At 38.1% G+C, this 71631-nt stretch overlaps 5 protein-coding genes across 6 annotated transcripts in view; 4 read left to right on the forward strand and 1 right to left on the reverse strand.

Moving 5' to 3' along the window:
- Positions 1-5044: 5044 nt before the first annotated feature.
- On the forward strand, positions 5045-22287 carry polr2a (RNA polymerase II subunit A). Its single transcript, XM_034309273.2, has 28 exons — positions 5045-5378; positions 6461-6593; positions 7110-7246; positions 7399-7572; positions 7673-7954; positions 8572-8733; positions 8930-9150; positions 9949-10081; positions 10215-10339; positions 10749-10959; positions 11070-11279; positions 11966-12134; positions 12288-12382; positions 12589-12792; positions 12935-13157; positions 13820-14003; positions 14133-14304; positions 14614-14719; positions 14958-15163; positions 15245-15716; positions 16642-16742; positions 16885-16989; positions 17107-17289; positions 17434-17637; positions 18197-18383; positions 18502-18615; positions 18711-18860; positions 19070-22287. Exons 1-28 carry the CDS (start codon positions 5292-5294, stop codon positions 20218-20220), a joined length of 5901 nt encoding a protein of 1966 aa, XP_034165164.1. The 5' UTR covers positions 5045-5291; the 3' UTR covers positions 20221-22287.
- A 3498-nt stretch (positions 22288-25785) lies between these two features.
- Positions 25786-44068, forward strand: capgb (capping protein (actin filament), gelsolin-like b). The gene is made up of 9 exons (XM_026914512.3): positions 25786-25937; positions 30918-31111; positions 35308-35462; positions 37440-37601; positions 37736-37885; positions 40266-40352; positions 40444-40576; positions 42270-42361; positions 43549-44068. The coding sequence occupies exons 2-9, from the start codon at positions 30919-30921 to the stop codon at positions 43612-43614; spliced, it is 1038 nt and encodes a 345-aa protein (XP_026770313.1). The 5' UTR covers positions 25786-25937; position 30918; the 3' UTR covers positions 43615-44068.
- A 7321-nt stretch (positions 44069-51389) lies between these two features.
- si:dkey-219e21.2 (E3 ubiquitin-protein ligase TRIM39) lies at positions 51390-61679 on the forward strand. Of its 2 annotated transcripts, none has more exons than XM_026914799.3 (11): positions 51390-51492; positions 51727-51780; positions 52244-52386; positions 53642-53740; positions 55656-55790; positions 56519-56650; positions 56831-56959; positions 58651-58702; positions 59895-59921; positions 60090-60116; positions 60224-61679. In XM_026914799.3, the coding sequence occupies exons 2-11, from the start codon at positions 51750-51752 to the stop codon at positions 60754-60756; spliced, it is 1308 nt and encodes a 435-aa protein (XP_026770600.1). In that variant the 5' UTR covers positions 51390-51492; positions 51727-51749; the 3' UTR covers positions 60757-61679. The 2 variants fall into 2 exon arrangements, with proteins under 2 accessions (XP_026770600.1, XP_026770599.1); XM_026914798.3 differs by having other exon boundaries at positions 52241-52386; positions 60224-61674.
- Positions 61680-63199: 1520 nt separating this feature from the next.
- LOC113527775 (CD209 antigen-like protein E) lies at positions 63200-66620 on the reverse strand. The gene is made up of 6 exons (XM_026915907.3): positions 66491-66620; positions 66276-66386; positions 65400-65540; positions 64672-64832; positions 63976-64100; positions 63200-63391 (listed from the first exon to the last, which is right to left on the reverse strand). The coding sequence occupies exons 1-6, from the start codon at positions 66522-66524 to the stop codon at positions 63259-63261; spliced, it is 705 nt and encodes a 234-aa protein (XP_026771708.1). The 5' UTR covers positions 66525-66620; the 3' UTR covers positions 63200-63258.
- Positions 66621-71231: 4611 nt separating this feature from the next.
- Positions 71232-71631, forward strand: part of mfsd8 (major facilitator superfamily domain containing 8) — a 12393-nt gene continuing 11993 nt past the window's right edge. Inside the window, exon 1 of the mRNA XM_026915767.3 lies at positions 71232-71538. Coding sequence (XP_026771568.2) covers positions 71483-71538 — 56 coding nt within the window. The 5' untranslated portion in view covers positions 71232-71482. The remainder of the gene's footprint in view (positions 71539-71631) is intronic.

The following is a 71631-nucleotide window of genomic DNA, read 5'->3' on the forward strand; positions in this document are numbered from 1 at the left end:
ATCAGCGCTGAATATTAGCCTTCTACAGAATAATCAAGCACGCGTTCCCAATCTTACTCATGGAGAATCGTCAATCCTGGACATTTTTGTGTTTTCTGTTCTCCAACACGCCCAATTCAACTGAGAACGGGCTTGTAATTAGGCGATCACCTGGCTCAGGTGTGTTAGAGTATAGGAATCACTAAAACTAGCAGGACGCTGGGTTCTCCAGGACCAAATGTGTCGTGACAGGACAGCATAGAGACATGGCCTTCTCTCTGGCATGTCAGACTTGAGCAAATTTATTTTGAAGTGTCCTGCTTTTCATAATAAAGAGAACTCATCTGTCTGGAAACCAGAAAAGAAAACAAAAGAAAGCAAAAAAACAGGAAGCAGAAACGTGCCGAGTGGTGGGAGAATCTAATAGTGAAATAAATAAATAAATAAATAAAAAAAGACGACTGTAAGCTAAGCCGTGAAGTGACGTAACGCAACATCGCTTTGCCACGGACGCAGCTAGCTAAGATTTAGAGCATGTTAATTATATTGCTATATTATGAAAAGATCCTGTGTCATAAGTCTGTAGACCTGAAGATCCTAACCCTGGTCCTGAAGAATCTGCTGTGCTGCATATTGTAGAGTTTTCCCTCCTCCATCACACCTGATTCAACTAATCAGCTAATTAAAAACTTTTCTTCAGGGGAATCAGGTGTGTTAGACGCAGGAAAGACACTAAAACGTGCAGGACAGCAGGTTCTCCAGGACCAGGGTCAGGAACCTGTGCTGTAGATGACTGACATTCAGAGCGCTGACCTTTTCATGAGTATAAAGTTTGGGTGTGTGGTGTGTAGGACTGTTACGGTTTGAAATTTCCAGAACCAAAGATATTAGGACCTGCAATATAACAAGTCTGTACTGTTAAAAGTCCATTTCAGAGATCTTCCTGCTCTGAGAAACCTGATGAACCCACGAAGTTGGGTTGGTGTGCGAGCAGGAGAAACCTGGCAGACTTTAAGGAGCGCTGCGCCAAGAGGGAGAAGAAAAGGAGACGACTCATTGCTGCCAAATTAGAGACTTTGGTGACTTAAGACCCCTTTCGTGACAAATCTAGCGACTTTCAGAGCAGATGTTAGTGACTGAACTCCATACGGTTCTCCAGCTCACATCACAGCTGCTGATATACGAGTTGAAGGAGCAGGTTCGCTCGACTCACCGTCAGTGTGTGAAGCCTGACTGTTGCGCTTGTGACCAATCACTGATCACCATTTTTCCCAACAACCAATCACTAATAACCACAGTTTCCTGACGACCAATCACTGATCACCACAGTTTCCCGACAACCAATCACTGATCACCACAGTTTCCTGACGACCAATCACTGATCACCACAGTTTCCCGACGACCAATCACTGATCACCACAGTTTCCCGACGACCAATCACTAATAACCACAGTTTCCCGACGACCAATCACCGATCACCACAGCTTCCCGACGACCAATCACCGATCACCACAGTTTCCCGACGACCAATCACCGATCACCACAGTTTCCCGACGACCAATCACTAATCACCACAGTTTCCCGACGACCAATCACTGATCACCACAGTTTCCCGACGACCAATCACCGATCACCACAGTTTCCCGACGACCAATCACTAATAACCACAGTTTCCCGACGACCAATCACCGATCACCACAGTTTCCCGACGACCAATCACTAATCACCACAGTTTCCCGACGACCAATCACCGATCACCACAGTTTCCCGACGACCAATCACCGATCACCACAGTTTCCCGACGACCAATCACCGATCACCACAGTTTCCCGACGACCAATCACTAATCACCACAGTTTCCCGACGACCAATCACTGATCACCACAGTTTCCCGACGACCAATCACTGATCACCACAGTTTCCCGACGACCAATCACTAATAACCACAGTTTCCCGACGACCAATCACTGATCACCACAGTTTCCCGACGACCAATCACTAATCACCACAGTTTCCCGACGACCAATCACTGATAACCACAGTTTCCCGACGACCAATCACTGATAACCACAGTTTCCCGACGACCAATCACTGATAACCACAGTTTCCCGACGACCAATCACTGGTCACCGCTATTTGTTTGTCCCACTCTCACACTTCTAAGCTCTCTTCTTGGAGATATTTACAAAAAATAAAATTAATTAACCGTTTCCTTCACAACTACTCGCCTTTCATGATCATTTCTTTGTGTCTGCGTTCCTGAGACAAAGTATATTAAACACGTAAAAGTTTATAGAGCGAACAGATGATCAAATTCTCATCTATTATTTCCTTCGAGTCTGATAAAAGTATTGCATTTTGAAAAATCTTCCTTCAGCTACCAATGATCACAAAGAATAAATTTAACATGCAAATGAACGTGTCCGTGACGTCACCCGGCGACTTCTAGCCCCCTTTCTGAGCCTGCTTTAGCTACTTTCCCCTGAAAAGAGCTGCTGGCAACACTGAGGAGACTTCTGTAACCTGACTTACTCCTAAAGCAGATAATCTGATCCTGCCTCCGTGGCACCACACGAATTCCTTCTCTTTTTTCCCCCTACTATTCAATCTGGATCATTTAACTAGCGGTCTGAAATGACTTCTTAGACGCTGTGAAAAGAAAAAAAATAATAACAATAAGGAAGAAGACATGTTTAGCTGTGGCAAATGACTCAGCCTGACTTCTCTCTCTCTCTCTTCCTTACAAAACAACAACCCTGTAACAGAACAGACTCCATTTTTATTACACAGACGCCTCCGCCATACTGACACACCAACACCAGCCCTGACCAAGCACTAGAGCGGTTTGATTTAAAAAAATAATATAGCTAAGAACATAATTTCCACCAAATATACAGCTACATTTGTGTATATGTAAAAAAATATCACTCAGCGACGGAAAACACACCCAAGTTACATATAACAAAGCTTTTACTGTTAGCTGGCTAAGATGGCTGGCTAGCTAGCTAAATAAACCAACCTGCTGTCTAATATTTAATAATTATCCATTATTTAAAACTAAAGCGACATACTAGCTCAGAATAGCTTCAAAATCGTAAAGAAAATCGTTTTAATGTCGTGTACAGCGACAAAAAGACAAATGCTAGACCAAGAACATTATGCTAGCTAGCTTAGCATCGCGCGCGTGCAAGACCAACTTGTCGACGATTCCCCTTTCCTTTTTAACAAATAAATAAATATATAAATAATATTATATATATAAATATAACTAATAATCTATATTATACACCCTTTTCTATAGGAATAAGATAGCATTGATGTATATTTCGGTGGTATTTCCTCAAAAACAAATCACCATGGCAACTAATCTTAGCTAAATATCCAACGTACAACTTAGCCAGCACTTATTATTTTCTTTATTTTGTTAAATACTTAAGTATCGACAATAAGTGTTAAGACGGCTGGCTAATCTAATGTAATATTAATGTTATTTTTTAAAAGACAAAAGAAAAAAACAACAACAAACAAAAAAATAAAATTCCACCTCACCACCTAAAAGGCGATTTATAAAATAAATCGTCTGCTCTACATTTGGGAAATCTAATTAAATTTATAATCTAGATTTTTAAAAAATTTATCGTCGACCTAAAGACTCAGAAATTAATTTTTATTTTCTCACTTTGTTGTTGTGGAGGAGACAGAACTATGCTAAGCTAAGAAGCTAATAACCGCGGCGGCCATATTGTGCTTTAACGTTCTCCTTCGAACGAAACCGAACAAATATAACATATTATACATTTTATTTTATTTTTTAAAAAAGGAGCTAAATCAACATGGTTGCTCACTTTAGCTTTAATAACATACTGTAATTTAAATAACACGGAGGTAAATACTAACCTTCACACTTTATAACGTTAATAATAGTTACCTAACATACATTTTTTTTTGTTTCAGACGACAAAAATTGAACCGTTCTCCATTACAGTAAACTGAAACTCATTATTGTCTAAACAGCTCATTATTAAATATTTCAGAAATAATATTTTTAAAAATCCATCTCTCTCTTTATACTGTTATCTAACCTTATCCGCTGGAGCCTTCCGACTAAAACGCGGCCTACAGCTTAAAATCTCAAAAAAATACGGATCAAAACTCAAAATACGTACCACCCTTTTAAGCAATCGTCTCACAAAGACTAAACGATAAATTCTGATCTTTTGTGTATAAAAAAAGATTAAAAAATATAGTTGGTACAAAGCTCCAGGCTTTCCGGGGGCTTTCCAACTCCGCATACCGAAATTCAGTGTCAGTTGTCCGGCCATTGCTTTAACTCGAGTCCGAGGCTTCTTGCAATTTCCCATAAAATAGTAGCAAATGTTAAAAATTGCTACGAAAAATAACGGTTATATTTAAAGGCGTGCTAAAGAACATTGTTAAAATAATTTTGGACCATTTATCATAAAAGCTAAGTAAAATATATATGTTTGAATCTTCGGTGGTTGAGGTAGGCCTTTCGCGCGAGCTTCTTTTCCAACACTCGTAGCTGGTCCAGGGCGAGACGAACGGAACAGTACCGTTTTTTTACTTTTGCTTAGACGGGGAAAACAGCATTCGGCAAACATCGGCAATGTTCGTAAAAGAGGCGGGACGATACGAACGTCGTTATAGTTTGTTCCGATTGGTCAGTTCTTACTTGCTCATACATATTCATAAGCGTGCCCACAAATCACGTTTCATATTGTTGAATATTAAAATTGAATTACACCCAGACGGCTTGTGGTCACGCCTTTTCTAACGATAGACCAATAGGAAGACTTGTTTTATGACTTCCCGCCTTATTCTGGTTAGGATTCGTTGAGTAGAAAAACGTGCATTCTGATTGGCTGTGCGTCGTCCTTTATGAATTATTCATATCCACCATTCGTGTAGCCAATGAACGTTCAGGAGTGTAGCGCTACAACCCGCCTTCGGACTCGTTTGCCCCTGTGAAAGAGAGTGGGTTAACCCGTAGCTGTCGTTCAGTCTATATAAAGACGTGTGCGAGGCGCTTTCTTTCAGATGCGCTTAGAGCGCACCAGAGGTTAGATCAAGGGGAGGAAGGGGGCTAGAGGAGTAGTTTAAGCAGTTAGATTATATACATAAATAAATAGGCACATTGAGTGGTAAGAAACGTGGTTCGTTTGGAAACCGCCATCGGACACGTTCCGGTCACCTCTCGGTGCCAGGAAGAGGGTCTTGGTGGCGTTTCAGAGCCGTTCCCTCTTTGAAAAGCGGCGTGCCGAAGGGAGGACGAGTCTCTTTGAATAGACAGGATGCACGGACCGCCTTCCAGCGACAGCGCATGCCCACTGCGCCTCATCAAGAGAGTTCAGTTCGGCATCATCAGCCCTGATGAGCTTGTAGGTCTTTTCCTTTGCGCTAGGTTTTTCTCTTCATTCTTTGGACACCAGCTTTGTTGCTCTGATTAACCTCATAGATCACCACTTTAGCTCCATGTTTTACTTTTTAGCTTTAGGCTCAGTGTGTTTTGTCCTCGTTTTAGCGCTAGCTTAGCATTGCTAGCCGGCTCACGCGCCACTCAGTCTAACAGTTAAGCGCACGTGCAGGGAAAAAAAAAGAGAAAAAAAGAAAAAAAAAAGTTGGACAGGAATTTACTGGATTAATAATAAAAGTAGAATTTTAAATATAGACTTTTATAAAGAATGAAATCACCTTATTTAATAGCAGTTTGCCTTTTTCTTCTTCTCGTTAAACTCCCAAAGCTCGACATAATGTGGTTTTTTTTTTACTTTTTCTTTTTCATGACAATAAAAACTTTTTTACAAATGAATTCAAAAGCATGCTTTTTTTAATCTTTTAATGCAAAATGTCTTTTTTTATTTTTTAATGCACCTGATGTTGACATGGATGGTGCAGGAGGATGCACTGAACACAACAAATCTGTTGCATTAGTGAAATTTGCAAAGAGAAAAAAAAAAAACAGCCTGCTGTAGATCTAATTTATTTAATAATGCACTCAGATGTTGCAAGTTTTGTCTGAACATGAATTAGCATCATGATGAGCTTAGTGAACTGCTAGACTTGGGTGTTTTGGTTATAAAGAAAATAAAAAGTACAGCACATTTCATACCTGCAGACTTTGAGGTGACAAGTCACGTGATCACAGATGCAGTATGTGACTATTTCATGAGTGGGATTATTTGTGCAAACATGGTCCTGGAAACTGGTCTGTGATGTTTGCATTATGCTTAATCAGTGGTCAGAAGCACTCTTTACTTGCTTAGCTAAAGAAGTGGCATATTTTGAAATGTGTGCTTTTACCTGAGTGTTATAAACTTGTACATTTGCATATTGCACCTACATTCTCACTGTATAGAAAGGCATATAAGTATATAAAGGTCTGAAATCCAGATATTGGACATTTGGGTTTTTGATGTATTAATTAAGCACAGGTTAATATTTTTGCCTGGTGTCTTTGCAGAAACGGATGTCCGTCACAGATGGGGGCATCAAGTACCCCGAGACCACCGAGGGAGGACGCCCCAAACTGGGCGGCCTCATGGACCCTCGGCAGGGGGTCATCGAGAGGTCGGGGAGATGCCAGACGTGTGCAGGTGCGTCGGGATCCGGTTTACGGCTGCACCTGAAACCATCGTATTTTAATCACACATAATTTCAGGAACTGCATGTTGCCTTTTAGATACTGTGGTGGTGTTTTGATTTAAAAAAAAAAAAAATCTCACTAATAAATTCAAGATTTTTATTTGTCACATAAATGCACAATTATATACAGTGTATAACTTGCAGTGAAATGGACACCTGGCCTCCTCCTCTTTAGACTGTGTATGAAATACGTCATTAAAGCTAAAATTAAAAAATTAGAATGAGTATGAAATATATGTAAAGTGCAAAAGGGATGTACAAAATGTTACGTGAACAATAGTGAGTAAAAATAAATATTTCCCTGAATAATTATTAGGTTCAGGATTGAAATTTTGAGATGTTGAGATAAATGACAGTAGAAGTGTTGCGTGTGTGTGGGTTTTTTTTTATTTTTATTTATTTATTTTTTTGGGGGGGGGCTAACATGGATCGTAAACTCATTCACTCATCTGCTGTTCATGATGTAGGTAACATGACAGAATGTCCGGGTCACTTCGGTCACATCGAGCTGGCCAAGCCCGTCTTTCACGTCGGCTTCATCGCGAAGATCATGAAAGTCCTCCGCTGTGTGTGTTTCTTCTGCTCCAAGCTGCTGGTTGATGCGGTGTGTGTTTTATTCGTTTGTTTATATAGCATTATATTTCTTCCGACTTTGCATTTTGCACTATTTGGAGTTATAACACTAATCTGGTGAATGCAAGCTTGTGAGCGTTTATTACCCTTAAAAATAATCCTGTTTGTACGTCTACGTTACAGAACAACCCAAAAATCAAAGACATCCTGGCCAAGTCGAAAGGTCAGCCGCGAAAGCGCCTGATGCACGTCTACGACCTGTGTAAGGGTAAAAACATCTGCGAGGGCGGCGAGGAGATGGACAACAAGTTCGGAGTGGAGCAGCAGGAGAACGACGAGGACCTCACTAAAGAAAAGGTGAGCTGTAACACACCTGGCTGGTCCAGGAACGCCATTTCTGTTCACTCTAACAATCGACTTCATCTATTGATTTTTACGGTTCTTTGGTTATGGTCAGGGTCACGGCGGATGTGGGCGGTACCAGCCTCGTATCCGGCGCTCGGGCCTGGAGCTGTACGCCGAGTGGAAGCACGTAAACGAGGACTCTCAGGAGAAGAAGATTCTCCTCAGCCCCGAGCGCGTGCACGAGATCTTCAAACGCATCTCAGACGAGGAGGATCTCATCCTGGGGATGGATCCCAAGTACGCGCGGCCGGAGTGGATGATCGTCACCGTGCTGCCGGTTCCGCCCCTCGCCGTCAGACCGGCTGTGGTCATGCAGGGCTCGGCCAGGAACCAGGTGAGAGTCAAACGTTAGTCAGATATTCAGACTTGTCAGGTGTGTGTTCAGGATTTATTACACCACAGTGGTGCTCAGCTTTATACTACAGAACACTTCTCAATCAATCGTTCAGTTACTAGCTAGAATTTATTTACTTTTATTCGTTCCAGTGAGCAAGAAACAATATAATTTCTTAAACTGAACAAAATAAAATTATTAGGGTTGAATTTTAAATTTGGCTTTTTTTTCCCTCATTTAGTTATTTTTGCAAAAACCAAAAGAATATAAAAGTCAAATTTAACTCAGAATTATGCTTCATTCATTATTAGAGTGAATAATTTTAAAGCCAAGTTTTGGTTTTGGAGAGAAACTTTAGTTATTTTTATGAATAATCTGACTAGTGAGATTAATAATTAAAATAGCGTGCAATTTTAATATGCAGATGTTTGGGCCACTTTTCTTTAATTTAAAGTTAAACTGTAGCTCAAAGAATGTGTTAAGCCATTTCCGATCAAAATCAAGGCTTTTTAATCTTCATGTTTTTTTGGTGCAGCGTGTGAATCATCATTTTCATCAGAAAACACTTGTGTGCATTTAAAATGTACCATTAAATTGCTCCTGCGGTTCCCCTTCAGGATGATTTGACGCACAAGTTAGCCGACATCGTGAAAATCAATAACCAGCTGCGACGGAACGAGCAGAGCGGAGCTGCAGCGCACGTTATAGCAGAAGACGTCAAGCTCCTGCAGTTCCACGTGGCCACCATGGTGGACAACGAGCTGCCCGGTCTGCCTCGAGTAAGTTTTAATAAAACGTGTACGTTAAATATGCCGTGAATCTGTGTGCAATAGAAGAAATGTAATGCAGAAATAACTTGGAGTAGACACAAGATAATTCATCACCCTAAATTTATTTCGTGATGAATCAGCTTGGAGAGTTGGCGTGACTGTAAAATGCTGAAGATCTGCTGAAAATCCAAAACGTTCATTTCAGGCGATGCAGAAATCCGGCCGTCCGCTCAAATCCATCAAACAGAGGCTGAAGGGGAAAGAAGGCCGTGTGCGAGGAAACCTGATGGGGAAGCGTGTGGACTTCTCTGCCCGAACCGTCATCACGCCCGACCCCAACTTACAGATCGACCAGGTGGGCGTGCCTCGCTCCATCGCCGCTAACATGACCTTCCCCGAGATCGTCACGCCGTTCAACATCGACAGGTAACAATCTCGTCAACCTTACGCGTCCTGTTTTTAAAAACGCCACATGAGCTCGCTTTCTGTCGCAGTAAACAGAGTGTGTTTTGAGTTGAAATATAATCCATCAATAAAGGTTTGACTTAAAACATTACCTATGTATATCGTTAACATCAGGGAATTAAACATGTCAGCCAAGAATAACTTAAATAAATAAATAAATAAATAAGCGTATTAGGCCCACAATGGAGTTTTTAATCTAACACTTTACAAATAATTTTACTGATAGTGATGATCAGAATGTGATTAAAAGAGCAGACGAGTTCAGACGGCGTATATATGGCGTTTTACGGTAACTTACACGCATGGAAACGTTTCTAGTGTCTACTGCTGCGTTCGAATTAACTCAGAAATAAAGTCTGAAATTGGAATTACATGATTTTTGGGCTTAAGCTACTAAGTGAGTTTTAGTTTTAGTTACTGTTCATGATGTAAGCGGCCATCTTGCTTTCATGTCATGATAAATTCGAGGTTAAGGAGACTCCCTGATATTCTGAGTAGAAATTCCAAGATTTTTTTTTTGTTCGTTTTTCTTAGTCAGAGGTTGGAAATTCAGAGTTTTTTTTTTTTTAATTTTTAAAACACAGTAAATGTCGTAACTAAAACAGACCTAAAGCACCTGGTGTTTAATTTAAAAATCTGCGTATACGCACACTTCAGGTTCTGTTTAAGGCAAGTGATTTGGGAAAGAAGTGCTGGCAGCTCTGTGATGGTATTGAATTGTCAGTTTATTGAGATGATTGACTTTGATTCCCTTCTCAGACTCCAGGAGCTCGTGAGGAGAGGAAACAGTCAGTATCCCGGAGCCAAATACATCATCCGGGATAACGGAGACCGAATTGACCTTCGGTTCCACCCGAAACCGAGTGACCTTCACCTTCAGATCGGCTATAAGGTAAAGTAACGCATTTCCCTAGCTGTGTCTTTTTTTTTTTTTTTCTTTGTTTTTTTTAATATTATTATTATTATTTTAAAACTGACGTATTTTTTTAATACTTAAACTCTTGTTGTGCTGGATGTCTTATCAGGTGGAGCGACACATGTGCGACGGTGACATCGTCATCTTTAACAGACAGCCCACCTTGCACAAAATGTCTATGATGGGTCACAGGGTTCGAATCCTGCCGTGGTCGACGTTTCGACTCAACCTCAGGTGTGTACGTGTGACTTTAACAAGAGCAGCTGGTCATTTCTAGAGCCCTCTGCTGCCTGGAGAGGTGAATTACAACCTTAACAGGACATAGTGAGTTGCCTTTTGAGGAAAAAAAAAATAGGGACGCTGAGCAGCTGTCCTGGAAGGAGGCGGGGCTTATTTCCAGGCCAGAAAAATGTAAACAAGACTTAAACTAGAAATAAGCCAAATCCTTTGTGTGTAGTTTTTTTTTTTTTAATATATATCATGCGTATTTGTGGCACTCGTTGTACTGATTTATATAGTTATTAAAGGTCTAGAAACACCATTTTAAAAACTACAAACTGCCCCTTTAATATTTAATGTCAACATTTTTGATTGTTGAAAATGATAGATGAGCAGAATACACTCCGATCTTCTTCCTCTACAGTGTAACGACTCCTTACAATGCCGACTTCGACGGAGACGAGATGAACCTGCACCTGCCCCAGTCACTCGAGACGCGCGCCGAGATTCAGGAGCTGGCCATGGTGCCGCGTATGATCGTCACGCCGCAGTCCAACAGACCCGTCATGGGTATCGTGCAGGACACGCTCACCGCCGTGCGCAAGTTCACCAAGCGAGACGTCTTCTTAGAGAGGGTGTGTATCACTCAGACTCAGACTTAAAACTGATTCTTGGTGATGAATAATATGAAAGACCAGTTTTCTCACTTGATGATTTTTCCCTGGGGGTTCTCTTCTTCCATCAGGGTGAAGTGATGAATCTGCTGATGTTCCTGTCCTCCTGGGACGGCAAAGTGCCGCAGCCTGCTATTTTAAAGCCACGCCCACTGTGGACCGGCAAACAGATCTTCAGCTTGATCATTCCAGGTCACATCAACGTGATCCGTACACACAGCACGCATCCGGACGACGAGGACAGCGGCCCGTATAAGCACATCTCTCCTGGAGACACAAAGGTGGGCCTGATTAATTAGGCTACACTCTTAAATTTAGAACTTACAAGGGTTCCTCAGGTTCTTTTAAACTTTCTGTGTAGAACATTTATAGTGTTCTTCCATCAGAAAGGGATGCAAGTAGAGGCCCCTTTTTGTTTTTTAAAGCTACACTGACACACTGAGTCACCTCTGGACCTGATTAATGAGTCTACGCAGTTAAATTTAGAGCATTCAAAGGCTCTTTGGTTGTCCCACAGCGGGAACCGTTAAAGGTTCTATATAATACACTACTTCAAAATGTTTTCCTATCATAAAGAACACTGTTACAGAAGCTAAAAGCCATTAAGTGTCCAATGAACTCTTGAAGAACCTTCTAAAGAACCTTCTTTTCTTCTAAAAGTGTGTATTAAGTGGATAAGTATGTGGTACAAACTTCATTACTTCAAAATTTTTTTATTCCAAAGCACTTGTCAGGCGTCTAAAATCTTAAATCGTAGTAATTAGACCACAGGTTCTTCAAGGGTTCTTTAAGGATTCATTGGATAATTTAAGGATCATCACTAAAATGAGTCTACTAGGTGCCGTTTCTGAAAGGCCAGAGTTCTATATAAAACCTTGAAGGCTCCTCAAAAGGGACAATCACAGAACCCGTGAAGGTTCTACACTGTACAGCTGTTTATTGACTGGGACGTTCCTTCCTGCTGCAGGTGATCGTGGAGAACGGAGAGCTGATCATGGGGATCCTGTGTAAGAAGTCTCTCGGTACGTCCGCCGGTTCTCTCGTCCACATCTCCTACCTGGAGATGGGTCATGACATCACCCGCCTCTTCTACTCCAACATTCAGACTGTCGTCAACAACTGGCTGCTCATCGAAGGTAAGGTTTTATTTGTGAGACTGCATGTATAGTCATAATTGTTTGATCTTGGTGAGCTAGCTCTCGTAACCAATTGATTTCAATAATGTTTATCACTCAGCCTGTGTTTTCCTTTCTTCTGAGCACGTGGTCATGGTTTTTTCACTCTTGTAGGTCACTCTATTGGTATTGGTGACTCTATCGCTGATGCGAAGACGTATCTTGACATTCAGAACACCATCAAGAAGGCCAAACAAGATGTGATAGAGGTGAGTGGTTTCTCATTTATCAGAGTCATAAGCTAGACATGTGTTTTTGTGGTGGAGTTGGTAGTTTTAGTGCCCCCTGCTGCCTGTGAGCTGAACTACAACTGCAAGGGGGTGGAGCTTATTTAGAGATTTACTTCCATGGTGGTATTAGTGAGTCAGTTTTAGAGTTTTAGCCACACTTAATCATTAGATACGACACTTTCCAGGTCATCGAGAAAGCTCACAACAACGAACTGGAGCCCACTCCAGGTAACACTCTGAGGCAGACCTTTGAAAATCAGGTCAACCGTATCCTGAACGACGCTCGAGACAAGACGGGATCTTCTGCTCAGAAGTCGCTGTCCGAGTACAATAACTTCAAATCCATGGTGGTGGCCGGATCCAAGGGCTCCAAAATTAACATCTCGCAGGTGAGACTTTAAGTTAGATGTCCTTAATGAGCATAAAGTGATTTCACTTGGAGTTCAAATGAGATTTCTCCCGCTGTGCACGTTCTAAATTAATTATAAAGTTATGTTTCTGTGATTTCACCTGTTCATGCTCCTGCTGTAGGTTATTGCTGTGGTGGGTCAGCAGAACGTTGAGGGTAAACGAATCCCTTTCGGCTTCAAGCACCGCACTCTTCCTCACTTCATCAAGGACGACTACGGTCCCGAGAGTAGGGGGTTCGTGGAGAACTCGTACCTCGCCGGTCTGACACCCACGGAGTTCTTCTTCCACGCCATGGGAGGCAGAGAGGGTCTGATCGATACGGCTGTGAAAACGGCCGAGACGGGTAAAGAACAAGAACGTTCAAAGCAACATATACAGTAGTGTGCAAAAGTCTCAGGCACATGTAATGAAATGCTGTAGAGTAAAGTAGCCTTCAAAAATGATGAAATTAAATGTTTCTACATTACAAAAATCCTATAAAGAGCAGTAAACAGTAATAAATGAAACAGTCGATATTTGGTGTGACGATCCTTCGCTTTAAATAAATAAATTAGTATTCTCAGGTGCAGTGTGTGCAGTTTTATAAGGAAATGAGCTGGAAGTGTTACTGAGCATCTTGCAGAAGCAGCCACAGTTCTTCTGGAGACTTTGACTGTCGACTCGCTTCTTATTTCTGCAGCGAAACCCAGCAGCCTTCATTATGTTTTTATCTGAAACGTGTCTCTTATGGAATCTGCTGCTTTCTTTACTGACATACAAACATTTTTCTGTAACATTTCACTTTGTGCTGGAAAACTAATGTTTGGAATCTAAAATGTTCAGCACTGACTCGATAAAGTAGAAATCAGAAAATAAAAATCTATAACAAAGTTTTTACAAAAAAAAAAAATAATAGGGTGCCTAAGACTTTTGTACAATACTGTATATAACCAAAACGACTGTGTTTACTAGAAACATGTTGGCGGTAGCGTTCCTCATGTTTTTTCTTTGTTTTGCTCTCCTCAGGTTATATCCAGCGTCGTCTGATCAAGTCTATGGAGTCGGTTATGGTGAAATACGACGCCACTGTGAGGAACTCCATTAACCAGGTGGTGCAGCTGAGATACGGAGAGGATGGTCTGGCTGGAGAGGCTGTCGAGTTCCAAAACATGGCCACGCTTAAACCATCCCACAAAGCTTTTGAGAAGAAGTGAGTCACTGCAGTAATCTCATGCTAGTAAATCTTTCTAGCAGTTGTAGTCTTTCCAAACCTCGTTGATTATCGCCTATCTGACATTCTGTCCTTGACCTTCGACCTCCATCCTGTTTAATCCACCAGGTTCAAGTTTGACTACACTAACGAGCGAGCTCTCCGGCGCACGCTGCAGGAGGACGTGCTGAAGGAAGTGATGACCAACGCACACGTGCAGAGCGCCCTGGAGAGGGAGTTTGAGAAAATGAAGGAGGACCGAGAGATCTTGAGAGCCATTTTCCCCACCGGAGACAGCAAGGTGTGTAATTTTTAAAAAGATTAACGCTTATACGATGTATACCGTTTAACATACAAGTGCTTATTAACTTAATAGAATGAGACAATTTGCCAAAAAATCTTGTTGCACATATGGTAGATCTGTTATCTAGCATTTATTAGGGAAAGTTAAAAATTAATCCCAGCACCTTTGACTGAAGAAAATTACAAACACGTTCAGCAAAATCCTTGTTTTCTCATGTTTATAATCATCACGCGTGCACTACAGATGCTGTAAAAGGTGATTACGCTGTATAATGCAGGTGTTGTAACTTGCTCTCCGTTCCTGCAGGTGGTGCTGCCGTGCAATCTGGCCCGAATGATCTGGAATGCGCAAAAGATTTTCCGCATCAACCCGCGAACTCCAACAGATCTCAACCCTTTAAGAGTGGTGGAGGGTGTGTAAACTTATTACAGATGGCACGCGTGTGTGCTTTTATGCATCGGTGCTCCAACAAACAGATTTGGAATCAATACTTACTTCCATAATCTAACTTCTAACTTCTAGTATATTTTTTTTTTTTTTTTTCCCGAAATCAAAGCATAAATGTAGCTTGAACGAAACCCAGTTCAGCTGCTTGTGTTTGAATTACTGGATTAATTAAGTGGAGTTTTTTTTTTCCTTCTCTCATGTAGGTGTGCAAGAGCTGAGTAAGAAGCTGGTGATCGTGAACGGTGACGATCCGTTAAGCAAGCAGGCCCAGCAGAACGCGACGCTGCTTCTTAACATCCATCTGCGCTCCACCCTCTGCTCCAGACGCATGACCGAAGAGTTTCGTCTCAGCTCCGAGGCCTTCGAGTGGCTCCTGGGAGAGATTGAGACCAAGTTCAACCAGTCAATTGTGAGTAAAACAACAATCCCGTGATGCGAGTGAGTCGCTGTCTGGATTGGATGGTTATATTTCAGTTCTGAAATGTTTTAGGTTCACCCGGGTGAGATGGTGGGTGCTCTGGCCGCTCAGTCTCTGGGTGAGCCTGCCACTCAGATGACCCTGAACACCTTCCACTACGCCGGCGTGTCGGCTAAGAACGTCACCCTGGGTGTGCCTCGACTCAAAGAGCTGATCAACATCTCCAAGCGTCCCAAGACTCCGTCCCTGACCGTGTTCCTGCTGGGCCAGGCGGCCCGCGACGCAGAGCGCGCCAAAGACATCCTGTGTCGCCTGGAGCACACGACGCTGCGTAAGGTCACGGCCAACACGGCCATCTACTACGACCCCAACCCCCAGAGCACGGTGGTGGCCGAGGATCAGGAGTGGGTGAACGTTTACTACGAGATGCCCGACTTTGACGTGACCCGCATCTCTCCCTGGCTGCTGCGCATCGAGCTGGACCGCAAACACATGACTGACCGAAAGCTCTCCATGGAGCAGATCGCTGAGAAGATTAACGCAGGTGAGACCAGAAGACACTCAGTGATCTTCGTAATTCACTTTACTAAAGTCTGCGTTTTGTAATCTTGCATCAAGCAGAGTGTTTTCTTTAAACCGAAGAAAATGGCTGAGGATTAGAAAGAGGGTGGCGTATTAAAGCGACAAAAACAAATAACAGCAAAAAAAAAAAATCAATAGCAATAACTCATAGTAGAAAGATAAATTATTGCAATAAAAATAATCGTAATTAAATAATTAATAAAAAATACTATTAAGTAATCTTTTATTTTCAAGGTAGTATGCGCTGGCAGTTTCGTCCATCAGGGATGAAATTATTTTTAAAGGCTTCCAGTAATTTATTAACTGCCTTTATTTTGGGAGACTCGTACCAGAGCTGTGAACATACTGACACCTCAGACCTGCAATATTTTATAATAAACCTTCCAATACCCGTAAATATTAGTAATATAAACTCAAAAGATTGCGTTTTTAATATATACAAAAAACAGATCTGTTTCCAACATTTAGGAGAAGCACATGAATAAAATGAGTAAAAATAATTGAGCCATGAGAAAGCAAGATGTAGGCTGAAGTGTCTTCTTAAAAAGTTTAATAAAGAGTAAGTAGTCATCAGTTATGCTTTTTCATTTTATTTATTTTTTGTATCCTGTGGAATCCCAGTTCAGATACAACTCATGCCTTTTATTTACATTTACGTGTATTGAATTTATCCAGAACGAGTGTGAACAGAAGTGTGTAGTGGGGAAAAATTTACTCTAATGCTAGAATAAAACAGGATGTGATCTTTAGAATAGCACTAAAAGCTCTGTTAGACAGGAGCTAGGATTTAATAATAATAATAATAATAATAGTAAGCTGGATAGATTTAGGTTTTCTCTGTGCTCAGTATTTAACTTCCCCCTTTTTTCCCCGTTTGCGTCTCCCAGGTTTTGGTGACGATCTAAACTGCATCTTCAATGACGATAACGCTGAGAAGCTGGTGCTGCGTATCCGAATCATGAACAGCGATGAGAACAAGTTCCAGGAGGTGAGATTATGAATATAATTTTTTTTAAAATAATATTTGAAACTCGCGCCTCACCATCACGGTGTCTCCTAATCGTGTTCCTTTCACATTATACACACGTTTCATTGAGCTGGTTGAATCCTGTGTGTCGTTCCTCTGGCAGGATGAAGAGGTGGTGGATAAGATGGACGACGACGTGTTCCTGCGGTGCATCGAGTCCAACATGCTGACGGACATGACCCTACAGGGCATCGAACAGATCAGCAAGGTGCCTCGAGTCACATGATTTAAAATGGGCTGCTTGTATTGTTTTAAATATGGAACAAACCCTCTATCACAAGCTCCTGTTTATTTATACCGAACTCATCGTCTTCCTCTCCTTTAGGTGTACATGCATCTTCCTCAAACCGAGAACAAGAAAAGGACCATAATCACGGAGGAGGGAGAGTTTAAAGCGCTACAGGAATGGATTCTCGAGACGGACGGCGTCAGTCTAATGCGAGTCCTCAGCGAGAAGGACGTCGACCCCGTCAGGACCACCTCCAACGACATCGTGGAGATCTTCACTGTAAGATTTTCTCAGCTCGCCGTCCGAGTTTAGGAAAAACCGCCAGATCTGTAGTTAAAAGATATTAATTATAATATAAAGCACTAATTATAAGGTAGCTGCAGCCATTTTTCCATTTTTAATCAGCTTATCTTTCTCTCGTAGGTGCTCGGTATCGAGGCAGTGCGTAAGGCTCTGGAGAGAGAGTTGTACCACGTCATCTCCTTCGACGGTTCCTACGTGAACTACCGCCATCTCGCCCTCCTGTGCGACACCATGACCTGCAGAGGTCACCTGATGGCCATCACCCGTCACGGCATCAACAGACAGGACACCGGCCCGCTCATGAAGTGCTCTTTTGAAGAGACGGTGAGAACAAGGAGCACAGAAATAAATACTTTTCAATGCATTTTGAATTTTTTTTAGTATTGTGTGCGTACTGTGTATTTATACACCTGCGTAGGCATGTTTGGATTTTTCTGTTCGGTTATAAATTACAAAAATTAAATAAATAATAAAAATCTATTGTTGATTATAGCTTAATTCGTTTGTGGGTAAAAGTTTGGTCTGCACAGATCCTGGTTGATCCTGAGGAGTATTGAATCTAATAGTTTATATATATATTTTTTAATACCGAATTTTATTTTCCATGAGATTCTTACTGATAAACAAAGCAGCAGTAATTATAATGGTGATTTTGTTCCACCTTGTTTCTACCTTTTCACATTATTACAGCTATAAACGTATTGCATGTAGCTTTAACTATGTAATGTTTAATGTACTAAATTACCGAAGTGTAGAGTTTTTTTATCTGTGATTTCTGAATAAAGGCAAAAACAATTGTACAGGAAGAATCCTAATGTCGAGTGTAACAGCGTGATATTCATTCACGTTACCTTTTTTGCTGGTTTCTCTTTGACCTGTGTAGGTGGACGTCTTGATGGAAGCGTCGTCCCATGGAGAATGCGATCCCATGAAGGGCGTGTCTGAAAACATCATGCTCGGACAGCTGGCTCCTGCAGGCACCGGCTGCTTCGACCTGCTGCTGGATGCTGAGAAATGCAAATACGGCATGGAGATTCCCACCAACATCCCCGGCATCAGTGTAGCTGGACGTAAGTAACGTTTTTATTTTTGTTAATTAGCAAAAATGATTTTCATCTTAAAAGTAAGTCTCTTCATGCATTTTCTTTTTTTTTTTTTTTTTTTTTTTTCTTTCTCCTCCTTTTGCAGCAACGGGAATGTTCTTTGGCTCCGCCCCCAGCCCTATGAGCAGCATGTCTCCAGCCATGACACCCTGGAACACGGGGGCCACCCCGGCTTACGGTGCATGGTCTCCCAGTGTGGGTGAGTGCGGACAGTCACTTTTATCTGATGCTCTCAGATCCAGCATTTATATTTTCTCTGCCTCATCCTTGCGCTCTCTCTCTCTCTCCAAGCAGGAAGTGGAATGACTCCAGGAGCTGCAGGATTTTCACCCAGTGCTGCCTCCGATGCCAGCGGCTTCTCTCCGGGTTACTCGCCCGCATGGTCTCCTACACCCGGCTCTCCTGGATCTCCTGGTCCAGCCAGTCCTTACATTCCCTCTCCAGGTTAGCTTAGGAGCCATTTTATCATTTTTAAGATTAAAGTCAGGGTTTACATGCATCCTCAGGGGGGAAGGAACTTGTAGTGATGTTTGGTAAAAGAGAAAATTGTCAGTGTACTATTTTTTTACAGATGTTCTAGACATGAAAAATGATTGGAAAATAGCTTGCAGAATACGTTATCTTGTCCTTGTACTTTCTCTCCTCTCCTCCAGGTGGAGCCATGTCTCCAAACTATTCCCCCACATCTCCGGCGTACGAGCCGCGATCCCCTGGAGGCTACACCCCGCAGAGCCCCGGCTACTCCCCCACATCCCCGTCGTACTCTCCCACCTCTCCTTCCTACTCTCCCACCAGCCCCAACTACAGCCCAACATCTCCATCTTATTCCCCAACCTCTCCATCCTACTCTCCAACATCTCCATCTTATTCCCCAACCTCCCCGAGCTATTCGCCCACATCGCCCTCTTACTCTCCAACATCTCCATCTTATTCGCCCACCTCTCCATCTTACTCTCCGACATCTCCGTCGTATTCTCCGACTTCGCCCTCTTATTCACCGACGTCTCCCAGCTACAGCCCGACGTCCCCGTCGTATTCGCCCACCTCTCCATCGTACTCGCCAACTTCCCCCTCGTACTCTCCGACCTCTCCTTCGTATTCCCCGACTTCGCCTTCATATTCCCCAACGTCTCCCAGTTACAGCCCGACCTCGCCCAATTACACGCCCACTTCGCCCAGCTACTCGCCCACCTCTCCGTCTTACAGCCCAACCTCGCCTTCGTACTCGCCTACGTCTCCGAATTACACGCCCACCAGCCCGAACTATTCTCCCACATCCCCGTCTTACTCCCCCACCTCTCCGTCTTACTCCCCTTCCAGCCCTCGGTACACGCCTCAATCTCCTACGTACACCCCGAGCTCGCCCTCTTACAGCCCGAGCTCGCCGTCTTACTCCCCCACGTCTCCGAAATACACCCCCACCTCTCCATCGTACAGCCCCAGCTCTCCGGAATACACCCCGACTTCACCCAAATACTCTCCCACTTCGCCCAAGTACTCGCCCACTTCTCCCAAATACAGCCCGACGTCTCCGACTTACTCGCCCACTACGCCCAAATACAGCCCTACGTCTCCGACGTACTCTCCAACATCTCCTACCTACACCCCGACCAGCCCCAAGTACTCGCCCACTTCGCCTACATACTCCCCGACGTCTCCAAAATACTCCCCAACTTCGCCGACGTACTCGCCTACTAGTCCCAAAGGCTCGACTTACAGCCCGACTTCGCCCGGGTACAGTCCAACGTCTCCGACCTACAGTCCAGCCATCAGCCCCGACGACAGCGACGAGGAAAACAACTGAAGCGGACGACGACTGGATTAGACTCGCCATCACGATGCCGACTTGTCCTTCAAGTTCCTCCTTGAAAACACAGCATCAGCATGGCACAATATCGTGGATGGACGTCGCCATCTTTGATTCGGACGACAGAAAACTACGGAACCTTGGGTCCTACGTGTGAAAAGTTCTGAAATCTTTCGGACCCGTCGGACATTTCTCACATCATTTCTGCAAACAGGCTCTATTTACTATGATATTGTCATAGATGTGAACTGTAGAACCGACTGCCTTTCAGCTTTTTCAGTTTGGTTGGATTGAGAAAGGGGTTTTGGGGTCTTATATATAAATATAAATATGAAAACCCACCCCTCTTAAATTAGGCATCTCTAATTCAGTGTTGAACATAATGGAAATCTGAGAGCTTAATTTGCCAAAAGCCTTTTGGAAAGCGAATCGTGGATCATATCTACTGCAGTTGGAACTTGGGAGAAAAAAAAAAAAGTCAACTAAAGTGAGGTGCACAGAAAATTTTACTGAAACGTATCTAACATTGACGTTTTGTTTTTTTTCTTGCTTTGTATATATGCTGTGCTCAGTTTGTTTATCCATGCAAATGGAAAGAACTGAAACTCTAATTAATGAATGTTAGGAGCCGGATTTGAGTTTGTTTATCAGCTAAAATTAATCAGACACGTCTAATCTGACCAGATGGTCATATGCTGGTCATTAGCATAGAAGAAAGGGTCGTAGTAGTGGCCATGTTGAGGGCTTATCTACCATCTTTCCTCTATTATTATTATTATTATTATTATTATTATTATTATTTCGGTAGTTAAACTTTCACCAGCATCCTGTTCAATTTTCAAATAACCACAAAAAAAATAAGTTATAGCCAGCAATAGCTTCTCTCTAACTGTAGAGGAATGTGAATTTTTCTGAAAAGATGATTGATTTTTCTTTTATTGGTTTTAGAGTGTTATAGAAGGAGGAGGAAGGCGAGGGAGTTAGTCGTATATACGCTGGTTTGCTTGTCTCGTCAAGCTGAACCTTGTTTCTTTGCGTCTTACTTTTATCTCAAAATCTTCCCAAAAACCTCATCCGTCCCTGTCAGCATCTGTATAAATATTTCCCCTTGACTTCCTTTTTAGTTAATGTTATTTAAAAAAACAAAAAAGAAAAGTCCCAGTAAGTTAGAGTGGAAATTTAATCGTTTCTCTGATTTTTTTTTTTTTTTTTTTTTTTTTTTTTTTGTCTGCTTCATAGAGATGTTTAGATTTGTGTTTGGGTTTACTTTTGGATCAAGCGTTTTTTTTTATTTTAATGCTCTCGCCTAGTCTATGCAGTTTGTTTGCGTAAACAGCAGGGGGCGGCAAAGTTGGTTTTGACAGCGTGCTGAGTGCTGAAAAACATTTTAAAACGACTTGACTAGCAAGCAGTCAAGCTTGTCATTTCTGTTCATGTTCAACACCATCCTTCTCTTAATTCAAACGTAACCTGAGTTTTCTTACATCAGTAATCAGTGTTTGTCTTTTTCTTTTTTTTTTTCTTTTTTTTCTTCTCCCCACCATCATCTGTTCCTGAGGGTTTGGGATGAAGGGAGGGTCAAAAATACATACTGTACAATACTGGAAACCTATATGCAGAACATTTTGTGTATAAACAGGTGGAACCAGGGTTCATTCCTGACATAAGAGGCCTTTGTCTTGCTCTTTAGATGTCAGTCATGGTGGCTTTGTGCGAGCGTTTGCTTTTTAAAGCCTTAGAGCAGGTTCGTCAGCTCGTCAGAGTCTCTGCCCTAGATTGCCTTCAACGATGTTTTCTTAAAGTTCCAGTCACTTATGTGCCCAGGCTCCTAGTAGAAGTGTGTGTGTATGTATGGATGTTTGAGTGTGTGTGTGTGTGTGTGTGTGTGTGAGAGAGAGTGTAAATTGAGACAGGGTTTCCTTCAGTTGGGCCGGGTTTGAAAAGGGTTAATAAAGGAAGATTTAAACTTAAATTGCCACTGTATAGAAGAGGACTTCTCTAATTCTCTGTATCTATTTGTTTGTTTTTGACTTGATGATAAAACAATAAAATGTTTGCCTATAATCCATTGCTGTGTTTTATTGCTTAAATGTTAAAAGCTTTAATTTGCTAACTGCTCATCTGGAAAAAAGATCGGCTAATTAATCATCTGAATATATTGAATATTGTAGTAACGCCAGCTGTTGCGCTAGTGGAACTGAAATCAAGGTAAAGTGAGAAGTTGGCAATCGACCGTCTCAGTTTCAGGATCCTCTTTTCTCATCGTCGTGTCAATGTACCGGGAGCAGAGACAGGAAGTATCGCACGTTATCTTGCGTTTCCTTTTCCTCATTGTACATGTGCTACTGGCTGGTGATTCCATGTTGAATGAACACAGCAAAAAATAGTTAATTTAGGTGCAAGTTCCACCACTGTACTCCATTCTGAACAAAAAAATAGCAAAGTTGAACCTAAAATTTAAAAAATAAAGATACATTTGATCTCAGTGAGGTACTAATCACCTGGTCATAGATCTGAAATATCTGTCTTGAACCATTTAAACCATGTTAATCATTCTGAAACCTTTGGGAATGATTTGGAAGGACCCGATTAAAGATTTCTGAAGATCCAGATTTATCTGTTTGCTGATACAAGGATATGATAAAATCCAAATCAGCTCCTCTGACAATTTTAATACATATTTGCTCACCATCCAATATATTAGGAACACCTGTACTCCTGCTCGTTCATGCGTTTATCCAGACCGCCAATGCAAAAATTACGTCAAGAGTTTCAGCTGATTTTCATATCAAACATCAGAAAGGGGGAAAAATGTGATCTCGGTGACTCTGACTGTGGCAGATCTCCTGGGAGTTTTAGGCACAACTGTAGATTTGTAGAGTTTACAAAGAATGGTGCGAAAAAGACAAAAACATCCAGCGAATGTTCGTTCTGCAGACGGACAGGACTTCTTAATAATAATAATAACCTTTATTTAACCAGGTAAGTCAATTGAGAACCAGTTCTCATTTACAATGATGAGAGAGGTCAGAGGAGAATGGCCAGACCAGTTCACACTGACAGGAAGGCTACAGTAATGTTTAGATAACCACTCTTTACAACCGTGGTGAGCAGAAAAGCATCTCAGAACATCACACAACACGTCAAACTCTGAGGCAGAAGACCACATCAGGTTCCACCGCTGTCAGCCAAGTACAGGCTTCGGAGGCTACAGTGGGTTATCGGATTCATTTTATCTGGAATTAATCTGTTTCTTTGTTTTCTTTTTTAAAAAAAACAAACTACAAATCTGTGAAATTTGGAGTTTAGTGTAGAATTTGGTTTAGTTGTTTGTTTCAGGTGCATGAGGTTTAAGAGTTTTTTCATGCCATTTTTTGCGACCCCTGATGTTGACTTCCTGAAGGAGAAATACAGCTTACCGGCTTTAAAAAAGCTGCTGAAACTAGAGAAGCTGAAAGAATCACTTTCATGAATTTCATAATTCATGTGAAACCACGGCAGATTTGCATTTGCTGAAAAAAATAGTGCTTTCAAGGATTTTCAGCAAGATTATAGTCATTCAATTCAATTCATTTTTATTTGTATAGCGCTTTTTTACAAAGGTCATTGTCTCAAAGCAGCTTTACACAAACAAAAGTAAAGTGAAGTGTGTGTGTGTGACGTCTCTGATGAGCAAGCAGGGCGACGGTGGCAAGGAAAAACTCCCTGAGATGGTGATAGGAAGAAACCTTGAGAGGAACCAGGCTCAACAGAGAACCCATCCTCATATGGGTTTACACTGTATATGATCTATTTGTCTTGTGTTCAGTTTTTAAAAATAATAATAAACAAATAAATCGGATCTTCAGATAAGCGAGTCGGCTCCCAGTGTTCACTGAAAGATCCAGCTGAAAGAGTCGACTCGTTCACAGACGAGTCATTCACAAAGACACAGTGATGACACACACACGACTCACTACTCTGCAGTATGTGTCTGTTTAGCTGGATGTCTTTAATATCATGCAGAATTTAGTTTCACACCTGATCCAGATAATCAGGTCAATATTATAGTGTTATATCTGAGTTGGAACTGAAGCATGATTAAGCTCCAAAAGCAGGTTTCTGAAGCTTTAACTCCTGTAAGAAAAATCCCACATCTCACATTAACATTTAAACTCTTAAGGGTCATGATTCACATGTGAAATTCACAATTCATGTTTTAGACACGTCACAGGTTACGCTTCACGTAGTTTAGATGTGATTTTTGCACGTGGTTAATTTGTTTTCACGTGTAATTTTTTTCCCTGCATGATTCATTAATGAAAACTTTTTTCCCCCCACATGATACTTTTATTTTCACATGTGATGTTTGTCATTGATTCATTTATACTCACACAACTTGTTTATTTTCACACATGATTTTTTACACGATTCATTCATTTTAATAATTGATTTTTTTCTTCACGTGATTCATCAATTTTCAAATTTTTTTTTTTCACAATTAATTTACACAACTGTTGCTCTCTCTTGTTTTGCACTAAATGTAAATATCTACACACTCACATGTGCCGTGAATGTCTATAGTGTACATATTGTATTTTATTTTATTGTATTTTATTATACTTTTTTTAATTACTTGTCTTGTTATGTTGGTTTCTCACACCATGGGTCTGAGGGAAACAAAATTTCAATCCTCTGTGTGTCCTGTACATATAGCAGAATTGACAATAAAGTTGACTTTGACTTTGATAATCACGTTTCAATAATTTTAACAACTGATATTTTTCTTCACATGATTAATTTTTTTGCACAAGATTCATTAATTATCACATGTGATTTTTTTTCCATATGATTCATTTATTGTTAAATGTGATTCTTTCAAATGATTCATTCTCATGTGATTTTTCATAAGATTCATCTATTTTCACGTGATTCTTTCACCTGATTAATTTATTTCCACGGGGTTCATTTATGTTCAGATGTGATTCTCTTTCACACAATTCAATCGTTTTAAAACTGAATTTTTCCCACATGGTTCATTTATATTCACATGTGATTTTTTCCCCCCCACATGATTCCTTTACACAGCATTCACATGGTGAACTTGAACATATAGGACTCATGGGTTTATTTACCACATTCATGTGATGGCACATTTTTACATGTGGAAATGCACCTGCACACGTTTTTTTCACATGAAATCACACTTCCACTTGTCATTATGTAAACGAAACGTGAGCTGTATGTGATTTTTCTGACAGGGAAGTAAACTTCAGATTTGATGGTGATATCTGTGAACATGTCCTGACATGAGGCAGAGGATTCATAGCAGACTGGGTGTTTTCTGTTGGAACATTTATGCAACTTTTTGCATTTCTTTTTAATCATTTTTACAAAAAAAGTTTAGTCTTCTTTCCTGCAGCAGACATAGCTAATGTATGAAATCCTGTAATTTATTCAATCAGACATGAGGAGCACCAAAGCAAGCAAGCGTATCAAACGGAAGTGGTACAGATTTGTGTACAATCCGTCCTTCTCCTTCACTCCTTCATTTTTTTCTCTTTTTTTTTTTAACCCTCCCTGCTCTTGGTTTTGGGTGGGTGTGCTATGAGCCGTGACTCAGAGGAGAAACAGGAAGTGTTTAGTGCTCAAAGTCTTCTCCTCGTCTGCTAAATCTCTTCCTCTGTTTTTCTTCAAACTAAGAAAAAGTTCTCAGTAGTACTAACTACAGCAAGGTAGGCTACAAATCTTCAACTTGTGTAGAAACTAAACTTTAGAAACTGAAAAAGTTAGTGGTCATTTTTGTTGTTTACATTCCCTTTAAAGACAAAAAAAAAAAATTCCTTGCAAATTTGACACAAAATTAGACTACTTTCAATTGATGCTTGTCTTCTTGGAAAGCATGTTAGATAATTATTGCAGGCTTGCAACTCTCATAGCAGTATCAGGCTTCTCCACCCTCCCCTGGGGTGGTTATTGTTTTATTATCGCTATCATATTTCCTTCTCTGATTAGCTGCATGTGTACGGGTTGTGCCTCAGGTGTCTCAGACATGGCGCTGTTGACCCCTGTCAATCTCCTCATCTTTCTTTCCTTTCACTGCACAGACACAGACATATTTCATTTCTAATTTCTCCAAGGCTGGGCCTCTTGTTGTGGATAATCATCTCCCAATCACTCAGTCACTCAAACCCTACACTTCAAAACACTGTTGGATGAATAGAACGATAGAGGGGTGAAGATGAAAGTGCAGGAATGATCAGACCGGCCTGTAGCTCTGTCAGGCAACCCGACTCTCCTCGCTGTGGGGCGTCCTCGGGTTTTATTCCCCCGGGTCCAGTTACTGGCTACACGTAAGCTTAACCAGGCCAGATGAACACAGACACAGACACACACACACACAAACACACAGACCAAACGCAGGCAGGATGGAGCCGGAGCCAGAAGAAAGCGTGCCTGAACTGGCTGAAGGGATCATGCAGTTAAGTGCACGGACCTGTTCTGTTCTGCCATTTAGATTAGACGTGTGTGTGTGTTTAAGACCACGCCTTACGTCTGCAGGCCCTGACCGCACTCTCCTGCTCTTCGCTCTACATTCTCTTCCTTCCTGTTTGGTTTCTGTATGGGTGACTGAAATAGGCTAACATTTACAAAGAAAAAAAAATCCGCTCATAACCCATTCTGCCAACAGCTTCTGTTTAAACAGTAACCGTGGTGTGAAATGTCTTATCTGGATCTGGATCTGTGTGTCTGCTACAAAAATCCTTTGTGTGCTCATAAATATTCAGTGTCAGTGGGTCAAATGCAAAAGAAATGCATTAAAAATAATCCTAAATATCAAAATAAAAATTCATTGCATGGATTTGTGCTAGACATTGTGCTAGACATCCTATACTTTCATTTATTTATTTGTTTATTTATTTAAATGGAAGTTTAAAATATTTATTTTGAATGAATGTCAAATGCATTTTAATTTGGAGAAACAGACATTCAGCCCATTAAAATGCCATTTGGAGTCATTTTTTTATTTTAGATAATTTTTTTGTTGATCTTTCTTTGTGGTATGTACTTGTAAATATAGCCTTGGGCGCTATATAAAGAAAGGAATTATATAATTTGAACACATGAATGAATGAACAAATGAATGAATTTAAAAAGAATAATTAATTCATTAAATAATATAATTATCAAAAACGATCAAGCACATTTTTAGCTCGAATAACACTCGCATAATGTACAAAAAACACACTCTATAAACAATGCCACGGAAGAAGCCTATTTAATTAATTCAGTATCTATTTCTATACAATACAATACTCACCATCCACTTTAACAGGAACACCTGTACACCTGTTCACCAGTGAAGTGAAGTGACTTGCAGCCAAGTATGGTGACCCATACTCAGAATTTGTGCTCTGCGTTTAACCCATCCAAGTGCACACACACACACACACACACACACACACACACACACGGAGCAGTGGGCAGCCTTTTTTTGCTGCGGCACCCGGGGAGCAGTTGGGGGTTCGGTGCCTTGCTCTGAGGGTTTCACCTCAGTCGTGGTATTGAGGGTGGGAGAGAGTGCTGGTCATTCACTCCCCCCACCTACAATCCCTGCCGGACCTGAGACTCAAACCCACAACCTTTGGGTTGAAAGTCCGACTCTCTAACCATTAGGCCACGACTGCCCCATGCAGTTATGCAATCAGCCAATCATGTTGCAGCAGCACAATGTAAAAACAGCCTCTAGAACATTTCATATGGACAGTTTAAGACTGGAGAAAGTCCCATGATAGCCTCAGATTCCTGTTCTTGGCTGACAGGAGTGGAATCTGATGTGGTTTTCCACCTCAAGGTTTGATGATCTGTGCATGCTGAGATGCTTTTCTGCTCACCACGGTTGTAAAGAGTGATTATATGAGTTACTATATCCTTCCTGTCAGATCAGTCTGGTCATTCTCCTCTGATCTCTTTCATCAACAAGGTGTTTCTGCCTGCAGACCCTCCACTTACAGGATCTTTTTGTTTTTCGCACCATTCTCTCTAAACTCTAGAGACTGTTGTGTGTGAAAATCCCAGGAGATCAGCAGTTTCTGAAATACTCAAACCAGCCCATCTGGCACCAACAACCATGCCATGGTTAAAGTCACAGATATCACGCTTTTACTTCATTCTGATGTTTGAACTTAACTGAAGCTCTTGACCTGCATCTGCATGATTTTATACAATGTGCTGCTGTCACATGATTGGCTGATTGGATAACTACATAAATGAGCAGGTGTACAGGTGTTCCTATTAAAGTGGACAGTGAGTGTTATTACTCCTACTTGTAAGTTCTTGTAAGGACGTGATTTTGATTGGAAATTATATTTATTTATATTTATATTTATTTTCTGTTCTGAAGCAGACGTTTAAACCCTGGCAGTTTAAACCCCTTTTATATTTGATCCTATAATAAGGAAATGAACATCACTTGAAAACTGAAGCTTTTGCAGGTTTGCATATTGGTATTTTTAGTGTTGCTACCATGCATTTGCTGAAACCTCACAGTCGTTTACTGGAAAGTCTCATGAGAGAATTTTGTGCTGAATTTAAATGTGTGACTTTTAGCCAAACTGCTGATTGGCAACAGAGCTGCCTTTCTGACATATCCCGCTGAACCTGTGAGTGTTAGTGTGCTGTATCAGTACCAGTAAGATGGAAGCTCGTGGGCGAGTGAACAAGCATATGGGCATGTAAGTCTGAACACTGAACTCTTTTGAGTGATGATGGAAAACGATGAATCATGATGGGTGTCTGAAATTCCAGGGAAGGAACTGAATCATGTGCGCTTGTTAGGTGTGGTCACTGGCTTTTGCCTTTTGCTTTAGTAATGTCTTTTTCCCTTTTGAGTCTTGCTATTGTTTTTCATCACAGGTTGTTGACAAGAAATATAATATAACTCTAACTATAATAGATATTTGCTTGTATTGTAAAATTGTTCTTTTAAATCTTGTACGTACATTTATCTGCTATTTTGCTATAACATGCAGATCAGAGTACAGAGTAATCGGGAGCACGGGTGGAGCGATATGACATGAATATCATATTGTGTCATGATTCTTAAAGACATTTTTATGATACATGATATGATGTATCATGATGCAGAAGTGTTGCTTTAAAACGTGTTTAATAATTTATTTAATGCAAAAATTCATTCGTTTTTATTTTTTGATATTTAAAAATAACACGTTCAAACTTTAACAACAAAGTAAAGTAAAAAATATATATATTTTTCTGAATGGAGAAAATGTTTAAAAAAAATTTATCACAGTATTGCTAAATGCCTTTCTCACATATAAACCTTCTTTTTTAATGATCACCAGGGTGATTTACAGTATTATACTATGTAATAGTATAATAACTCATCCTGACTCTAACTTGTCTCTAACCACACCTTGCATAATAACGAGTCTGCTCTTTGCTCTTTGTCATCATCAGGGACTAGAAGTAGCTTATCTTCTGTCGTTTCAGTGTGGTGTCATGTCATTTCTTCCTCCTCTACTACCTCTTTGTCACGCACAACAGAGAGAGAGAGAGAGAGAGAGAGAGAGACACACACACACATACACACACACATACACACAGTGGGTTTCAGTTTGATTCACTTACAACTATGATCATCTGTGTTCTCTGAAGACAAGACGTAATACAAAATGTGTTAGATTCACTTCACGTAGTATCAGTCTTATACATACATACATACATACATATACATATATATATATACATATATATATATATATATATATATAGTCTTAGGCACCCTGTTTTTTTAGTACAAAGTTTGTTATAGATTTTTATTTAATTACTTCTGCATTATGGATTCAGTACAAAAACATTTTAGATTTCCAAACATTATGTTACAGAAAAATTTCTTTGCATGTGCCTAAGACTTTTGCACAGTACTGTATATATATATATATATATATATGTGTGTGTGTATGTGTGTGTGTGTGTGTTATGTGTAAACATTTAAATTAATATTAACTATATAAGCAATAAAACATTCAGGAGCATGCTGTTTTAATAAAATAATACTGTTACTACCCTAGACTAGCACGGCACAAAGTGTTTTACTCCTCTGACACCACAGCAATTTGCTGACGACTACAGTTTTTTTATTTATTAATGAATGTTACATCATTAAATGTTACATCATCTTTTTTTTATGTTACATTTAATGCCATGGAACGTCTAAGACACTTCCACAAAGTTAGTTCCTGTTCTCACTTACTTTATACCAGCTATAAGCACTTCACCAGACTCTTTTTTTTTTTATTTAAGTTAAAAAAAAATGCAGCTGGTCATGTTACAGAGAAACCGCACAAAGAAACGTAAACTCCTCTGTCCTGAAAAAGTGCTGACACTGGAGACTCCTTTCATACAGGAACCCTTCACCATATCAGTGATTATACATTTTTCTTTGTTAAATAACAGCATGTTTTAAACAGCATGTTTTAGCTTATTTGGAATGTCCACCATCCAAACCCTGTGGAGCTGTTACTATTGAAACAATAATGTATTATTTAGAACGAGCGCAATAACATAAACCTGTGATTTGCAGCTGCACTACTGTCAGAGCTGCTGTTACAGAAAATTAATCAACACCTTCTACACCTGCAGTAGAGTAGAAATGTAGATTTTTCTCATGTCGTGTCCCTCTGTTCCTGCAGAATGCTCCCCTTCCAGGCCGCTCCGGATCAGTTCGGGCCCGAGGTGAGGCAGCCGGGTCTGCACTGCTGGCGGGTGGAGAAGCTGAAGGCCGTGCCGCTGGCTGCGTCTGAATTCGGCGCTTTCTATAACGGTGACTCTTACCTGGTGCTGCAGAACAGAGGAGACGATGGAGCCGATCTGCACATGTGGATCGGTGAGATTAAGATCTGTCTGACATCAAAACTCAGTTTATTAAAAATTAAACCTTGGTCATGTGCACGGTATGAATTATGTGATTAAGGGACTTGTGAATGGAGTCTGAACCTCTTAACCTCTTAATTAAACATGATAAAGACAAAGATTGTAGGGTTTCTTACAAACTATTTTAAACAGATGCTAAAATATTTCTCCAGTCCTCCATCTCTCTGGGTAAAACTATTATTTAAATAAATCCTCTGGTAAAAGGTGGAGTACAATTTCAAATTCTTCACTCAACTTAAAGAAGAAAAGTAGAAAATCTTCAATTTATTTAAAGTATGAAAGCAAAAGTCCAAGAAAGATTCACAAAAGAAGAAAAAAAAACATCTCCTGTAAATCACACACACACACACACACACACACTCTTATATTCGTTCCTGTCAGTTAGCACATCTTCCACCAAAAACCCTGGAAAACATTAGCTAAAGCTAACTAACAACAGCTTTATTGCTAATCTCTCAAATGTTAGCTAGCGTGATGATAACCATGACGATACAAACTAGCTGAAAGCTAATAGCTAGCTGTCACAATACAAACTGCCTTGATAAATACAACACTTATGTATCAACTGATAGATTACAGTGCTAGGTATTAGCTTTAAGCTAGTTTGTATCATGCTAGGCAATGTTTGCTAACGTTTGTTGGGAATTTAGATAGATTTCTGTCACTAAAAAGCCATCTTACTGTGTGATTTGACAAATATCTAATAAAAGAGAAATGTAATGATGTTTGGAGTAGAAAATAGAGGTTTTTCTTTTGAAATGTAGGAAATAAAAGTCTAAAATATAAGGTGAAAGGAAAACACATGCAAACAAATCCAGAGTTAAGTAAATTGTTTCTTTCTTACTTCATACTTCATATTCTTTCTTAACTCAAACCTTAGGTATGATTTTATTATTAAATATCCTGAAGAAGCAGCGTAAGTGTGTAGGCAAAACATTTTTTTTGTGACAAAGCCCTAACCCTAGCTAGCTTTAAGCCTTGAAATTTAAAAAAAAAAAAGCCTATACGAGAAACCACATCGGTTTCCCATTTTCTAAAGTCTGAAAGCACAGAGGAGAAAAATCAGTGCACTTCTGAAATCCCACAATGCCTTGCTGTAGGTTAGTTTTCAGATGGTAGCCTAGGGGGTGCAGAACACCCATAATGCACCACGTCTCTGATGCTCATACCAGAGGTATATTGTGTAGCTATAGTTTCTCGGCACTATCATCTAATGTCTGGAAGAATACTTCAGACTGAAACATTCAGATTGAATCAGAAAGAAACTTATGTTTTGTTACAGTTAAACCTAACAGTGGTCAGGGTATTTAGTTGCATTTGGTTTACAGAAGAGGAAAAAAGACATGATGGTGTGATGTGAGAGAGGGTTTGGGTTTAAGCAGGAAGATGATGGGTTTCCCCTGTCTCTGTGTCATCCTTCCTACTTCCTCATCACAGTCTCAAAGTTCAGTAGCGGAGACATGCTGCTTCCACATAAATCATAATTCACATTATATTGTTATATTATCTTGTAAGCAGGTCATAAGGTCCCTTGTGAATGTAGATATTTGGATCAAACAAGAGCAAAGGTGATTACTTTTCAAAGCTGCATATGCAATGGCAGTGCAAGTAAGGAATAAAACGTGTAAGGAAAAAAAAGTGTTTTATTCCTCTTAATACCACAGCGATTTGTTAACAATTACATTTTTATGTATTAAAGATCTTTTTTTTTTATCATTTTATAGTTGCATTTAATGTTTAGTAACATCCACTAAATGTATATTATAAGTTATAGCAGCTATAAACAGTCACTCCCTCACCAGCCTCACTTTTTTCTCTCTCTTGAACTTAATAAGAAAAAAAACAAAAAACGCAGCTCGTCTTGTTAACAAGAAACCCTGACGATTTCGGAAAACTTACAGTACGTACTGTTACAGAGCACTGACACTGGAGACTCCTTCCATAAATGTCAAATAAACATCTCCTTACAGAAAACTTCATCACGTCAATGATCATATCTTTTTCTTTTGTCTACTATACACAGCCCTGTGAATGAGCTGTTACTATAGAAATGATAACGTATTGATAAACAAAGGTCATTTGCGGCTGCACTACTGTCTACAGAAAATGAATCAACACCTTCTGAATAATCAGAATCCAGATTTTAGCAGTGCTGTGTTATATAAGAACACATAAACCACTCAGATGGAGCATGATCATGATAAAAGAGCGATAAAGGGAAAAACCCAGGTGAAAACAGGAAGGGCAGGAGTATCAAGAGGGTCATTAAAGTTTCAGTAGTGACAGTACAGCATTTGGCCTGTTGGCTCGGTGTCTATCTGTTGCTTTAGGTAACGCTGCTATTCAGCTTGTCAACACATAGATTCATGATCTGCCCCAGTGCCCTGTTCCTGACTCCAACATCGGCCTCATAAACCTCCTCCCTGGACCAGCGCAGCATATCATAGCACACATCTCTGAATACAGTGCTTTTTCCTGTCAGCTTACACCTACATTACAATAAACTGTTGTTAGTACTCAGAGAACAACTAGCTGATTAGATGTTAAAGTTTTTTGTAATAGATTTAATGTTCAGTTCTGAGAGCGCACTGTGTTTAAACTTAATTTCATTTTAATATTTAATATTTAAACACTTTCATATCAAATGTTAAATGTTTAATTTTAATCTAAAATGAAATATTTTCATTTAATACCTGGCTTTTACTTTGAATCCTCCACCCCTGTGAAAATTCAGTCAAGTCAAAAGTTTGCACACCCTAAGTTAAATAAATGAGTGAATCATTTTATATATATAGCATTTAACATGTTATGTTTAACAGTAACAAAAGTAATAGTGCATGTAAGATTAACCCTCTACTGCACACTGTTGCCAATTGGCAACATGCCATTTATCTGGATTTTTTTTTTTTTTGAGCATTTAATGAAAACTTTAAATAAATTTAAATTTAAAGATTGGTTACACAACATTGTTATAGAATGTGTGAATGAGTGTGTGTGTGTGTGTGTGTGTGGTGCCCTGTGATGGACTGGTGTTTTACCCACTTTGTGCCCAGTGTTACCGGGTTTGATTTCAGATCCACTGCGACCCTCACCAGAATTAAGCGCTTATTGAAGATGAATGTGTGCAGTAGAGGGTTAAAGCCACAATGATATCAGTATATAAGTTTGCATCCCCTTTTCTAATTATGATACATATATGTGTCACACTGCAGGTAGGACTCGAGACACAGAGATGGTAGATTGAACAATGGTGTTTTATTACTAAAGATGAGAGGAAGGAAGTTACCGGATGGTGATGACTGGCTGGAGAAACGGACGAAATGGGGGCAGAGTAGGAATCGTGAGGAATCGTAGGAAGGAATAGAAGTAGTTTTGTGGGTCGCTTTGGTTATCGCAGAGACGAGACCGGACAGAGAAGAGGGAGAAGTGAAGAGCTTAAGTAGGGGAGAGATGATGCGGAAGGAAATGAGAGCTAGGTGTGTGTGATTAGAATTCCGGCGAGGGGGTGTGACGATTTGTGTTTTGGTCTGGCGTGGCCGTGACAATATGTGTGTGTGATATACATGATAAGATATGTTAGATCCCCTCCGTTATATTTATCTTTATTAATAATCACGTCCAGATTAAATCTGACATATTATCTGTTATAAAGCTGACAGAAGGTATCACATGGGTGGAGCCTGAGAGGCTCGTGGCAACTGGCAAACTGTTTTTCTACTGATTTCACCTTCTGAATTGTAAAGGAATTTGCACACACACATTTCACTTTTGCTTCTTGGATTTTTAAGACTTAAGATTTGTGAGATAAGGTTTTCATATTTCATCCAGAAAACATTGTGGGGGGACAAACTTTTGCACTCATGTGTTCAATTAAACAAACTAAAGCAGTGGTAACTATGGTAACATTTGTCTCTGTCTCTACCCCTCTCTCTCCCTTGCTCTCTGTCTCTACCTCTCTCACTCCCTCTCTCTCTCTCCATCTCCCCCCCTCTGTCACTCTCTCTCTCCATCTCCCCCCCTCTCTCGCTCTCTGTCTCTATCTCTCTCTCTCTCCATCTCCCCCCCTCTCTCTCGCTCTCTGTCTTTCCCTCTCTTTCTCTTTCTCTGTCTCTACCTTTCTCTCTCTCTCTCTCCATCCCTCCCCCTCAGGTGAGAAGTCATCTCGTGATGAGCAGGTTGCTTGTGCCATGTTGGCCACCCAGCTGGATAACTTCCTGGGTGGAGAACCCGTCCAGCACAGACAGGTGCAGGGCTACGAGACGCCCGAGTTCATGAACCTCTTCCCCAGGGGAGTCAGCTATAAGGTGAGAAACCTAGATGCACACATACACATTTATATTAATATAAAATTGCATTATATTCATTCAGTTATTTGTTAAAAATGTTCATTTAAAGTGCAATGCATTCTTATAAGTCACTTTTATAAGTAATTCTAACAATGTGTAAAATGCTGTATAAAATTACTATAACATGTTATGAATGTATTCATAGGTCATTCTACATGGTGTCCCAAAAGTCTCCATACATATGAGAAGTTAACACTTTTTGGCGAAATGTAATTTTACAAAAAAAAAAAAAAAGTTTATAAAACATCCTCTACATGATGTGTACATGTCATTTCTTTGTAAACACATACAGAGTCGTCTTTCCCACTTATGATGAACTCGTGTCCCACATCTGGTGTTACCAGCTTCCCTGTCCAGCCATGAGAATGATTTCAATCTGTTCTTCTTTTGTCAAAGGCATTCTTAAAGGCTATCTGAACAAAAAGAAAGTGTTTCCCAATAATTCTTATATATATGCATATGACATTTGCGATCACTGTTTATTAACTGTTCGGTAAGAACATGTAATAAATAACAGTAGTGATGGATGCAGAGATAAACGTAGGAACAGGACCAGGCTATACACAATACAAAAACATGACAAATGGGAGCCTGAAGATGGTTGAAATAACACTCTTTTTTCTTTTTTGGGGGAAAATGAGGTTTGCTGGCTTCCTAAAATGATTCCGGTAAGAAGCCATTCTGAACGCTGTTGTTGGATTCCCCCCAGAGGGACGAGGGTCTGGCGGTGGGCAATAAGGCAGAAATATCATATCACGATAGTTGAAGACATTTTCGTGACCCATAATACTGCATATATTGTATATGAGACAACTATGCAGTTACACCTGACACTTCTTGGTGTTTTTCTTTTCATTTTGTAATTCATAAAATAAAACATACATACTGTATGTTTTTCAAGAGCTGCATATATTGTAAGAAAGGGCAATTTCTCAGTATTATAGATCCTGAGAGAGAAATGTTTCAGTGTGGTTTATATACACCCTTTCTGCGGTAAGCCTTTATATGCGTCAATGAAACAGTACTTCCCGTGATGAGTCATCCACAGTTACAGTCAGTTAACACATTCAACCAAGTGTTAAGTTTTATGTTTGAGTTGTCACTATGAAAAAGAAGCACAGAGAAAGTTGGTGTGCCAGAGTTATTACTTAAATAGGAAAATAATTATTTGTAAGGGGTGGCAGTAATTCTGATATTTTATTTTTAAGTTTTGAAGCAAAAATAACATTGTTAAGATAAAACTATACAGGACATTTATTGCATGTGTTAAACATTTTTATCTGTTCACATTTATATATATATATATATATTATTTATATATAATTAGACACTTGAAATTTAGCTCAGGTGCATCCCAGTTCTCTTTGAGATGTTTCTACACTTTGACCTGAGTTCACCTGTGGCAAATTCAAATGATTGGACATGATTTGGAAAGGCATACACTGGTCTATATAAGGTCTAACAGCTGTACCTGCATATCAGAGCAAAAACCAAAGCAGGAGGTCAAAGGAACTGGCTGCAGAGCTCAGAGACAGGGTTGTATCGAGTCACAGAGCACAGTGGCCTCCATGATTCTTAAATGGAAGAAGTTGGAACAACCAGGAGTGGGGACAACCAAACTGAGCAATCTGGGAGAAGGGCCTTGGTAAGAGAGGTGCCCGAGAACCCGATGGTGACTCTGGATGAGCTCCAGAGATCATGTGTGGAGATGGGAGAAACTTGAAGAAGGTCAACCATCACTGCAACACTCCACCGATCTGGGCTTTATGGCAGAAAACATTTTTTTTTTTTTTTTTTACAAATTCCAAGCAGGCTTTCATGAGTCTTTCTGTGTGTTTATGTGTGTGTCACTTTCTGCCTGTGTCTCATGGTCTTTCTGTGTGTCTCTCTCTCTCTCTCTCTCTCTCTCTCTCTCTCTCTCTCTCTCTCTCTCAGGAAGGAGGAGTGGAGTCAGCTTTTAGAAAACAGCAGTCTGGTTCTGGTCCCGTTCAGAGGTTGTATCACATTAAGGGGAAGAAAAACATCAGGGCGAAGGAGGTGGCGCTGAACTGGTCCAGCTTTAATAAAGGAGACTGCTTCATCCTTGACCTAGGAGAGGTGTGTGTATATGTGGAGAGAGAGAGAGAGGGAGAGAGAGATTGGATAGTGTGTATGCAGTGTGTATGCTTAGCATTCATGAATCCTGTCCTAGCTGCTATATTGTGTGTGTGTGTGTGTGTGTGTGTCTCCAGACGATCGTGTCATGGGTCGGCTCTCAGGCCAATATATTTGAGAAGCAGAAGGTGCGAGAGATCGCCTCTCTCATCAGAGACACTGAGAGACACGGCAAAGCGCAGATCACTAACATCAATGAGGGAGAGGAGACGCCTGAGATGCTGAAGGTGAGAAAGCGCATCATAAGACTGACGTAACTGCTTCATAAGCGATACCATGACCTGGAGCTTATGACCTGTTGCTCTGCAGCGTTGTGTTCTTACCAGTAATTCTCATAATAACTTCCATGACATGTCTGATAGCAATGTTTGCTGAGTGTGCTTTAGTTAGTGTATATTTTATGATAACTGTCATGACACAACTGTCACAAAATGAAAGTAACATCTCTGACTTTATAAGAAATATCACTGTTCTGTCATGATGTGTAATTGAGTCATAAAGAGCTTGTCATTTAATGGAACACGTATTTGCTCCGTTAGTGATATTTAGCATGTGGTATAAGAAAAAAAAACAACCAAAAAAAGTGAAAAAATGTGGAAAGCCTAATATTTTTTAATATTGAAAGTTTTGTCCCTTGCACCTTTATACAATTTTCTGTTATTTTTCTTTTTATTTTCATTACAATTACTTTGTTCATGTAGGGTATAAAATATCTCATGACAGTTTTTATTAAGTACATAACATTTGTAAAAAAAAAAAATTTATTAAGTACATAACATCAAGTAAATTTAAAAGATGAAAAACATACTTTTTATTTATTTGACCTTCAAAGAACTTTTTTTTTTTTTTTTTTTTCTAAGTTTCTCTTGCTCAGCTGACTGATCAGTCCTGTTTTTTTTTATTTGTTTTTAAAAAATAAACATTTGTTAATTATTTAGCTAACTATCATGCCAGATTCTAGGTTAGTCTGATATTATATAATAAATATTTAATATCATACATGCAGCCTTCGGAAAAAGAAAGTACACCCTCCTTCAATTCTATGTTTTTATTTATCAGGGCTTAAACAATTGTGTGTTCCTCACCAGAACGAACTTCTATAAACAAACAGACAACCTCAGGAGACAATTAAAAAAAAAACAGATTTCAATATGTAGTCATTTTTTTTTCCAAAAAGTAAAACATTCAGAAAATAAGTACATCCTTCCTGCTTCGACAGTCATTAAGAGAGTAAATAGCAGCCAGGTTTTACTAATGAAATGCACATGATCAGTTAATCATAAAGAAGAGTGAAGAACTTTATAAAAGCAAAACTTTTGGCAGTTCAGTGTTCTGCAGCACTCAGGTGTGTTTCTACATCATGTCGAGAAGAAATAGTTATTTAGGCCCTGATAAATAAAAACATAGAATTGAAGGAGGGTGTACTTTCTTTCTCCCATGACTATACATACATTCATAAAAATTCATGTCTGGATTGTTAATTTTTGTTCAGTTAAAATATTTTATTTTTTCAAAATGAAAAATTACAATCGCTGGCAAATTGCTAGAAATCTAAAAATCTGAAAATCAATGCGTGAGTATGTTTAAATGTAGATGCCTTCACTCGAATAGATTTTTCACCCTATACTACTTTTAGTCAGATTTTGACACAGTACCAGTACTTTTACTTACAGTGCTGTACTTTTGCTTATACTTTTCTTATACTTTTGCTGTACTTTTCATAAGACTGACACAAACATTTCAAATATTTATGAAATGTTTGTCAGTCTTATGAGCAATGTTCAAGAAAGAAGACACAGTAGCAGCTTTTCTACTTTTGATAGAATTCTGCTTGTGCTGCTCGCAAATCAGAAATAATAATAAGAATTCAGAACAATTGTGCTTTTTAATTTACAAAAATAAGGATTATTTTGTAAAGTTGTAAAGTAACTTAGATCGTCACACCTTGCTCCACATCATGTCTGTGGCTTTTCTGGCTCTATAAACAGCTCTGATTTGTCAGAACATGCAGCTTTTTTTTCCACAAATGCTTCAGTAAATTATTTTTGGATTTATTCCATGAGTAGAGCTGTTTGTGGCAAAAAAAAATCCTTGCTAGGAGATTAGACACCCAGCAAAATACATAACATGCATTAATTCATAGCATATACTTAACTAATTTTGTGGATGACTTTGTAATTTCGTTTGTGAACGTGACTGGTTAAAGGTGCGGTCAGTGATTTGAGCTGTAGCTAGCTGCTTTGAAACTCAAAATGGAAAAAAAAAAGAGCTTCCCCATTCTTCCCCATTTAGTGTTCCTAACAAAGCCAGTCACAAAAAAAAAACCTTGAATGAAAATAAAAAAGATAGAGCTTTGAATTGACAGGGAACATGATTGACAGGTCAGTAGATACTCCCCTGTGTCCTGATTGGTTGGATTACTTTTTTTCCTCCAGGTTAAAGATAGATCAGGCATTTTTTCTTTCAATTTTGTAATCTTTGGAGAAGCTCTCCTGATCTCTGTGTTGTCTCACATTTTCCCAAAAATGAAATTTCAGCAACAAAATACACTGCGTTAAAGATATATCCAAGTGCTCATGTTACATTTCCTGGCTGTGTGATGAACAGATTCTTGGTCCGATGCCGGCGCTTAAAGAGAGCAGTCCAGAGGACGACAGCCAAGCAGACGCATTGAACATAGCCTCTCTCTACAAGGTACCAGAACACGTCGTTATTAAAGTATCACAGTTTGAGATAAACTTCTCACCAGAAATCACAAAATCATTGGTGTGGTATTTTCCCGCAGGTTTCAGATGCGACCGGGGCGATGAAGCTGACCAAAGTCTCAGAAAAGAGTCCGTTTGCCAAGGACCTGCTCGTACGTGACGACTGCTTCATCCTGGACAACGGCACCAACGGCAAGATCTTCGTCTGGAAAGGTGAGAGGGCCAAACAAACTAAACACTAAGTATGCAGTGAAACACTCATGCTGTGTCATGCTGTTATAGGAAAATAATTAATGGTGGGGTGGTGTAATGAAACAGAGTTACTGTTATCACTCTAAATTTGATTATTTTCCTATTACAGCATGTCCCAAAGTGGTTTATTCCTTTTATACCACATCAGTTGTCCAGGGGTTGTAATTTTTCATTTATTAACAAATGACACACTGTATTTTTTGTTATTATTTACATTAAATGTTGTGGAAAGTCCATAAAAATTCATGTTGTCACTTATGTTATAGCAGCTATAAACAGTCATTCCGTCACCAGCCTCTTCTCTTTCTTTCTCTCTTTTTTCTCTCTCAAAGTTAATAAGACACAAAACACTTGTCATACTTGTCATGTTACTGAGAAAGCGCAAAGTGTAAACGTGAAAACGTAAAGTTACAGACTGTTACAAAGCGCTGACACTGGAGACTCCTTCCGTAAATGTGAAGTAAATGCCTCCTTATAGAAAACATCACCATATCAACTATTACACGTTTTAATCAGTTTATGTGCAGCGTCTTCCATACAAGTCATTGCGAATGAGCTGTTACTATAGAAACGATAACATATTAGAACGAGTGCATTAACATTATAAATCTGCGAGTTGGAGCTGCACTACTGTCTGAACTGCTGCTATAGAAAATTATTCAACACCTTCTGACAGAATATAATGTGTATACTGTATGTATGTATTATAATGAGGCTATGCTCACACCAGTACAGACAAGTGTGATTCAACAAGACAACAAGCCAAACCACGATGAGTAATTCAACAACAGAATGCTTTTGTGCATTTTATAAAAAAAAAAGCCAAGTCAGAATCCAGACTTTAACCCAATCAAGACACTCAGGCGTGACCTGAACCGCGCTGTTCATGCTGGAATTCCCAGAAATACTGACGAACTGAGACAGTTTTATAGTGAAGAATGGTGGAAAATTCCTCCTATTGTTTGTATACAGGAAATATTTAGTGGAGGTTCTAACAGTTATTAAATACGAGGGTTGATATATATTTTTTCCAGCTTGGACTGTGAATGATAAATCAGTGAGTTTAATAAAGAAATCAGAAGTGTGTTTCAGTTGGGTGTAATGCTGATGAAGATCAGACCATGTTGTATGAGTAATCCTGCAGAAATCCTTCCAAAATGTTCACAATTGTTTTATGTGTAGAGGTCTTTAGGTATACAAACGTCATTATGTCACTTTTAGGCTCAATATTGTTTTGTTTCTACATACAATATTTGCTATATATAAAGAAATGATTCATTTAGTGTACAGTTTATGACATAATGTCATACATTTTTCAATAATCGTTGAATATTCAAATATATTCTAAGTTCTCTACAGGTTATTCGGTCATTATTTAAATAATTTACATTATAAATGTTTATAGTTTGGGAAAGTTTATAGTTTATAGTTTGAGAAACCTTTTATGTGCTGCTCATTGCACCTTTTCACATAAGCTTATCTTATCTGATCTTTATCTTATTATCTCATCTTATCTTATTTACAGTGTACATCTGATCAACACCTCTTTTTTTCTCCCCCAGGACAACTTTAACACCTTGCTGTTTCAGGTCATACTAGTTAATTATTATTATTGTTTAAGAATAACGCTCACCTCGATGTTACCTCTCCACAGGCAGTGGTGCTAATGCTGAAGAGAAAAAAGCAGCTCTGAAGGTCGCAGATGATTTTATACAGAAGATGAACTACCCCAGGATGAAAACGCAGGTTTGTTTAAGTCATTGCTGATAGCAGAAGAAGGTCTTGTAGTAAAATCGTTTGGAAAAACGGCTGTAGATGAAATCCCTGATGGTCTGTTGATCTGAAATGTGCTTCACCATAAGCAGGGTTATTTAAAAGCTGCTTTGTGACAATATCTGTTGTTAATAAATAAAATATAATGAATTAATTTCAGGTTACATCCATTTCCCCGATTTTCTTGATAAAATGCTTGAATTTCACGTAATAAATTCTGTACAAACCCTGTGTAAGGTCTGATAAGTAAGGAGTAAAACACTCCATGTCATACTGTTACAGGAAAACAATCAACCACAGGACGGTGTGATGAAGCGGAGTTACTGTTAACATCCTAAAGTTGATTATTTTCCTATAACCGCATGTTCTGAAGTGCTTTATTCCTCTTACACCACAGCAATTTGCCAATAATTACAGCTATTTTTGTTTGTAAATGACGTGCGGCACATCACATGTTTTATCCATTTACAGTTACATTAAATGTTGTGAAACAAGTCAGTTCCTGTTCTCGCTACTCAACAGTCATTCGTTAATACGACGCAGCTTATCATGTTTTTCAAGAACCCATAGAGAGTAAACTCCTCTGTCCTGAAGATTAGTTACAGCTTTACCTCTGACTGTTACAAAGCGCTGACACTGGAGACTCCTTCCATAACAGTTAAATAAACATCTTCTTACAGAAAAACTTATAAAAAAAAACATATCAACAATTACACAAGGTTTTTTTTAATCCGTTTATGTTCAGCAGCTGCCATGCAAGTCCCTGTGTAAACCGTTACTATAGAAATGTAACATATTCAAAAATATAGAAAGATAACGTATTCAAAAGAGCGCATTAATATACAGCTTTGATTTGTACCTGAGCTACTGTCAGAGCTGCTGTTATGGAAAATGAAACACCTTCTGACCAATCAGAATCCAGAATTCAACAGCACTGTGGGGTAAATAGTTTCATACAATGCTATTTGAAGCATTTTATTAGAAGAAGAAGAAGAAGAGAAATGTCACATAGCACAAAACAATGCGTTTCCTTCTGAACATGTCTAAAAAATGTCTCATAGATGTAGGTCACATGATTGTAGAAGGCTGTTTTTATAGTCTGATGAGATTACTGCTCTAACAAAACATCTTTATTAAACCGTCTTTTCAATTTCCCACAGGTGGAGATCATACCACAGGGCCGAGAGACCGTCATCTTCAAGCAGTTCTTCCAAAACTGGAACTAAAATGTTCAGAATGATTCGGTTTACCTAAGGGTACTGACAAAAAAAAAAAAATTTAAATCACAGTGACGCAAGCAGTATTTTATTACATACAAAATAAATAAATAAATAAAAGTTACCATTTAATTCTCACAGAGACAGAAAGATACAGTAGAAATGTTTTTTTAAATAAGGATTAGATACATATACGATCTGTTTAGTGGGTTTTTAAAAGGCGATTCTTCAGTAGAGTAGAATTTATTTTCCTTTTTTCAATTTTGTGCAAGACCAAACTCACTCATAAACAAAACCAACTGCCAGTGATGAGATCGGTGTTCTTTACCAGTATTCAGGCCAATATGATGTTTAACAAAAATTATAGACTGTCTTTTTTTTTTTTTTACACGTTTTGTTTGTTAATAATCCGTTTACTGTGCTAAATTGACAGCAAAGCAATAAAAGTCACAGTGGAGCAAAACTTGGTGGTTGTTATTGTCTTTTTGATTAGTTTTTCCTCAGAGAGATACGGAGCAGCAGATTTATCTGTGGGCCGGTAATCTAATGGATAAGGTTGGCGTCAGAGTTTAACATGAGATTATCATGATCTTATGTAAACAGTCATATATGTGCAATAACTGTTGCTGAGGGACGGAGGGAAAACATCTCTCCGTGGAGATGTATGGCCTTGATGTATGGTCTTGATAATGTTGTTTATGAAGAGATTACGAGGTGATCGTTTCGCTGGAGGTTCAGAGGAAAATTGGGAGGTTCGAAGGTAAATAACTCTGGAGGTTCAGAGGAAAATTGGGAGGTTTGGAGGTAAATAACTCTGGAGGTTCAGAGGAAAATTGGGAGGTTTGGAGGTAAATAACTCTGGAGGTTCAGAGGTAAATTGGGAGGTTTGGAGGTGAATAACTCTGGAGGTTCAGAGGTAAATTGGGAGGTTTGGAGGTAAATAACTCTGGAGGTTCAGAGGTAAATTGGGAGGTTTGGAGGTAAATAACTCTGGAGGTTCAGAGGTAAATTGGGAGGTTTGGAGGTAAATAACTCTGGAGGTTCAGAGGTAAATTGGGAGGTTCGAAGGTAAATAACTCTGGAGGTTCAGAGGTAAATTGGGAGGTTTGGAGGTAAATAACTCTGGAGGTTCAGAGGTAAATTGGGAGGTTTGGAGGTAAATAACTCTGGAGGTTCAGAGGTAAATTGGGAGGTTTGGAGGTAAATAACTCTGGAGGTTCAGAGGTAAATTGGGAGGTTCGAAGGTAAATAACTCTGGAGGTTCAGAGGTAAATTGGGAGGTTTGGAGGTGAATAACTCTGGAGGTTCAGAGGTAAATTGGGAGGTTTGGAGGTAAATAACTCTGGCGGTTCAGAGGTAAATTGGGAGGTTTGGAGGTAAATAACTCTGGAGGTTCAGAGGTAAATTGGGAGGTTCAAAGGTGAATAACTCTGGAGGTTCAGAGGTAAATTGGGAGGTTTGGAGGTGAATAACTCTGGAGGTTCAGAGGTAAATTGGGAGGTTTGGAGGTGAATAACTCTGGAGGTTCAGAGGTAAATTGGGAGGTTTGGAGGTGAATAACTCTGGAGGTTCAGAGGTAAATTGGGAGGTTCGAAGGTAAATAACTCTGGAGGTTCAGAGGTAAATTGGGAGGTTTGGGGGTGAATAACTCTGGAGGTTCAGAGGTAAATTGGGAGGTTCGAAGGTAAATAACTCTGGCGGTTCAGAGGTAAATTGGGAGGTTTGGAGGTAAATAACTCTGGAGGTTCAGAGGTAAATTGGGAGGTTCGAAGGTGAATAACTCTGGAGGTTCAGAGGTAAATTGGGAGGTTTGGAGGTGAATAACTCTGGAGGTTCAGAGGTAAATTGGGAGGTTTGGAGGTGAATAACTCTGGAGGTTCAGAGGTAAATTGGGAGGTTTGGAGGTAAATAACTCTGGAGGTTCAGAGGTAAATTGGGAGGTTTGGAGGTAAATAACTCTGGAGGTTCAGAGGTAAATTGGGAGGTTCGAAGGTAAATAACTCTGGAGGTTCAGAGGTAAATTGGGAGGTTTGGAGGTGAATAACTCTGGAGGTTCAGAGGTAAATTGGGAGGTTTGGAGGTAAATAACTCTGGCGGTTCAGAGGTAAATTGGGAGGTTTGGAGGTAAATAACTCTGGAGGTTCAGAGGTAAATTGGGAGGTTCGAAGGTAAATAACTCTGGAGGTTCAGAGGTAAATTGGGAGGTTCGGAGGTGAATAACTCTGGAGGTTCAGAGGTAAATTGGGAGGTTTGGAGGTAAATAACTCTGGAGGTTCAGAGGTAAATTGGGAGGTTTGGAGGTAAATAACTCTGGAGGTTCAGAGGTAAATTGGGAGGTTTGGAGGTAAATAACTCTGGAGGTTCAGAGGTAAATTGGGAGGTTTGGAGGTAAATAACTCTGGAGGTTCAGAGGTAAATTGGGAGGTTTGGAGGTAAATAACTCTGGAGGTTCAGAGGTAAATTGGGAGGTTCGAAGGTAAATAACTCTGGAGGTTCAGAGGTAAATTGGGTATTATGTTGTATATTATGTTGTACATCTCCATGCTGGATGCAAAGGCTGCTTTCCTTAATCATGCTTTTAACCTTTGTTTTTTTTTAACCACAATTAGCTGTATTTAAATTTAAATCTTTAAAATAAATTACCAACAAGAAAAAAAACAACTTGTCGTGATGTGTAGTGCCAATGTGCGCAGAACTACACTACCCATCAGCCCCAGCACGTCACACGTCTCACTGATCACTCTCACCTGTATCTCTTTACACCTTGTTTAGCACCAATATATAAGTTCCAGTCTTTCAGCATCTCAGCGTCAAGCTTTTGTACTAGCTGTCGCTTGTTGTCACGTGTGTTTTATGATCGCTTTTAGTCTGTATGTCTCTTGCCTCGTATCCACAGCTCATGTTTATGGTTCTTGATTTCACATTTTTGGTTGTTTTGTTTGCTCTTTGCATAATAAATCATCTGCACTTGTATCTGCCTCCATCTTCTTTCCATGAGACAACTACAAGAAAATGATTAAAAAATACAAAAATATAATGAATACACATCTAAAATTATGAAATTGACATATAAAATATCTGCATAAAATATACATTAAAGCAGACATATTTAATAAATACAAGGTAAATGAGTTTGAGGGCGTTACTCGGATTTGTTCGGATTGTTTTGTTCTAACAGATTAAATCTAAACTTTTTAAAATTTTTAAATTAAATTTAAATAACAGATTTCATTTAAATGAATAAATTGTTTGCCTTTTCCATGTCGCTTGTGCCTGATTTGTGTTCTAGTTTAGTGTGAAAAATATCAGGAAGAAAGCATGTGATTATTTCAGTGATGTTACAACAATGTGTAATGTTTATTCTCTAGTTCCTCTCTAAGAAAAAATTTAACTGAATCTAAAAATTCACTTGTGTGCAAAAGTTTACATTCCACATAATTTCTGAGTGAAAGGAGGAAAACGTAGCTTTATTTTTACAATTTAGGTTGAACTGTTTGAATATTGTAAAGTTTTCGAGTCCCCCAGGATTCCCAGTGTACCTGAGAAAATAAATGCAGTTTTAAAGACAAGTCAAATAATTAAATTTTTTACTGCAGTGTAAAAAAAAAACCTCATAAATTTATAGTAACTTCCTGACAGCACAGTTGCTTTAATTAACATTTGCATCATTTTTCCTGGAGTGTTTATTTACAGTAAGAGCATACGTACTTTACCACTGGTGCAATTTTACAGGTGCTGTTATTCAAAATCTTTTGGTGCCAAATACACACCTCTTAACTTAAAACACAACAAAAATGAACAAAATTAACAAAACAATCTGATAAAAATGTATTTATAAAAGCAATCAATTTATTTCAGTTCACATAAGAACAAATATAAGGCTACTAAATTATTACACAATAAAAACAGCTGAAATGAAAAATCACACAATAAACAATTTATAAAACAAAAAACTACACAATTAAAAAAAATTATAAAATGAAAGATTACACAAAAAATGTTGAAATTAATAATTACACAAGAAATAGAGCTAAAATGAATGATTACATAAGAAAGATGATTACACAATAAAAACTTCTACATGAAAGATTACATAATACATAACTGTGAAAACGAGAGATTACACAATAAAAACAGCTCAAATTAAAGATAAATATAATAAATATAAATTTTATAATTAATGATAAAATGAACAATGAGAACAGTGACAGATTCAGTGTGCCACAGATCTGAATACCACAAGAAGCTAAAAAAAACCATAAAGGAAGCATTTATCTATTTAAAATATCACGTTAACTAGCAAATGCTAGTTACCTTTTGTAGCTAGGCTAACATTACTCAGCCTTGGTCAACTTTAGTGCCAGTTTAAACTTGTCACATTTAATCTGCTTTGCTAAAATAATTGAACCTACTTTTTTTTTTTAAATCAAAACCTAGAATGATAAATTATATATTTAAAAATTGTTAGTCAGATGAGGTTCATTTGCTGTAAATATTTTTGTCACCTTGTTTTACAGTAAAGTTTACAGTAAAATATTATTCTGGTTTGAACATCATATTTTATTTTAAGAATTACTGAAATTTTTACAGTGTGTTTTTCAGTGCCATTTATAGTATTTTTTGATGTTCAGAAACTGTGTATGATTGTATTCTTTACAGAATTTCTCGTACTGTTGTGAAAGAACCTCGAGCCGTCATGTCGCCTTGCCTTTCGCACAGAACTGTACTGCCCTGACCTTCTCAGTCTTCAGGCCTAATCTGAAGAAGACATGAAGAATGTTAAGGGAAAGCTAGTCGGAAGACGGGAAAATCAGGCTAGAGGCAGTTACAAAGACAAAGGTTATTAAAGAAAGGGACAACAGAATATTAAAGAACATCTATATCACATGTAGGAGATATTTTTTCACTATTAATATGTTTACGTAAACAATTTGACACATTTTGATATTTTCGATAATGAACAAATCATAAGTGAAACTTATGAAACTTATACTTACGCACTAAATGTGATGTTTTCTTCACTTTCTCCTGAGAGGATGCACATATGAAGGCATCCATTCTCTGTACTGCTTATCTTACACAGGGTCGTGGGAGAGGCTGGAGTCTATCCCAGGGGACTCGGGGCACAAGGCGGGGGACGCCCTGGACGGGGTGCCAACCTATTGCAGGGCATAATCACACACACACACACACACTCATTCACACACTAATGACAATTTACAGATGCCAGTCAACCTGCAATGCATGTCTTTGGACTGGGGCAGGAAACCCCAAAGCACAGGGAGAACATACAAACTCTGCGCACAAGGAGCGGAGACAGGAATCAAACCCCCAACCCTGGAGGTGCGAGACAAACCTGCTAAAGGCTTTATACAAAAGCTAAATAAAAAAAAAAACTAACCTAAACTACAGATAACCTTGAATTTATGTGAAAATAATAACTGAAGAATAAAACACTGTGTTGTGCTCTTATAGGAAAATAATCAACAACAGTGTGAAAATGAAGCAGAGTTACTGTTACCATCCCAGAGTTGATTATTTTCCAATAACAGCATGCCCTGATTTGCCAACATTTTTCTATTTATTTTTTAAAGAATGACACATTGTACTTTTACCCATTTATAGTCATGTTTAATGCCATTTCCACAAAACTGAGAAAGCACAAAGTGTAAACTCCTCTGTCCTGAAGATGTCTGAGAACATAAAGTTACAGCTTTACCTCTGACTGTTACAGAGCGCTGACACTGGAGACTCCTTCCATAAATATTAAATAAACATCTTCTTACAGAAAACATCGCCATATCAACAATTAAACACAATTTTAATCCGTTTAATGTTGAGTGTTTGCCATACAAGTCCCCTTGTAAACTGTTACCATAGAAACGATAATGTATTCAAACGAGTGTATTAATATACAGTCAGGTCCATAAGTATTTGGACAGTGACATAATTTTGGTAATTTTGCCTCTGTACACCACATCAATGAATTTGCAATGAAGCAACCAAGATGTGATTGAAGTGTAGATGTTGCCATTTTTTTACTTCACCATATCAACAATTATATGTTTGTCTTGCTCATTTTTAATCTGTTTATTATTAGGTTTAGATCACGTTGTTACCATAGAAACATATAAACGATCCATTGTGTGTTTGAGAATGGGGTGGGGTTCATGTGAATGAATAGTTCAATCTCACGACATTTTTTGTTCTGCCAGATGTCTTCAGGTGAGTCAGGGCGAGAGACACTGACACAGAGTGAGACACACAACTGTTCTACGTAATAAGCTGAAAATCTGCTGTACTTTGGCCGGGTCTGGTTTTGTACGATCTGATACAACACGTCTGAGCTTTCTGTGTAAAAAAAAACAAACAAAATGAAAAAAAAAAACCCAAGAAGATAGTAGATATTATTTTATAAAATATATATTATATGTATATGTATATATCTTCAACATGTATAAGCTGTATAAGTAATATGGGACCTTCGAATTCTCCTTTGTGTGTGTGTGTGTGTGTGTGTGTGTGTGTAGGATACACTTATTAAGGACATTTATTTTTAAATATATTGCAATAAAATACTTTCAAATGCATTATTAAGACAGATAAGAAAACTAGTGTAGTAAAAATGATCCCAGCTTACTAAATATCTAAATTTCCTGGAAATGTTTCGTGTAAGTTTCATCTAAAGAGAGAAACTAGAGCAAAGATCACACCAGCGCTACATTGCAGTTAATTGCATTCATTACTCCAGAAACCACCTTTTGGTTCATGCGATTAAAGTTTTCCTCACTTGCTTTATTCTTGTCAAGGACGTTTACAGTAAGTGGGGGAGAGCATTTTAAATGTAATCTACATGATAATAATATGATAATGGTTATTGACATCATTATAAACATTGCACACATTTTTTTTCAGTCTGGCAAGAAGGACACAGTTATTTTTACAATGTCTACAGTGTCAGATTTGCACCCAGTTCAGATGAGAAACCCTGTGGCATGAATTGAAGAGGACGTCCATGTGGCCAAATGTATTAATATAAAGGAGATTTAACTGTTTGGATTATCTACAAGCATCTCTAACGTTGTTAAACTTTGCACCAAGATGTTCAGAGCTTCCCTAAGTGTTAGTTGTGAGAATGCTGATAGTTTTGCTGAAAAGGTTTTGCTCGTTTTTATAAAGGGTGCCAATAATTCTGAAATTGGCCGTATAATGTACAGTATAGTCATGATTACATGATAATGCCAGTATGCCAATGCATATGGTTTTATGTATAGGTTTGTTTTTATATATATATATATATATATATATATATATATATATGAAAGCATGATGTATATGGTTTTATGACAAATATTAATCTGTAAATTGATTATCTTATATAATATATAATATGTAAATTATATATTTCACATTTTGAGTTATCCAAAAATTCTGTATAGGAGGATTTGCTTCACTTGATTTGTCTCTATTTATCTGGAGTCGTGTTCAGAAAAAAGTCATTTTTCTCCATTAATCATTTTATAGTCAGAAATTTTGCTTTAGTGAACTTTTTCTTTTCTTTAGCTTTAGATGAGCGCTCGGTTCTGCTGGTGCTAGACCTATTCAGAGCTGGCTTACAGTTTTTTTACAACTCCAGGTTATGGGAATGGCCACTTGGCCTTTCCTGTAAACCCATACGTTATGGTCTGCCAGCCCTGTGACACTTATGACACCTTAGATAAGTAAAGTGGGTGAAATTTTCTCAGTCATATAAACTGGGGTTATAAAACAGGTCCAGAGTTCACACAGCACTGTACGGAGACAAAAGCGTGAGACGAGAGAGATCGCTCACTCTTTCTCTCCTGCCTCCTCCTCCTGACACAGCTCCTGCCTCATCACGCAGCAAAGGTGAGTCCTGCTGGGGTTTCCATTTCTCATACTTACGCAAAAACAAAGTGAACAATATTTCATAAACAAGGAAGAGTTGATATATTATCTGATATTTAATGATGAAATTATTACAAATAGTGAATATGTATCATTTGTTTTTTTTTGTTTGTTTTTTTTTATCATATGTATAATATATGTGTAGAAGATGTATATTTTGGATTTAAATTTTTTTTTGTTGTTTATTTATTTCAGGAGAACTTGTAACATTGCACAATATGAAGGGGATTCTTAAAGACAAATCACGGCGTATGTACACGAGTTTTCTGTTATATTTATATTACACAATATCATATGTAATATGGGTTATATATTTATATGTGTATATGTATGTGTATTAATATATGTATATAAATATGTATGTATTAAGTATGTGTATTACCACTGGATAATCTCATCTCTGGATAATCTCATCTCTGGATAATCTCTGGATATAGTTAGTTCTCATTAACAGGGTGAAGAGTCGAACAATACACTGTTTAGCTGTTAGCATTAGCATCAGTGACATTCCACATATTCCTCAGTCCTGTGCATCTTGTATCTGTCTAGATTAAAAATGGATCTCCCCTTATCTAGGGGTCCTGGATAGTGTGTTTTATCTTTCCTCCCCGCAGTGGCATCCCTGATTAGTTTGCTCATCCGAATAACTCAAATACACACGCAAAATAAAATGTAATAATAATAATAATAATAATTCTGTCCATGGTAGTAGTGAATCATGTGGCCAACTTGGAGGGACAGAGCCACTCGATCGGAGCAGTGCGCTGGAATCTTCCGGAAGAAACGGTGCAGGTTCACAGCTCAGCTCCCAGCAGCCCTTTCAAGAGCAGCAAGAGCACCTCTTCACGCTCGCAGGTAAACACCAAGACCCTGTTTTCTCTTTCCACTGGTCAAGATGTGTTTCTGATCACGGGAGGCCCTCAAAGGTACTGCAGGGGGACGTAGTCTTGTAGGAGTCCGTAATGGTGCTGCATGGAGATCTGTGGTCCCAAAGGGGTCTAGAAGGGTGCTTCAGGGCGATTGAGGCCTCATAGGTGTTTGTTAAGTTAATGTAGAGGTTTCTAAAGGAACTGTGGTAACGTAAAGATCTGGAAAGGTACTTTACAGAGTATGTGGTGATCATAGATGTCCTTTAAGGCACTGCAGGAGCTCAGTGGGATTTCTAAAGGTCCCGAAGGGGGACTGAAACGATACTTCAGTAGGTCTGTCGTCCTGTTAAGATACTGCAGTGACTCAGTGGTCCCATAGTGGCTTGTATAGGTAATGCAGGTGGACTGTAGTCCTGTAGGAGTCTATTAGGGTACTTCAGGCGTTTATGGTCCCATAGGTGTCTGTTAAGGTGCTGTTGGTGTTTCTAAATGTACTGCAGGGGGACTGTGGTAACCTAGGGATCTTGAAAGTAATTTTATAGGGTATGTGGTCTCATGGAGGTACTTTGATGTAATGCAGGAGATGATTGGCCTCATAGGGGTCTGTTATGGTACTACAGAAGATACATGGTGCCCTAGACATTCAGAAAGTTACTGCATGGGGACTGTGTTCCCAAAGGGGTCAGTAAATGCACTGCAGGGTCTCACTGGAGACACTTGTAAAGGTACTGCACAAGGTCTGTGGTTCTGTATGGGGTTCTGTAGTGGGACTGTGGCACCCTGTAGATCTGGAAATATACTTCAGGAGCTCCACAGAAGTCCCAAAGGAGGTTTGTGGTCCCAGGGGCTTGTTATAGTACCGCAGTGGGTTGATGGTTCTGTAAGCGCTGGTAAAGGTCTTGTTCAGATCTATAAAAAGTATTGCACGGAGTCTGTGATCTCTGGTTTAGAATGAGTTAGATCAGATATAATGTATATGTGGAAACAAAAAACAGATTTTAAAATTAAAAACAAAATTAAGAGCATGTTGTGTAGTAGTGAGTGACTCTGCTTTAGTAACAAGATAGATAAAGGATGTCTACTAATGCATATAAAATCATACATATATATGTGATGTAATGTCAATATATCTGGCTTTGTTTATTATATCCCTGAAGTTAATATATTTCCTTGCAAGAATTAAATATTAAATATATATATTAACGGCTTCTCTTTCACGTCTGTGTCTGCATTCCCTGTAGCAGAGACATCATCAGCAGAGCCTGAAAGACCTCCGCAGCCTGCAGGAGTGCATCAACTTTCTCAACAACTGGAAGTTACAGGTGGCACAAGTCTGTAAGGTGAGACAGAAAAAGAAACCCTGGGGAATAACTTTCTTTTTCTTTTCTCTGGTAGTTATAATTCCAGGAAATATTACAGTACAGACTTGGAGCCTGAGGTGATGTAAAGCAATAAACAGATAAATATACATGATTTGTGCTGATCTTGCATCACTGGGGTTTTCCCTTCACTCACTTCCTTATTTCCTTATTTCACTGATTGAGCTGGTGCCACAAGGGTATGGCTCCAACAGGAGCTCCCTAAATGACAGCTCTAAGATCATACATGTCCATAAAGGTTACCTAGGAACATTAGTCAGAGACTAAAACCTTACAAAATAGACTAAAAACATACAAAGCTTTGCATTCCTCATGGCTTCTGGCTGAGAAAAACAAAAATGCTCAGAGGACATAAAACAGGCAGTTACTGTATAATGGAAAAAGTCATTAATGAATATTTATATAACATTTAGAAAGGAAAAATCTAAAACTTTAATTTTTTGATAATAAAGAAACATCCCCGAAACCAAAGCACACTAAATTTCCTGTTGCTATAAATGATAAATATCTTCGTCTTCTTCATTTTGTTCTTCATTTACGCTCTATATTTACACTAATGCTGGATTATAATCTACTGTATGTCAGTAGTTATGAGTATTTTAATTTTCTATTTAGGTTGAATCATTAGGTAGAGGACATATTTGGGAGGTATAATGTATCTCTCGAGAATTTTTAGGTATATCAATATAATAGAAATTTATTATGGGGTAACTTTTGACAGCTGGATAACAATCATCGATATTTGGCCATTAATACTGTAATAAATCCAATACAGGGTTTTAATTTGCTTCGTATTGTTTCGGTTTCTTGTTTCCTCAGTGACAGTAAGGTGTTTAAATCGTACCACACCACAGCGCTTTTGAATTCTCGATTCTGATTGGTCAGGAGTAATATGATACTGTTTCTATAGTAACAGCTCACTCACAGGGACTTAGTCTGATAATAAACAAATGTAAAAAAAAAAAAAAATGTGCTGTTATTTAATAAAGACAAACATTTAATCACTGATATAGTGAAGTTTTCTCTAAGGAGATGTTTATTGGAAGGAGTCTCCAATTTCAGGTGATTACAAAGCTGTACGTTTTAATTTTCCACCACAGGAAAGACAGAGTTGCTGCTATAACAGTTGTTTTGCGGATGTTCCACAACATATAATTATAAATGGATAAAAAACATGACATTTTTGTCTTTCTTAAATAAAATTTGAAGTGAGTAATAATTGGCAAGTTGCTTTGATTGATAGAAAGAGAAATAAAACACTGTGGGATGTGTTGTTATTGGAAAATAATGAACACTGGGGTCATAAGAGCCTGGTGCTATCGTTGATTATTTTCCTATAACAGCGTGTCCTGTACTATGTTAAATTTGAAACCTGAAATATTTACTACGAACTGTTAATATCTGTAAAATACTCTGAACACTAATAACAGTACGTGTAAATAAAATTCCTGATAAAGCTGAGCTAGACTGTAAGGCATTTCTATAATATTTGTCATTATTTTAATAATGCAGTTGTAAGATTAAATCAGTTTCATTATGAGAGTGTATAATTTATTGCTTGCGTGCAATCTAGCACCTGCACTGTTTATTGGGGCCTGATAAACTGTCTCGGTGGAGACACTTTGCACTGATTTATGACCAGGTGGTTGTATAAAATGCTGATTATGAAAAGAGGTTATCTCTTTAGATTAAACCTATGTAATTCTGTAAATCCTGAATACTTGACAGTTCACGCACATTTTAGACAGATATGTGGGAAAACAGAGAAAAGAGAGAGAGAGAGAGAGAGAGAGATGGTGAGGTTAGACCGTCACATTCCCAGAAAATGAAGCAATAACAACATAATAATGTACAGATATGTGTGTTGTGACTGCAGAAGGGAAGTGACGGTGGAGAGGAATGTGCTTCATGTTCGTCAGATCGTCAGGAAGACCCTCGGACCGAGCGCAGTCTGGAGGAGAGCCGCAAACTCATCCTGCAGTGGGCTGATGAACTCAAGAGCGTCGACCAGGTCAGACCAAGTGCTGAAGGCTAAAGTCTAAAATCTATCAACAGTTTGATTATTAACCTATTATTAATAAATTAATAATTATTAATAGACTGTTATTACTATTATCTGGAAAGTCTGGAAAGTCTATAAATCTCTACAGGGTTCATGCTGTGTTCGTTTCAAACATGGTACACTGAAAAACTGTAATCCTTTCTTTAAAAAAAAAAACACTAAACTTACAGTTCTGTCATCTTTCCTTTTGTATGCTTTGTAGTTTGATTGAGCAATGTGGCTTAGTACGTCTATTTTTTTCTTTTTTACGTTTCTTCTTCAAATGCATATTGAAGAAAAAAAAATTAAAGACAGAGGAAATAATCCACCTCGTTCGAGTTCCTTACACCACGATTGCATTGTATGCAAGTATAATGAAATAACAATTTCTTATCTCATTTGATGAAAAAATAAGGGCAATCAGGGCAAATGGAGAGCAAATCTTTTGCTCTGTGTGATCACCTGACATGACTGTCACTGATTGGCTGCATTAATTTATTTACAGTCTGGGTTAGAAAGAAATCAGCCCCAGCCTCGTTTCTCACGTCTTCATACCATTCTGTGTGTTTTTCGTACGAACGTTAGTGGTGCTGTTGCGCTTCATTTCACAGAAAGTCCAAAATACTCTGACAGTTCTTAAACGCAAATAATGCTGATGCTGATGTCAAAGAATGAAACCTTATCCTGATGTCTTTTAGGTATCTAAAGAGAGCCCGTGGCTGCAGGAGAGGTTCAAGCACAGTGAGAAAGAGCAGAAGAAGGAGGAGCATGGAGAAGTGGTGCAGCAGAGGGTCATGGAGTGGGCCAAAGAGCTGCAGAGTGTCTCAGAGGTGAGCGAGAATAAAGATGACCTAAAAAAACACCCTTAACCTGTAGACTGAGTTACTCAACATTTAATCAATAAACTCCTCTCCATTGCACTTGGCAGCTTTACAAAACGCCGTAACAAGGCTGTTATTTCTTTAAGCTGGCGATAGTCCAACTCTTTATCGGCTTCTTCTTGCACTCAGAGCTGCGGCATGCTGGGAGATGAGCTGGCGCAGATGCTTCGTCTGCTCGGTCTGAGGAAGAAGAGGCTCGTTTCTTTGATGCCGCTGCTCGAGTTCATCACCTGGTCCTTACTGAAGGATGACAGCAAGGTCAGATAACGAGTGTCCTCTTCTTTATTTACAGTCAGTTACAGTATGAAGTTATCAAACTAACCAACTAACTAATACTAGTTTATTTTAATGTTTTAAAACAAGTTAGGGAAATGCAAAGGAGCTTTTTAAACAATTTGCACATGAATGCAAATGTTTGTGCTCCCTTTGAAGAAAATGAAACTTCACCACAATTGGTATATTCTTAGCAACAAATATAGTTGAATTCATCCAATATTTCCTATTATAAGATTAATAATAATTAATCAACAATAAATAAATTAATAAATAAATCAAATATAAGATTACTAAACACATTTCTAGACATTTTTGCTCATTTGAAGCATGAAATAGTATTGACACACAACTTTTTCTAATTTTAAGCGTTTATTTCTTACAAGAAGTAAGAATAAGAAAATTTAAAGCTTGAAAAAACTTTTAAAAGATCTAAAAACAAGAGGAATATGTAAACATTTTTAGGAATATATAAAAAATATGAGGAATAATCTCATATTTGATTTATAATAAAAGAAATATTAGATAAATGCCCTCATATTCAAGATATTTTCACTTGCTAACATCATTTTTTTTTCAATGTATCAACATATTAATAATGTAAAAAAAAACAAAGAGATAAAAAATGATATCTGTTTAAAAGTTTACTTTCTCAGATAAAATAAGATCATTTAAATAAAATAAATAAATAAATAACAAATAAACAATTTAATGATTAATAACTTATATTTTAATAATCAGTAATTAATAAATAAATCATTTAATACCTAATTTTATTTATTTAAATGATTTAAATAAAAGTTAGTCTGTTAATATGTACAATCTTAGAAAAAAAAAGGTTCTTCATGGGTTCTTAGCTTTTAAAAAAGAGTTCTGTTTAGAGCCATTTCTCATTTGAACAACAAAAGTATCCTTAAGGATTGGAATATTAATAAATCATTTATAATTAAATTTTTTATTTATTAAATAAAGAATGAACAAATAAACAATTTAATAATTTATCATTAATAATTCAATAAATAATAGATCATTTAATTTAACTTAACAATTTAAATAAAAAGTAAGCAGTTAATACATAAATAAAATAAAAAAAAGTTTTTTTTAAACAGTGTGTATATTATTTCTTACTTTTTTATTTTATTTTACTTGTTTTATTATAGGATACACTTAATTTTTTCTTTTTTTTTTTACCTTTTTTTGGATTATTTTTATAGATAACTTGTAGAATGGAGGTGCGTTTTCCTTGTCTTCCACCCAGAACCCAGAGAACTGTATATTGTTATACACTATGGGCTTTGTGTAATCGTATAACCTGAATGGCTGTTTGCAGAGGGGGAAGTTGAGTGAAATTTATTTGAGATTTATGACAGACATGTTTGCCAGGTTTTATGTATGATAAGAATAAGATAAGCTTGCTCCTGATTACTAGGAAAGAGCGGTTGAAGTTCAGTGCTGAGTCTTTCTGATTCAGGCTGAATAAGAGTTTTATACGAGACCGACCATTTGACCTCTGTGATGCATGATATAAGATAATCGATAGTATATATACGATCTGTTAATCACGCAGATCATTTATAACTATGGAACAGTAACTGAAGGGTGTAATAAAAAAATGGTCAGGCAGGTTAGCAGAGGAAAAGTTTCTTATGTGCTCTTGTGTTCTTTCTTTAATGCAGGACGTGGTTTCTCAGCTGTGGCTTTCGGCCAAGCAGCGCTCCTGGGCAGCAGGTGAGAAAACACAAGACTCTCATATTAACTATGATGATTTATCATTAAAAGGAATACTTCTGCATTCTTTCGTTTAATTTTCTATCAAACACGTAATAATGTGTGTATACGGAATTACCACAGATGAACGTTCTCTCTGTACTGAGAAAACTCTTTCACGCCAAAATCAGGACCTGAAAGTCCAGGGGCAGTTGTTTTAATTCAGTCAATAAACGTCTCTTTCTGTTGTAACATTTAAAGAATTCCAGTTTTTACACTTTCCTGAAGATTTTGCGATATTCACGCGACCCAAAATTAACCACGATAGTTTAATACTAGCAATTTTCATTTATGAAAGAACAAGTCATACACATCATTTGCTTTTTTCTCTCCCTTGATGATAATAAAACCAAAAAAAACAACCCACTACTTGTCCTGAAGATGTCAGAAAACGTAAACTTACAGCTTTACCTCTGACTGTTACAAAGTGCTGACACTGGAGACTCCTTCCAGAAGTAATAAAACATCTCTTCACAGAAAATCTCACCGTATCAATGATTACACACGTTCTTTAATCCGTTTATGTGGGCTGTTACTATAGAAACGATGTTTGTGATTTGCAGCTGCACTACTGTCAGAGCTGCTGTTATGGAAAATTAATCAACACCTTCTGACCAATCAGAACCCAGAATTCAACAGCACTGTGTTGTAAATTATTTGAAAGTATCATTTACAAATACAACTGGCTCAAAAATACATGAAAGTGCTCTAGAAAAATGTTGATTCACCTGAACGTTTGGATCTGATTGATGGAGTTTAACCACTGTTCTTGGACTTTCATTATAACCACTTCACAACACTCTAGCAACTGTCTGAGATCACACAGCAACCACCTAGCAACACCATAGCAACCACCTGGGATTCCATAGAAACTATCTAGTACCACTTAGCAACCACATTAGAAACCAACTATCAGGCAGCTAACAAAACCTTAGTAACACCTCACATACGATTGCAACCACCTGTCAACACACTAGCAGCCACATGGAACACTTTAGCAACCAGCTAGCAGCACTTTAGCAACCCCTTAGCCACACTGGGGGATTAGTGAAAGTTTTACGCTTCAGATATATGGTTTTTGTTTCAAAAACTGTTGAAACCGAAGTTGCCTCAACCCTTTCTGACTTTCTGTTTCTTTTTTTTTCTGAAACAGGCACACAACAATACATCCCCAACTCCGGTAAGTGTCCATACGCAGCACCAGATATTGTAAATAGTTATGTATCTTAAGAATAATCAGAAAGAGTTATGATTTGAATCTCTGCTATGATTTGCATATCTGCTGTGTGTGTGTGTGTGTGTGTGTGTACGTTCATCTGAGTAATCTTTTGTGTTTTGTATTCTCTAGTGTGGAGTTGGATCACCAGCGCATCAGGTACGCTTCTGCCAATAATATCTGAAAAGAGTTTGAAAATTAATTATAATTTCTTGACATAATTTAAACCAGATACTAACTTCCACTCTCTTCTCTACGTGCCCCAGTTGAAGTTACCCTCGACCCGCTGACAGCCCACCCCTGGCTGCTGCTCTCTGATGATCAGAAGAAGGTTCAGGAGGGTCTGGAAGAAGCCGACCGGCCGTACAGCCCGCAGCGCTTCGACAGCTGGCCGTGCGTCCTGGGCTGGATGGGCTACACGAGAGGCCGCAGCTACTGGGAAGTGGATTTAGCAAACAACGGCTACTGGAGAGTCGGAGTCACCACCGCGGCCTCTAAGAGACACGGCCGCTTCCCCATGAAGCCTTCGAAGGGTTACTGGACACTGTGGAAGAGCACACGACAATTCTACGCCTGCACAGAGCCCGAGACGCCACTGCCTCTCACGCTGGTGCCCAGGAAGATGGGAATATACATCGACTACGAGGAGGGCCAGATCTCTTTCTACAACGTGGAGAACAAATCGCACATCTACACCTTCACGGGGCATTTCCGCGGGAAGCTCTACCCGCTCTTCGCCCCACTGGACGGGAGGACTGTCATGACGGTATCCTGTCCTGTAGACAACAGCGCTGAGTAAATTATTTTCCTTGTACCGAACACTGAACACTTTATTGGCCTGTGCCTAATTCAGCATAGATTTCAATGTAGTAGCATTATTTAATATTTTTTATGTCTGTTTGTCTTAAGATATTGTATATGCATGCACTATACTTTCTGACTTTCTGTCTATGTTCATTTATTAACGTGATTGCTGCTAGACTGCACTTTATTTTATAATTATTATGCCTTCATGTGGTAAATTGAACATTGTTGCACCAGGGTGAGCATATCTACGAAAATATTTTTAAAAAATCATATTTTTCATATTGAGGACATCATTGTAAACAGACGAGAACTGATAGTAACACATGGAGGTTTGTTGTATTAGAAATCTGTTTGCTTTATTATCAATTAATAGCATTTTAATGCATATTGTGAATGTATTTTTGTCAATATATTTATTTAATTGATTAATGAAGTCAGAATAAGGCATGTAATAAGATTTATACATGTAAAAACATCTTTCAGACTACACAAATTTAATAAAATTACTTTTTTTAAGAAAGACAAAAGAGAAACTACCTTCACTTCTTCACTTCTCACTTCTTTTAAAGTGGATGTAAAGTTTAATCTAACACCTAATATGGTGTTTTAGACACTGAATTGATTTCATTATTATGATTATGATTTCATTATTTCATTATTACTCAGACAATTGAAAAAAAAAAACAGAAGCCAATATTTTAGCACATGGCTTTAGCCTGACTGGTACTGGTTTTAAAAAACAAAGAAAAAAAAAAAAAAAGACACACTCACATAGATCCTAAGATACATTATTCACGTTAGTACATGTGAAAACCTGTCTAAACTCACTAAGCAACTATATCAATGTGATAATCATCAAAACTTACTAATGCTTACAGCCAACTCCAGAATTATTGGCACCCTTCATTTGAATAGGCAAAAAAAGAAGTCCTTCTTGAGAGCAAGACACAAAATGGAGCTCCTTATCTTCATCACATCGCACTGGAACCACAACTGGAATCGTTTGCTGTAGTCATATGAGAACAAAGGTGAACAAACGTTTTGGCCATGAACACGATCATCACGTTTGTTGAAAAAATGGATTACATATCAGGAAAAGCTTCCAGGAGTACTACATGGAGGTGGATCATTGATGCTTTGGGCCTGTTTCGTGGCTTGTTCCAGGATATTTTAGCCCAAAAAACATTGTTGCATCTATCAGGAAGTTAAGAGTTGATGTTATATGGAACTTTTAACAAGATAATGAGTCCAAACACGCATCCAAATCGACAGAGAAATGGTTGTGGGACATAAAATCAATGTTTTATCATGACAAACACAATCCAAGACAATATCTGAGAGTTTGTCCGAGAATGTCACCAAGACTAAGGAGATGATTATTGACTACGGGAAGAAGCAGGTGAGGAACTACAACCCCTGTTGATCAATGGGGCCATAGTCAAGAGGGTGAGCAGCTTCAAATACCTTGGGGTTCATCTCATAGAAGACCTCTCAGGCACTACACACAAAAAGCTTAGCGACAAGAGCGCACCAGCGTCTCTACCATCTACGATGTCTGGCCAGGTTCAGGGTCTCTCACAGGGTGCTGAAGGCTTTCTACACTGGGGCTGTGGAGCATCTTCTCACAGCAAGCATCACCACCTGGTTCGGAGGAACCAGGGCACAGGACCGGAATGTACTGTCCAGAGTGGTGAGGGCAGCGGAGAAGACCATCAGGACTTCTCTCTCCTGCATCACATACATCTACAACCAGCGACGCAAGACCAGTCCCAGGAGAATCATAAAAGATCTTCACCACCCCGGAAACAGTATCTTCTCAGTGCTCCCATCAGGGAAGCATTACAGGATCCTGAGGACCAACAGAGAGAGGCTCAGAAGGAGTTTCTACGCTCACGCAATCCATCTACTGAATGAGGACACTTGAGAAGTTTGCATATTACTCTACCTCACACACAGACACACACACACACACAAACAGTTGCACTATGGACAAACGAAAACTCTTGCACTCTTGCACTCTGAGACAATTTTTTGCACACTACATTCCTCTAAAAGCTGCAGAACATATTTTACATATAATGTCTATATTTGTCTACTAGATTCTATTCTATTTTATTTTTCCATTTTATTCATTATATTCTGCTTTTATTATATTCTGTTTTATTGTGTATCACTGTTGCACTGTGGGACGAGGCACTAAGGAAAAACATTTCACTACATTAATACATCACATGTATGTAATATGTATGTGACAAATAAAGAATCTTGAACCTTGACAAGTGTCTCCATCATTGCTTGACATCAGTGCTGTTCTTCTCTCCAGGGGAGGTTTCACCAAATATTAATTATGGAATGACAAAGGCTTTGAAACCCAGGAACACATTTTGGTAAAATATTCTGTTCAGGATATTTATATATTAATATTTACCACATATTTATATGGTCTAAACATTTTCTTGAGGGTGCCAATAATTTTGGAGCTGATTGAAAAGCTTTAAATCTCTGGCAGCTCCATGGATTTCTCACACAGCCAGGGCCCATGGGACTTGCAGTCAGACGCAAACACACTTCCTTCCCCTCTCAGATCTGCGCAGTCTCTGTGCTCGGAGTCCCACTGCACCTTTATGCTAAACACACCCACACACACACACACACACACACACACACCCAGCATGTGTTAGGAATAAGGAAATTGAGCATATATAAGGAATAACTCACAACAGGTATACAGTTGCATTTAATATTGTAGATTATTCACAAAACAAGTTCGTTCCTGTTCTCACTTACGTTATAGCAGCTATAAACAGTCGTTCCCTCACCAGCCTCTCTTTTTTCTCTCTCTCTCTCGAAGTTAATACGACCTTCCCGTGGCTGAAAACTTACTGCTTGTTACTGACACTGGAGACTCCTTCCATAAATGCTAAATATGTTTGCTAAATAACTACACCTTTCCTTAATCTGTTTATTATTCTGCTGAGATTATGTAGATCATCTGTCACAAGTCCCTGTGTGAGTCGTTACTATAAATAAAGTATTAGAACAAGACTATTAATTTAATCTGTGATTTATCCACTACAACGCTGTGGTATAACCCATATAAGGAACTATACTGCTTTTAGACTTATAATTGGAAAAAATATGACATTAGTAACCTAATCTCAGAAAAATGTCAAATGACTAAACGTTGGATATTTAATTAAAAGATACTTACAATCTGTTGTTTTGTAACAGTGTTCCATCCTGCCACGTCCACACACCTTCCACCTGTGCGTCAGTGAGGCCGAGCCAGAGAAACGGCGTCTCTGAAAACCTGCTCACCTCGCTGAGGATAAACTCCTGTAATATCAAGACCTGCTCTCATTTTTTACAGAAAAACTTTTGAATAGTTTAGAAATTAGTTAGAATAGTTTAGAAGTCATTTTGTGCATGTATGGTTTATTGTTATTTACTAATAATTAAGCTAGTAGAAGAGCTTTCTGAATCAACAGGAAACATGATTGACAGGTGAATTGACCACTGAGATGCCTCCCTGTCCTGATTGGTTGGATGATGATGATGATGGTCCACATCATGAGTTTTGTATTCGATTTACAGAGCATTTACAGAGGACGCCACAGAGACCAGAGTTTCTTATCTATGCAGATACTTTACTGAGGAAAACTTTACAAAATATAAATATTACATAAAAAAATATGGCTAAAAAATCACTTAATTCTGGCATCTTTATTCTATATTTTGTTTTGCCAGTTCTGTTACATGCAGTAAAAAACACTTCGGCCTCAAATATGGTCCATATGTCTAATGTCTAACTAAAGAGTCCTACCTAATTCATCCTCCTTTCCTCTCGCTCTGTTGTTTCTTCTGATCTCTAACACAAATGCTGATCAGCCTGTTGATCCATTCTTACCATCTCAGCTTCCTGCTGAATGATGGCGAGGCTGGCGTTGTGCTCAGCACAGTATTCCACACTCTCAGCCCACTTAAGGTCTTTCTCCAGTCCTGCTGAGATGAAGTAGCAGTGACCCATAAACCTGTGCCATCTCTTCGGGCAAAGCTGGCATCGAGAGTCTACATGCCCCAGAGAAAAGAAAAGAGACTATCTAAGGCTGTGTGAGCAAATGAGATGGTCTGTCATTATAAACTGTAAACTGACCCTGCTAAACAAGAACTGTTAAAGTGGTAGGAAATAATAATTAAAAAAAAAAAAAGTAAATATAGCAACTAAAGCTGAGGATTCAAAAAAGGCTTCACTATGTATTAATGATGTGGGTGCCAATAATTTTGAAACAGAAGACAAATAGTGTTAAAATAAAACTATACGGCTCAAAAGATCATTCACAGTCATTTTTTGTTAAAGTCTAGATCAATAAACAGATGACTGAGTGTGTATTAATGATATATTGTCAAATATTTTATAATATTCATATTGCTGTGTTTTTTTATATACAGTAACAAACATTTTATTATATATTTCACATATAATATGGTTCAGATGGGTGAATACACAAAGCAGAACAGATACCGATTATGTATATGATGTATTTTTGGGTTCTGTTGTGTATTGCACATTCACCGTGTGTGAGATACATGGCACAGCATTATTTTTACATTAAAATGAAAACCGGACATTTGTACCTGTAGTGATGTTGTGCAGGAGTGTTGTGAGTCTCTGGATTTCTGCATGAAGCTGTAATTTCTCTCTGTCTCTGCTCTGGTCACTCACACAAACTAGGTTCGCTTTGAGTTCTCCAGATTCTCCAGCACTTACCCTCAGCACTGCATAAAAGAGAAAGAAAGAAAGAAAAAAAGAAAGAAAGAAAGAAAACGTTATTATATAGCTGCACCTACAGAAGAACAGACACTCCATAGTTCTGGAGAAAACATTCCTCTATTTTATATTTTATCTAAAAGAAAATAAGTAAGAGGTTTAAAATGAAATCCAAAACAATAAGGCAACATCCAAAATTGAAAATTATTATAAAAAAGTTATAAACGTATAAAGTAATATTTATAGCACATTCAGAAAGGAATAATATCATTTAGATTTTTTTTTTTTTAATTGAATTGTTTTGTTTGTAATAATGAAGGAAACTCTGTGAAACCAAACACACTAAATTGTTTGCTGATTAAAATATTTTGTCTTTTTCACTTTGCTCTAAAGTCGTGCAGACGTTCGCACTACGATTTCAATTATTTCAGCTCAACTGTAAGGATAAAGAGGTAAAATAATATTTTAGTATGTGCTACTTCACCATTTCTTTTTGTGTTACTTGTGCTAATGAAGGAACATTTGTGAATCTGAACACACTAAATATTTTGTTGGTAAAAATAAATATATTCTGTGTAAGGCCTGCAAACCTTTGCATTCAGCTCTATATATTATATTAATTAGACATTTCATTAAAACTCAACACAGCATTATCCAGACTCTGTATCAGTCTTTGTGAACAAGAGCCAAGATTTATGTATAGAGATAAGATAAGATAAGATGCAGTTTTATATCAGACTTACAAAAGTTGGCACTTGTGATCAAAAGTCCTTTAATTACCATGATGGTGATAAAGAGAAGAACCAAGCGCATCCACAGCCTGACAGATCCTTTATCAAGCTTATATTCCATATCTGCAATCATAAACATTTGTATTCTCCAATAAACTCTCTCTCTTTCTCTCTCTCTCAAAAAAAAAAATATATATGTGTGTATATGTGTATATGAGAGGACGTACCTGGATGCTCTGGAGTGCTATGAGGAACGTCCATCACTCTGTGTAGCAACTTTTATTTTATATTATGATTAATCTTTCTTTCATGATATAAAAAAACACAATTCGCTCAGTTGTTAAAAAGTCCTGTAGTCTGAATTCTTCTTCCTCACTTACAGTTTCAGCAACACTTCTTTTTCAGGGAGGGGTGAAAAGTCTATATTTTCTACTCCTACGTCAACTGTGACAAGAAACTGTGAAAACAGTGCACAAGAAGCTTCCAATCTTCTGTGAAATGGTAAACCGTCACCCGCTTTTTGGTTCTTATGTACATCGCTCATCATGACTTCCTCCTTCAGAGAGTTCTGCAGCAGCCTGGATGACTTTACCAACCTGCCAGATACACCACAGGAGTCAGGGAACAACGCCCAGGATGTAACACAATGATGCTGTATCTGTATGTGTATCTAATTTGTGCTCCAAGTATCTATATCTGTATCTGTACTCGGATGTGAATCAGAAGTGGGCGTGGTCTAAAACCATTTTTCTTTTATTAAAAAACTACCACTATGCCTCCAGAAACACTGAAAAAAGTTATTTTTCATTTTCTAAATGTTCAGTGTTTAGGTTAAGCTACTGGAGCAAACCAGTAAGGATAGACAAAAAAAAAAAAAAAAAACTTTCCTATTCATTACACATTATCTGTTCATTCTAAATAATGTAATCATATTCGGTTTACTAGCGATTGTGACCCCGTTATGCAACAGAAATATATAAAAACATATTAAAAACATTGGAAAATGCTTCACCATGTACAGTACATCAATGTATCATTAAAAGTTTTCATTAAAAGTTTTAGGTACACGTGAAAGAAAAAATCTGTAAAGCAAACTCGCCAAACAATGAAATGAAACGTTCGTCAAACAATGTACAATACAGAGCAGTAAAGAGTGAAAAACATAAATCAGATAAACAGTAATAAAATCTTATGTGCAGGTGATACTGTAATGCATGATAATATACAGTGTGTGTTACAGAATATATTGAATTGCTGCTTCTCTCCAAAACCACAATCAGCATCAGAATCAGACTCAGCATCAGAGTCAGAATCAGAGTCAGCATCAGAGTCAGCATCAGACTCAGCATCAGAGTCAGAATCAGAGTCAGCATCAGACTCAGCATCAGAGTCAGAATCAGAGTCAGCATCAGACTCAGCATCAGAGCCAGAATCAGAGTCAGAATCAGACTCAGCATCAGAGTCAGCATCAGAGACAGAATCAGACTCAGCATCAGAGTCAGAATCAGACTCAGCATCAGAGTCAGAATCAGAGTCAGAATCAGAGTCAGAATCAGACTCAGCATCAGAGTCAGCATCAGAGTCAGCATCAGACTCAGCATCAGAGTCAGAATCAGAGTCAGAATCAGACTCAGCATCAGAGTCAGCATCAGAGTCAGCATCAGAGTCAGCATTAGACTCGGAATCAGAGTCAGCATCAGACTCAGCATCAGAGTCAGCATTAGACTCAGCATTAGAGTCAGAATCAGACTCAGCATCAGAGTCAGCATCAGACTCAGCATCAGACTCAGAATCAGAGTCAGCATCAGACTCAGCATCAGAGTCAGCATCAGACTCAGCATTAGAGTCAGAATCAGAGTCAGAGTCAGAATCAGACTCAGCATCAGAGTCAAAATGTTACATTGCAAATTCAAATAATATAAACAGTCCAAATAACACAGTAAAAAGCGTGAAAACAAACAGTACTAACAGAACCAAATTTTGGGAGAAAAGTTTTTTTTTTATTATTATTTTTTTTAATTTGAATAAATTCACCTTAATATTTGGGGGAATATTATTTTATATTTTGCATAATGTATTAGTAGTTGCATTAGGGAAAGAAAACATTACAAAAACATTACAAACCCACCAAGGGAGCATCTTTTGTACCTTTAGCATGTAGTTTTAAACTGAAAAGGTGAATATAGTGTAGCTTTAAAATAATTTAAGGTACATAACTGAACCTTAAGGACCCCTGATGTGCCTTAAAGCTACACCATATGCACCTTCTTCAGTAAAAGAAATAATAAATGAAAATGAAATCTGTGAGCCACCTTTTTTTCTGAGTGTGACTCAGAATTAATACTGTAGGGTGATTTGTTTGCTCGCTATGCTGATAGCAGCTCTACTGGGAATCGGCCATAAAATATCTGAGTAAAGTCTGATCATCTGATCACGTGACATATCTGCCCAGCTGCAAACCTGATATCCGCTCATCCATTACGGAATCACAGCACTGGCATTAAAATGACCTTTATCTTTATTCTATCCGGGCTTTTATTGTGTTGGTTAACTATAAACCAATACGTTTCAGTTCACTGTTTAATAAAAAAAAAAGTGAAACTATCTGTGCTATTACTTACTATTCCTCAATCTAATCGAGGCTGTTTATGACAATTTTTTAATATGAATAACTATTTATAGTATATTATATTTGTATACCTTCAGAATACATGTTTTTGTAAGAAGAGCGTGAAAACTTTTACAAAGCAAAGAAAAGCAAAGAAATGATGCACTAAGCAAAAAATGTTAGAAAATGTTATTTTATTTTGAACAATATTATATTATGGAACAACATTATGAACAATATTATATTATGGAACATAAAATATTATCGAGCTAATAAAAACACTGAATGATGATAATAAGCAATAATCTGTTTTAAAAAAATTAATCAATTCTTGTAAGCTCTAAGCTTTTATTTTATTTGCCATTTTTTAAATCTATGAATTCACTGTTTTATTTATTTTACAATTTTACTACATTTTCTTATTTCTAAAATTTACAAGTGCACTAATAATCACTTTTATTTAAATTAAATAACAAGAAAAGCCTAATATAAACTAGTAAACCAGTTAAATTATTAATTATCAATTAACCATTAAAATTATAATGAATGGCACACAATTCTTTAAAAATGAATTTAATGGAAGTGTTTATACTTTAATGTCTTTATAGAATGTAGTTCTGTCATTTTCCTGCTATTAGTAAATTGTAAAAATTAAAATTAAAATTATAAAAATTCGTTTTACAGGTTGTGACGTAATGCTGACGTTATCAATATGGCGGAACCCTTCAGAGTTCAGTTAGCGGCTAATGCTAAATGGAATTACAGTGTCACTTTAGTCGTATAGAGTCCTTGTTTGAGTAATTCACCAACATTTCTGAGTGAAATGTCAATATTTCTGATGGTTTTATTTAGTTTTCACTATCTCTCTGACTTTACATTCTTTATATAAAAAGCTTAAAAGCTACTTTCTAGCTAGTAGCTAAAGGGTTAGCCTTGGTTAGTATTATTGTTGCTTAGCAACAGTGTTCCCAAGACTTTAACCACTGAAGAGTCATAAAAGCCAATAAATGTATTTTAAAAAATATTAAATTAAATATTGTTAGTTTTTTATTCATAAATAGGTAATGCACATTTGGGAACCATATGATTTATGTTCCTGTATTTTCTGTGCAAATTTCAAACTGCAGGTTGTTGTGGTTTACAGAATGATCTATTCTGAAGTGATAAAGCTCTCTCATTTTTGTTTTCATTATTTTACTCTGAAAAATATGGAAAATACTGATGGTATCTGCTGGAAAATATAATATAAATATACTTTATCAGATTGTTCAAATAATATTAATACATTTAGTAGAGCGGAGCGACATTTAGTGGTTAAGAGCTGTTACTGCCACAGTGTCTTTTCATACTTAGTTCATATATATTGCAGTTTTTGTGTAAGTCATGTTTTAGCTATGTATTTTTTCCTGTATTTTTAAGCGCTTCAGTTAAAAGGAAATCGCTTTAATGACATTTAATCACATTTAGAAAATGTTACATTATTGGCTCCAGATTTAATCAATTAATTTAATTAAATAAATCTAATCAATAATCAATGCCTTGAGCAATAGACAATAATTATTTATTTAATTTTTTAATATGTAATTAATATTATTTTATTGTAATTCAATTGCTATATTTTTAAAGTGTTTTTTCTTTTTTTGAAGACATGTTAAAGCTTTGTGATGGCTAGAGGGAATCTACATCAACGTTTCAGTTTGGACTTTAATTATGAAAAATAAAAGCGTTTACTTCCTTTGCCCTTTCCAAGATGGCGCCGAATTCCACTGCTTGAGCTCGTTAATTTATTAATTAATGATGCACATTTTGGGATAAACGTGTTTGATCGCAAATGAAACTTATATAATCTAATAGTACTAATATATTATTTTATAAATTAGATTTTACATAATTTTAGTTGACAGTTCGGTCAATTTGTATGATTGAAAAGAATAACTGGCTTGTGATCTTGAATATAATTCAATTATTATAGTTATATTTAATAATGAGAGGAGCAGAGTTAATAAAATTGATAGCAAAAAAAGGCTTGCTCAGGACTTATCCAGACTTATGAGGACTTTTTTTCGACCTTATGTACATTCAACCTATATATCACTTTTTTTTTTTTTTTTGACAATTTTGCAGTTAGGCCCAATTTAAATATCAGCAGTATACATATATATGATATGTATAAATCTATAAAGCAACTGTTGTGAATGTAGATTAAAAATATAAAATGAGTTACAGCTGATTTTATCAGAGTAGAAACGCATCTCTCCATAGACTTGCATTATCTCATTAGTGAATCTGTCCCTTTCCAATATGGCGGACGAGCTGACGCAGCTAGCAACAGCGGCCAATATGGCGGCCATTTCCTCAGTATATCTCTAACGTTGCTGTTTTCACATGAGGAAGTTGCTTTGAATCAATAACATTGGTGGACTTCAGACTACTCGGTGTTAATTTATAACGCAAAACGACCCAAACGGTGTGTGACTGCTGAAATGACGGGGTTGTGTCACAGTTTAACGACGTTTGGGTCATCAAATATGAAATCGGAAGCTAATTTGATTAGCTAGCTAGCTAAATAAGTAGAGTCAGTTTGCTAGCAAAAGAGTTGTTTAGCAGAAACATGTCTTTTGTTGAGTCTGAAGGAAGTACTCCTCTGCTCAAAGGAGATGCTGACAGGTGAGTGAAGAGAATTGAGATAATTATACACAAGTTTTACACACTGAAAATGCTTTCTTTCTGCTTTTTCATCAGTCAGGATTAACAGGAAAC

This window comes from Pangasianodon hypophthalmus, chromosome 12, assembly GCF_027358585.1.
Source record: "Pangasianodon hypophthalmus isolate fPanHyp1 chromosome 12, fPanHyp1.pri, whole genome shotgun sequence".
NCBI lineage: Eukaryota > Metazoa > Chordata > Actinopteri > Siluriformes > Pangasiidae > Pangasianodon > Pangasianodon hypophthalmus.

Coding starts and splice junctions, on each gene's coding strand:
- LOC113527775 (XM_026915907.3), bottom strand. CDS start 66,524: ATGGACGTTCCTCATAGCACTCCAGAGCATCCAG. Junction 65,541..66,275: donor GATCACAAGTGCCAACTTTT/GTAAGTCTGATA, acceptor TCTTTTATGCAG/TGCTGAGGGTAAGTGCTGGA. Junction 63,392..63,975: donor CTGTTACAAAACAACAGATT/GTAAGTATCTTT, acceptor GGGTGTGTTTAG/CATAAAGGTGCAGTGGGACT.
- si:dkey-219e21.2 (XM_026914798.3), top strand. CDS start 51,750: ATGAAGGGGATTCTTAAAGACAAATCACGGC. Junction 53,741..55,655: donor AGGTGGCACAAGTCTGTAAG/GTGAGACAGAAA, acceptor TTGTGACTGCAG/AAGGGAAGTGACGGTGGAGA. Junction 56,960..58,650: donor TACTGAAGGATGACAGCAAG/GTCAGATAACGA, acceptor TCTTTAATGCAG/GACGTGGTTTCTCAGCTGTG.
- polr2a (XM_034309273.2), top strand. CDS start 5,292: ATGCACGGACCGCCTTCCAGCGACAGCGCATGCCCACTGCGCCTCATC. Junction 10,340..10,748: donor ACGTTTCGACTCAACCTCAG/GTGTGTACGTGT, acceptor CTTCCTCTACAG/TGTAACGACTCCTTACAATG. Junction 14,305..14,613: donor TCCCCACCGGAGACAGCAAG/GTGTGTAATTTT, acceptor CCGTTCCTGCAG/GTGGTGCTGCCGTGCAATCT.
- capgb (XM_026914512.3), top strand. CDS start 30,919: ATGCTCCCCTTCCAGGCCGCTCCGGATCAGTTCGGGCCCGAGGTGAGG. Junction 37,886..40,265: donor AGACGCCTGAGATGCTGAAG/GTGAGAAAGCGC, acceptor TGTGATGAACAG/ATTCTTGGTCCGATGCCGGC. Junction 40,577..42,269: donor CAAGATCTTCGTCTGGAAAG/GTGAGAGGGCCA, acceptor ACCTCTCCACAG/GCAGTGGTGCTAATGCTGAA.